This window comes from Neoarius graeffei, chromosome 3 (genome assembly GCF_027579695.1).
Source record: "Neoarius graeffei isolate fNeoGra1 chromosome 3, fNeoGra1.pri, whole genome shotgun sequence".
Taxonomy (NCBI): Eukaryota; Metazoa; Chordata; class Actinopteri; order Siluriformes; family Ariidae; genus Neoarius; species Neoarius graeffei.
The window spans coordinates 120,017,712-120,089,800 of NC_083571.1; positions in this window are offsets into that span (position 1 = coordinate 120,017,712).

Consider the following 72,089-nt stretch of genomic DNA (forward strand, 5'->3'; position numbering starts at 1 on the left):
TTTCCAAATTGTAGCGGTGTTTAATTCATATCCAGAAAAATATATATTCCAGTATAATATACTCAGCATAAACATTTTAAATAGATTCTATATTTTTGGTCCATCCATGACATATTACTAAAGTAGCCTATTTACTGTTGTTGATGTGGGTCACTTGCTGTTAGCCAATTCACTTTCTCGTACCAGGAGAGCTGAAAGGAACGAGTATTATTCCCTACCTTTTTCACCAAGTCAGTTTGAGGTGTTGGTCTACCCTGCTCTTTAATTTTAATTTTTCCCTCGAAAGGAAGACTGGCAAATGGCTTCGCCAAAATTAAATCAGCAATGCTTGGCCTCCGTGCCCAGCTTTCTTGCTAGCTGACTAGCCCCCTCAAGTTCAAGTTCAGTCACTCAAATAAACTAAATTTCTGGAACTAAGATAGCAAACTTGACAACACTATATTTACACTTTATTTACAATGAAAATATATACAAACTAAAAAAAGCTGGTAGAAACCGTATGTAATGAATGAAATCGAAATGTAAGCTGATCTCTTACAATACACCACAGCACTTGCGAATCCGCATGGGACTGAACTGATGTTGACAGATACTGCTGACGTTATCCAGCCCAAAATATGTTCAAAACCCGCCAAAATGCACTTAAAACCACCCAATTGGGCGGGAAACCGCCCAGTCTGGCAACACTGTACCACTGCCTGTCTATAGTTGAAACGAGCTGTCAATCAAAGAAAATATCCGGCTGCTTTCACCAATCACCAGTCTCCTCACGGAAACTGCCATGTCTCTCCCATGTGAAGCTGGGAGTCTGTGGGCGGGCGTTTTCGCAGTATTTGTCCAATAACCGTCTTGCATTTTGAGATTGAAAAGTGCATCGCTCCCAAATGCCATTGAAGCGCACTGAGGCTGGGAGTCCGTGAGACTCCGTGGGCGGGCGTTTTCACAGTATTTGTCCAATAATCGTCTTGCATTTTGAGATTGACAAGCACATAGCTCCCAATCCACTGAGGCTGGGCTGCATCGCGCTGTCACGAGGGGGAAAAACTCACGTGCACATTAGGCGAACTGGGGAAAGTTATAACGGAATGATTTCGCACTGTAGTTGGATTGAGCACATATATTTCTATGATTCTGGATCTGAAATAGCAATGTTATAAGGTCGGCTATAACATAAGCCTAGCACAATTCATCCTACATGATGTTTGTCATTTTTAGAGGAGGCTGAGCCTCCCTCGTTGTCTTAGAGCAATCGCCCGTGATGTGGATTAACATCATTTTCATCCTTCCCTTATATTCTCCCTGCTTTTCACCTCCTTATATGTGCAAACCAACACACACACACACACACACACACACACACACACACACACACACACACACACACACAAAACTCCACATGTTCATCAAGACTCCCACCGCCAAGCCCAGTGGCCATCAGCTGGATCGTAAGGCCTGGGCGCGACTGAATCGTATACGCACTGGCTTTTGCAGGACTTGCACATTCCTTAAATCCATTGGTGCATGCGATAACGATACCTATGGATGTGGTTTGCAACAGACACTGCAGCACCTAATCCATGCCTGCCCAACCTTATGACCCCCAAACAGCCTGGAAAGCCTAATAGAACTTGACACTGATACAGCCAAATGGCTCAAGAGCATTCCCATTTGACAAGAGGTTAAACAAATGACAACGACCACACACACACACAGTGGCTGGCTGCTGCTTTATGTCCCGGGGCCCCTCATGCCTGTGTTTCCTTCTGGCTCTCCCCTTTTAGTTATGCTGTCATAGTTAGTTTTGCCAGAGTCCCTGCTTGTACTCAGTGCAATATGTATACTGTTCCTACTTATTCAGGTGACGTTGGGCATACCTAACAACCTGTGTTCCCCCCCCCAATCTATCCCTCTGAGTTACATGTCGGTCCTGAGATCGAGATGCTGAACCTCTTCTGCCCCTCGGACCTGCCTGATCCATCCTGGTGCCCTGTGTCTGGTTGGAGTCTCATCACATCACTCCTGTGGAGGACGGCCCCATGTGGACAGTTGAAAGTCACACTTGGAAGATGCTCTGGACTCTTACAGTAATGCTTTTATAGCTGAGGACTACAGTTGACTTGCTAACTTTAGGACTGCAGTTGTCATGAACAGTTTTGCACTCAAGTTTCCATGAATGAAGAGTTTATAACATCAACGAAACTGACTTCATGTTAAAACTGTTAATGTTATTGTCATGTTGTCTGTTGTTGCCCAAATGAGGATGGGTTCCCTTTTGAGTCTGGTTCCTCTCGAGGTTTCTTCCTCATGTTGTCTGAGGGAGTTTTTCCTTGCCACCGTTGCCACAGGCTTCATCATTGGGGATAGATTAGGGATAAAATTAGCTCATGTTTTAAGTCATTCAAATTCTGTAAAGCTGATTTGCAACAATGTTTATTGTTAAAAGCGCTATACAAATAAACTTGACTTGACTACTATGGAGGTGAAATACAGCCTACAAATTACTTTTTATTGTTGTATTTATGCATTGTAATCCCACATTTTGTATCAGCTCAAATAAATTGTTGTACATAAATATAAATATGTCCCATATATTGCCTAACTATTTTGAATAAGGAGAAAGTTTTGGATGATTTTGTACATTCAATTTGGATCTTTGAATCGAATCAACCAAAAAACTTATGGCAAGTCTGTTGCCATTGGCAACTGGAGAGATTTTATTGGCCAGGCTGAAAACTGCCAACAGGCTTTTTCCCCCCACAAGTTTCCAGAAAACTTCTTGCACAGAGATGGACTGAGGTGGTGACCATTAAAAGGTAAAATTTTCTATTTTGATTCGGTTAGTCAGTTCAGTTACTAGTGTTTCATTTTGTAGTTGCCAACATGCAGTTGTAGCTAATCTTAAGCACAGAGGATCAAGCTTTTCAAGTCTTCGAGGCTACCATCATATTTTGTAGTTTAGTTAACTTAGCTAGATATTTAGCGTTACTTTAAAGCATATACACAGAGCCATGGCCTCACTTTCGTTTATAAATGCCTTGAGACCTCAAGACTGGCACAGGAATAGTTTTAAGCGTTAACAATAAATCTAATATAGTAATTTTTATGATTAAAGTGATTTATATAGGTAGCGGTCTGAGTGAATGACGTTGACGTCCATGACGTCACAGTAGGAAGTCTATCGGCCTCATCACCATTTCCGCTATACTAAAACACAGAGCTGACTGCAACTCCGATCCTCCATTTTGAGCTAATTTATCGCCATGCCACGTAGATGTGTTTCTGTCCGGTGCAGCAACACGACAGAAGGTGGATTTACGTTGCATTCATGGCCCAAGAATGTTCAAACTGCAAAGATTTGGACGCGTTTTGTGAGAAGTTCACGGGCACATTGGGCGCCTATGAAGTGGTCTCTCCTCTGCTCTGCACATTTTACTGAAGACTCGTACGAGACCTCTGATCTGTTGAGGAGTGTTGGCTATAAGCCCGGATTGAAAGAGGGTGCAGTACCAACAATTAAAGAAAAAGAAAACTACAAGAAAAGGAAAGTAATTTATTTATTTATTTATTTATTTATTTTTTAAAGGAAAGTGAGTTTAGTTGCACCAGTCCTCCCAGAGTGAGCCGAGGGTTGTTGTTAAAACCTGGGACGGAACGGGACGAGACATATCGCTCGGACAGTGACCTCCCTGCAGTTGTTGCTAAAACCGGTGACATCTTGTTCTGTCCCAGGTTTTAGTAATTGCCTGAGCCAAGCAGTAATGGTGGACTACACAGGATGAATAAAAGTGAATGAGTGGAGCAGCCGTCTTATTTCTAAACTGGATATTGCTGCCATCTCACCCTTACGTGGAAGAAGTGAATGAACAGAGAACTGAATGAACAACTGAAAGTCAGATTGTTTCTGTTGGGGTTCAACCCAGTCTGAAACGGTCAATCGGTCAGCTTACTTCTCGGGACCCCCGCCCTCGTACCACCCAGACGTCTGGGACGGAACACCGCAAAAAAACAGAGAACCAGAGATCGGTTTAACTGCTGTTTATTCACAGTATTCTCGCCAAAGATGAAAGATTACAAACACCTTTTATAACAAATCATAATCTCTCTAAACGGCTATTGTGTCTGTTGAATGTGTGTGTGTGTCTATGGGAGGGTGTGAGTAAGTGACATCATTTTGATATCTGTGTCTATGTGTATGTGTGTGTGAAACATAAAGAATATGTCTGGCAAAACAAAGAAATGCTACTTCACCAGAGAAAGGTCAAACAGGATTCAGGATTAAACTCATGAAGTCTTAACATTAGAATCATAAGGTCTTAACAACCCTAAATTATATTCTGTAATTATAAAACTAACTTAAAACTATAAAACATTTAAATCACTACCATAGTATATGCAATAATCCAAAAATATAAAGTCTTAACTCTTTGTTCAGCAATAAGGCTACCATTACATCCAACATTAAAGTGTGTGTGGGTCGATCTGACATCAAAACAGACCTTGGCGTCGTTCAGACACATCTCTGATCAAAAATACACATTTCAAATCAAAATAAACAAAATGTTCCCAAACAATGTCCAGCCGAGACAGAAGGTCATTTTAACTGAACCGAAGTTAATCCTTAATTTTGTCACCATTTTAATAAATTACTGCCTTCTTGGTCAAGAATAATACTTATATAAACCTAACAGTTTCAAAAACATTCAGCCACAAGATCGGCCTTCACAAAGCAAGAACACAGAGGGGTAAGCTCCGACTCTCATTTGGATAAAAAAACAACAACAACATGTTTACCTGCATTTAGATTAATCCATGTAACTTGTATTGTGTGTTTAAGTTAGCGGTATAAGATTATTTAATTTGCTTCAGAATGTGATTGTCTCAGTTCATCTGATTATTTAATGAGCCTTTTACGTTTTATGAGTGAAAATGCATGCATGTACATGTATGTTGCATAAGTTATAACACCCATCCTGTTTTAATGAGAGTCAACCCACAATCAGTGAAGTCAAATCAGTCTTAGTTGAGCAAGTCGGTAATGCTATTTCTTACTTTCACCATAAATTTTTATTTATATGTCTTTGGTTTATAGCTGTCAAAGGCCTCGGCCTTAAAACCAGTTCCTGCTGTGACGTTACGTACTCAGGGCTGGCTGACTCAGCGGGGCAGCTCCAATGCCAACTTTGCGGTCAATTTTAACTCTCAAATACATATTTTTTTTCCCCATTTATGCAGCATACAGGAGTCAAGGATGGAGATACAATCCACTCAGAAATTTATTTAAAAATAAAGGTTCTCCGTATCTCCTTTAAGAACAGTGGACGTTCAGAATTGTGTATCCATTCCAGCATTTCTGTGTTTCTTTGAGTACCATAAAGGCCTAAGGTTAGTTACGAAATAGACTGCATATAAAAATTTAGGCTAACGTTCTGAATGACCAAACTGCTAACCTAGCTAGGATAGGCTTAGCTAGGATAGCTGGAATGTGACTATTAGGTTAACATGGGGCAGCCTTGGGCTGAAGTGCCCTTGAGCGAGGTACCGAACCCTTGACTGCTCCCCGGGCGCTCTGGTGTGGCTGCCCACTGCTCTGGGTGTGCATGTGTGTTCACTGCTTCAGATGGGTTAAATGCAGAGGATGAATTTCACTGTGCTTGAAGTGTGCATGTGATGAATAAAGGTTTCTTCTCTTCTTCTTCTGTTTAATGACTGATCAAGTTGCTAATGGGCAAAGGATGGCAAACATGATTTGGAAGTGCAAGTACTGCACGTTTAATTGTGACAAAATAGATTAGGGATAAAATTAGCTCATGTTTTAAGTCGTTCAAATTCTGTAAAGCTGCTTTGCGACAATGTTTATCGTTAAAAGCGCTATACAAATAAACTTGACTTGACAAAAGAGGGCAGATATGAAAGCACTACAGGCTGAAACATGGCAGCTATTGTAGAAGTGAACCATTTCCTTGTCCACATCAGGAGTGTTTGTGCATGTTCAGGTCTTTTGGTACTCTTAAGACTCATCTGTCCCGGTTTCATTCAGCAGCCCAATCTCTGCAATCTGCCCCACATTTACAAGTGAAGTTGCGCGGTTAGCTATGTGAGTTCCTCGGACCATGCCAGGAGACAGAGTATTTTACCCACCTTCATAGTAGACACCTTAGAGATAACCAGAAGGTTCAGTGCCCATTTAAAGGCTGCACTTTTGACAATAGTGTGTATTCAACTTTTAATGCACACAGAAGTAAGGCGCACAGAGATCTCAACTGGATGATGTTTAAATCAGAATTAATAGTTAGTACTGGAATGGAAAATCAAAGTATTGACAGTGATATTCCTCAAGATCAGATGATTCCCATGGATAAAGATAACCTGGATGATCAAATTGAAGAAACACCTGAGGCAGATTCTCAGAATTTAGGGGAACATTTGGAGCATAACTTGGCAGCTCTGTTTTTAAAGATGCAAACAGTCCTGCACATTCCAGAAAAATCTGTCCAGGAAATCATTCAGCAGCTTTGTCAGTTAGTTCAGTTTTCCCAGGCACTTCTGTACAATAAAGTGAAAGCGGTTTTACAGAACTATTATACAGACGTTGATGAGTCAGTTGTGAAAGAAGTGGTTGAGACTTTGACAGACAGCAACATTATCACTGCATGCTGTGGCAAAGATGGATGTCTAGCAACCATTAAAAGAAGAGCATCATATGTATTGCGTGAATTTCCACTGGTAATGCCAATAGAGTATGTTGTGGAGAAGGGTAAGAAAACAGTTCCATATGTCCCTCTGCTGCAGATGCTTCAGAAATTGCTAAGCAAGCAAGACATTTTAGAGAAGGTTATGTCAAAACCAGTTCATGTCCCAGATGAGTAAAACACTTGTCGAGATGGCATGTGCTTTAGAGAAAATGGACTTCTATGCAGTGGTGAGTTCACAATTGCTCTCAGCCTGTATATTGATGATTTTGAAATAGCTAACCCACTGGGAACATCAAAAGGGAAGCATAAGATGTGTGCAGTACACTGAGCCATTGCCAATATACCTGCAAGATACAGATCAACACTTAACTCGATTCAGCTTGCTCTCTTGTGCAGCACAACAACAGCTAAAGAATGTGGCTCTGACAAAGTACTGTATCCACTCATTTGTGATTTAGTCTCTCTTGAACAGCATGGTGTCTACACTGAGCACTTGGGTACAAGTGTCAAAGGAACTGTTTTGTTTGTGTCTGCAGATAACTTGGGTGTGCACTCTCTTACAGGATTTTTCAAGAGCTTCTCCGTGGACAAAGTCTGCAGATTTTGCATGGCATCCAGGACTGACACACAACTCCAAGAGGTACGCTCTGGTGCATTTCAGCTAAGAGATAGAGATACACACAACAGGCAGGTACAGGAGGCTTTGCATGACCCAAGTTTGGGAAAAATTACTGGTGTGAAAAGAATATGTCCTCTCATGGCAAATTTGGAGTATTTCCATGTAATAGGTCATTATCCCCCTGACCTTTTACATGATGTTTTAGAGGCCATAGTCCCACTAGAGTTGTCTCTTTGCATTGCAGACCTGGTGGTGAAGAAATACATCACTCTAGAATTAATGAATGAAGCTATCAGATCATTTTCTTACTCATTCACAGACAAAACTGATCAGCCGCAGCCAATTGTGAAAGGCTTCTCCACTAAGGGAATGATAGAAGGAAATGGTCATGAGAACTGTAGTCTAATTAGACTCCTTCCTCTCCTTATTGGGCATTGCATTCCTGAGGGAGATGATGCATGGGAAATACTCATGCTCCTCAAGGACATTGTTGAATTGGTTGTGGCACCAAGGCATAGCAGTGAGTCAGTATACATCCTTGAATACAAGGTAGCAGAGCACAGAGAACTTCTGCAGTCTACATTCACAGGTTTTAGGCTGCAACCCAAACACCACTATCTAGAACATTACCCTCAGCTTATTAAGTTATATGGTCCACTTTGTGAAGTGTGGACAATGCACTTTGAAGGGAAACACAAGTTCTTTAAAGAGGTTGTTCAGGGTGCTCAGAACTTTAAAAATATTCCTATGACACTTGCTGTGAAACACCAGAAAGCTGTCAGCTACCAGTTAGACTGCAGTTCCTTTTACAGACCACAAATCGAGATGGCCAAAGTAACATCTATGTTGGTTGTCTTTTTACTGGAGAACATTCAGAGAGCACTTTGTCAAAAAAAAAAAATCCTAACATTTCAGCAGTTCTTGGTGCATCCTCCATCTGTATTGATGGAACTGATTACAAAGCAGACATGATACTTTCAGCTGGTTCATGTTCAGGCTTCCCTGAATTTAAGCAAATTACTCAAATTATTTCTGTGAACACAGAAATAATGTTCATATGCAGAGGCTTCTTCAACTGTCTACCCAGCTAACCTTCAGGGAATTATGGCCGCTTTAACACGCTTCGGAGCTACCATGGACACTCATGGATGAACACTTGCAAGCCAATGTGAGACCCTTGCTCACCATGAGGTACTGCTTCAGCAAATTGGGAAAACCCTGGCACAGCTGACTTCTCTGCCCCCATCTCCTCCGCCTGATTCTGCTCCTGCCCCACCATCCGCTCCAGTGCCTCCTGCCACGCTGGCTCCTTCACCTCGCGAACCCAGCCTTCCTGCACCACAGAGGTATGACGGCAAGCACAGTGAGTGCTGGGAGTTCCTTACCCAGTGCCAACTCACCTTTGAGCTCCAGCCCACCACCTACACTACGGATCGCCGCAAGATTGCCTTTGTGATAACCTTGTTAGCTGGTAAGGCACGAGCTTGGGCAACAGCCATCTGGCAGAGACAGGGACCCGAGTGCTCTGATTTCCAGCTGTTTACGGAGGAGATGCTTCATGTCTTCGATCAAGCAGACATCAGTAAAGACACAGCCAGAAAGCTCATGTCCATCCGGCAAGGAGGAAGCGTCGCAGACTATGCCATTTCGTTCCGGACGCTCGCAGCAGTAAGTGGATGGAACGAGACTGCCCTGGTTTCAGCCTTCCACCATGGTCTGTCTGACCCCATCAAAGACGGTCTGGCCTCTATCGGATGCCCAAGTGACCTCGAAACACTGATTTCACATGCCATTTGTCTTGACAACAGGATTAGAGAGCATCGCCAAGTCCTGAGCCTCCCCGGCCTCACTGCCTCAACTTGGAACCCATCTACCTCCTCCAGTGACTGTCCGGAGCCCATGCAAGTGGGCCGTACTCGTCTCTCTGCATCTGAGAGGGAGCGCAGAAGGAGAGACAAGTGCTGCATCTACTGTGGCAAGCCTGGCCATTTCCGAGCATCATGTCCCGAGCTCTCGGGAAAAGGACCACCCCGTCCAGCCAAGGGAGGGTTGTGACAGGGCCTACTCTCTCTCCTGAACTCCCTGGCCAAGGAGTCTACATCCCAGTCTCCATCTCCTGGGGTGAGTCCGTCCACTCTTGCCAGGCCTTGTTAGAATCCGGGGCGGCTGGAAACTTTATGGATGTCCACTTCGCCCAAAGTATCAATGTCCCGACTGCACCTCTTGAAGTCCCACTGTCTGTGTCTGCCCTGGATGGCCAAGCCTTAGGTGACAGAAGAGTCACCCAAGTAACTTCTCCAGTCTTCCTCTAGTCTCAAGGCCACAAGGAAGAAATATCCCTGCACCTGATTCATTCACCAGAGTTCCCAGTTATTCTAGGTCTTCCTTGGCTTACCCGCCACAACCCTCGTATAGACTGGGTCACTAGCCAGGTTGTGGAGTGGGGTCCTGCATGCTATGCCTCTTGTCTGCTCTCTAGCTCTCCTGTGTCTCCTGCCGAGCCTCCTGATCTCACCGAGTTATCTCAAGTTCCCACAGAGTACTGGGATCTCAAAGAAGTTTTCAGCAAGAGCAGGGCTGCCGTTCTTCCTCCGCACTGTGCCTACGACTGTGCCATCGACTTGCTCCCTGGGGCTACCCCTCCTCGCAGCAGACTGTTTTCCCTCTCTCAGCCAGAACGCAAGGCTGTGGAGGAGTATATCAAGGACGCCTTGGCCTCTGGGTTCATTTGACCCTCCACCTCACCCGCTCGTGCCGCCTTCTGCTTTGTCGGCAAGAAGGATGGGGGGCTCCGGCCGTGTATTGATTACAGGGGCCTGAACAAGATCACTGTGCGCAACCGCTATCCCCTTCCACTGATGTCCACAGCGTTCGATCTGCTCCAAGGCGCCACTGTCTTCACCAAGTTGGACTTACGGAATGCATATCACCTCATCTGCATCCGACAGGGAGATGAGTGGAAGACTGCCTTTAACACCCCGTCAGGGCACTACAAGTACCAAGTTATGCCCTTCGGACTCACCAATGCGCCAGCTGTGTTTCAGGCCCTTATCAACGACGTCTTGAGGGATATGATCAATCAATACATTTTCGTCTAAATCGATGACATCTTGATATTTTCTAAGACCTTGCAGGAGCACTGCCACCATATCCACCAGGTTCTCCAGAGGCTGCTACGGAACAATCTTTTTGCTAAGGCCCAGAAATGCGAGTTTCATGTCCCCGAGGTCTCCTTCCTGGGATTTATTGTATGGATGGGACAACTCCAAATGGACCCAGCCAAGACCCTGGCCGTCCGGGACTGGCCCACTCCCAAGTCCATTAAAGAGGTGCAGCGGTTCTTAGGATTCGCTAACTTCTACTGCAAGTTCGTCAGGAACTTCAGTTCCGTAGCAGCACCCATGTCGGATCTCACCAAAAAGACTGGTGGATCTTATGTCTGGTCTCCTCAGGCGGAAAAGGCATTTAAGGACCTCAAGCACCGCTTCTGCACAGCACCCATTCTGGTCCTCCCGGACACTTCTCAACCATTCATCGTCGAGGTGGACGCCTCAGACAGTGGTGTCGGCGTGGTTCTCTCTCAATGCTCGGAGGGGAAGTTGCACCCCTGCGCATACTTCTCCCACTGCCTGAGCCCTGCGGAGTCCCGGTATGATGTGGGGGACCGAGAACTGCTAGCAGTCAAACTGGCCCTTGAGGAGTGGAGGCACTGGCTGGAGGGAGCGCAACATCCATTCCTGGTTTGGACAGACCACAAGAACCTGGAGTACCTCCAGCAAGCCAAGAGACTGAACCCACAACAGGCTCGGTGGGCCCTGTTTTTCAGTCGATTTAACTTCACCCTATCGTACCACCCCGGCTCTAAGAACAGCAAGCCTGACGCGCTTTCCAGGCTGTTCTCTGCCACCAACAGGGAGAGTGAAGTTGGGCCTATCATCCCTGTGTCCCGGATTGTGGCCCCTGTCCTCTGGGGTGTCGAGGAGGTCGTCCGATGGGCTCAACGCCAGGACCCTGGTCCTGGGACGGGGCCACCGGGCCTCTTGTATGTCCCTCGTCAAGCCCAGGCCAAGGTTCTCCAGTGGGGTCACTCATCCCCTCTCACCGCCCACCCGGGAGGTTGGAGGACCCTGGACTTCTTGAAAAGACGCTTCTGGTGGCCGAGCATGGAGGAGGAAGTGAGGTCATTCGTTCTGTCCTGTGATGTTTGCACCAGAACCAAGAACCCACGACAGCGTCCCCAGGGTCTCTTGCATCCTCTGCCTATTTCCCGGCGTCCCTGGTCCCATGTGGTGGTTGACTTCATCACGGGCCTTCCTGACTCTCAAGGTAACACTGTCATTTTAGTCATAGTCGACAGATTCTCTAAGGCCTGCCACTTCATACCGCTGTGCAGGCTCCCTTTTGCCCTTGAAACAGCGAAACTAATGTTTATGCATGTCTTCCGAGTCTTTGGTCTCTCACAGGACATCGTCTCAGACCGGGGGCCCCAGTTCTCCTCCCGAGTGTGGCACGGGTTCTGCAAGCTCATCGGGGCCACTGCCAGCCTCTCCTCTGGGTTCCACCCCCAGTCCAATGGCCAGACGGAGAGGCTCAACCAGGACCTGGAAACCACCCTGCGAGGCCTGGTGATGGATAACCCGACATCGTGGAGCACCTGGCTGCCATGGGCAGAGTACGCCCACAACACCCTGCAGTCATCAGCCACCAAGCTGTCGCCATTCCAGTGCCAATTCGGGTTCCAGCCACCTCTGTTCCCGGACCAGGAGGAGGACGCTGGGGTGCCCTCGGTCAACCAATATGTGAGACGGTGTCGCAAGACCTGGAGCAAGGTCAGGAGGACCCTCATCCAGACTTACAGGTCCAACCAGACTCAGGCCAACTGCCATAGAAGGCCTGCCCACATTTTCTGCCCTGGGTAGCGGGTTTGGCTGTCCGCCAAGGACCTTCCGTTGTGGGTGGAGAATCGCAAGCTTGCTCCTCGATACGTTGGTCCCTTCAAAGTTGTGCGCAGGGTGAACCCTGTCTCCTACCGGCTCCAGTTACCACGGACACTAAGGATCAACCCCACATTCCATGTTTCCCTGTTGCGGCCCGTACTGTCATCCACGTATGCCCCTGCCCCTAGGAATCCCCCACCCCCCTGCATCCTCCAGGGTCAGATTGTGTTCACTGTGCGCCACCTGCTTGACTCCCGCCTGGTCCGCGGTGGGCTCCAATATTTAGTGCACTGGGAGGGCTATGGCCCTGAGGAGCGCTGCTGGGTCTCCGCTCGGGATGTATTAGATAAAGAACTTTGTTGGGACTTCCATTCAGCCCATCCGGATCGCCCTGGGAACGTCGGGAGACGCTCCTTGAGGGGGGGGGGTCCTGTTAGGACTGGGGACTGTCTTGGCCTCTAGAGGCTGCTGTTATGTTTTTTTTTTCTTGTCATGTTTGTTTTGGGCCTCTAGAGGTCACCACTGCTTCTGTGTTTTGTGTTTTGTTTTGATTGCCTGTTTAGTCCTCATTATTGTCACCTGTTCCCCATTTAGCTTGTGTATAAATACTTCCTCTGTTTGGTCCCCAGTCACGGAGTCTTTGTGCTACCTATGGTTTGTTTCCTCTGTCCCGTGTACCTTGCTTATGCTCTTGTGTTTTTTGGTATTTTGTTTTCTTTGGATTTTGTTCTACCTTTTGGATCATCTGAGCATTTTGCATTTTGCCTTTTCTTTTCTTATCTTTGGACTTTGTACTACCTTTTTGGATCTTCTGAGTGTTTTGCATTTTGCCTCTTCTCATTTTTGGACTTTGAACCTTTGGATTATACTTTTGTTTTTGCCCTGGATTGTAAATATTGTAAATAAACTGTTTTTCTACTCTACTTTTGCCTCACTCCTCTGCACTTGAGTCATTCCCCTGGTGGCCTAGTGGGGGTTTGCTGGATCACTATACCAGCGACCTGGATTCGATCCCCAGCAAAACCCTAACAAAAACATGATTTATTGGTGTCTCTGTTAAAGGTCTACCAAGATTTCAGCAGATTGGTAGGGAAAAACCTGAAACAGGAGTTCTATGAGTTTCTTGATCATCATTACCCTCAACTTGTTGAAATCTTCAGGTCAAAGAGAGGCCTCAAAGGACAAATTTTGGATGGGCTTTTGTGACAAACAAAGGTTTGTGTATTGAATGATATTACCTATCTCAGTGTACAGTTGTCTTGAGTGAGGACTGTCTGGAGTGAGAATTGTTGTCATTAATGTTACAATGTTGTCTTCATGGTCACTGCAATCCAGACATTAAACATTGCTGACATCAGGTACCTTGTCAAATTTCGTACTGATTATAAAGTACTACTATTGACCTTTAAAGCACTGAATGGTCTTGCACCACAGTACCTGAGTGAACTTCTGCTCCTCTATTACCCACCATGCCTACTTAGATCAAAAGGTGCAGGCTATCTGCTGGTATCTCATATACTGAAGGCTACATCAGGGGGCAGAGCCTTTTCTTACAAAGCCCCACAGTTATGGAACAGCCTTCCAAGTAGTGTTTGGGAATCAGACACAGTCTCAGCGTTTAAGTCTCGGCTGAAAACATATCTGTTTAGTCAAGCCTTTTGTTAATGGTGTTTATGAGGTAAAGGTGTAGATCTGGAGGGTCCTCAGACAGAGTGTTTTGGTAAACTGGGATGTATGGATGCTGTCAGTCCCCCCCTCGCTTGCTTACTCGAGTTTGTTGACAGAGTAGTGGCTTGCTGCTTTATGTCCCGGGGCTCCCTCATGCCTGTGTTACCTTCTGGCTCTCCTCTTTTAGTTATGCTGTCATAGTTAGTTGCCAGAGTCCCTGCTTGTGCTCAGTGCAATATGTATACTGTTCCTACTTATTCAGGTGACATTGGGCATACCTAACAACCTGTGTTTTCTCTCCCTCTCTCTCCCCCCCTCCCCCAAAATCTGTCCCTCTGAGTTACATGTTGGTCCTGAGATCAAGATGCTGAACCTCTTCTGCTCCTTGGACCTGCCTGATCCATCCTGGTGCCCTGTGTCTGGTTGGAGTCTCATCGCATCGCTCCTGTGGAGGACGGCCCCATATGGGCCGTTGAAAGTCACACTCGAAGAAGAAGAAACCTTTATTTATCACATGCACACTTCAAGCACAGTGAAATTCATCCTCTGCATTTAACCCAGCTGAAGCAGTGAACACATGCACACACACCCAGAGCAGTGGGCAGCCACACCAGACCGTCCGTTGGAGCAGTCGGGGTCAGGTACCTTGCTCAAGGGCACCTCAGCCCAAGGCCACCCCCCCGTCAACCTAACTGCATGTCTTTGGATTTGGAGGAAACCGGCACACCCAGAGGAAACCCTTGCAGACACAGGGAGAACATGCAAACTCCACACAGAAAGGCCCTTGCTGGCTGCTGGGTTTGAACCCGGAACCTTCTTGCTGTGAGGCGACCGTGCTAACCACTACACCACCGTGCCACCCATAAGGCCGCTTGGAGGACGCTCTGGACTCTTACAGTAATGCTTTTATGGCTGAGGACTACAGTTGACTTGCTAACTTTAGGACTGCAGTTGTCATGAACAGTTTTGCACTCAAGTTTCCATCAATGAAGAGTTTATAACATCAACAAAACTGACTTCATGTTAAAACTGTTAATGTTATAGTCATGTTGTCTGTTGTTGCCCAAATGAGGATGGGTTCCCGTTTGAGTCTGGTTCCTCTCGAGGTTTCTTCCTCATGTCATCTGAGGGAGTTTTTCCTTGCCACCATCACCACAGGCTTGCTCATTGGGGATAGATTGGGGATAAAATTAGCTCATGTTTTAAGTCATTCAAATTCTGTAAAGCTGCTTTGCGACAATGTTTATTGTTAAAAGCGCTATACAAATAAACTTGACTTGACTTATCCTGAGAGGGCTTCCAGTACTTCTTGATGATAACCCAGCTGACTTCTTCAAGGCCTGTTTTGTAAGTTATATCACTGGATTATAAATTCTTTTCTCATACATGCTGTACATAAACTGGGCAGTAATGGAGTCAATGAGGAGTTAACACACAGTGGCTAAGACATTTTGATTCAACTTAATGGAGATAAAATTACAGTTTATGATTGAAAGTGTCTGAAAACATTTTCAAATACATCTCTGTGTTGTAAATGCGTATCCTGATTTGAAAATATCTAGTCAGTGGTTCTTGTTTCATGTTATTCAGTTTAATTTCTCTTGATCTCACATAAGTGTCCACAGAAGTTTTGGTCAAAAACATATTTGCACTGTAATTTTCTGCAAGACCTCTAAGCCTTATGTATATGCAGATTTTCATTATTATTATTATTATTATTATTATTAGTATAAATTAGTATAAATAAAATTGAGGAATGTGTTAAGGACATTAGACACTGGATGCTTATAAATTTCCTTCTGCTTAACTCTGACAAGACTGAAGTACTTGTACTAGGACCACATACAGCTAGAAGTAAGTTTTCTGATTCCACAGTAACTCTGGATGGCCTTTCTGTTTCTTCACGTGCAGCAGTAAAAGACCTCGGAGTGATTATTGACCCCAGTCTTTCATTCGAAACTCACATTGATAACATCACCCGGATAGCTTTCTTTCATCTCAGAAATATTGCAAAGATAAGAAATTTAATGTCATTGCATGATGCAGAAAAACTAGTCCATGCTTTCGTTACCTCCAGGTTGGATTATTGTAATGCCTTACTGTCTGGATGTTCCAATAAGTGCATAAACAAGCTCCAGTTAGTTCAAAATGCCGCAGCAAGAGTCCTTACTAGAACTAGAAAATATGACCACATCACGCCTGTCTTATCCACACTGCATTGGCTCCCAATCAAATTTCGTATTGATTATAAAATACTACTATTGACCTTTAAAGCACTAAATGGTCTCGCACCACAGTACCTGTGTGAACTTCTGCTCCTCTATGACCCGCCACGCCTACTTAGATCAAAAGGTGCAGGCTATCTGCTGGTACCTCATATAGTGACGGCTACATCAGGGGGCAGAGCCTTTTCTTACAAAGCCCCACTGTTATGGAACAGCCTTCCAAGTAGTGTTCGGGAATCAGACACAGTCTCAGCATTTAAGTCTAGGCTGAAAACATATCTGTTTAGTCAAGCCTTTTGTTAATGGTGTTTATGAGGTAAAGGAGTAGATCTGGAGGGTCCTCAGACATAGAGTGTTTTGGTAAACTGGGATGTATGGATGCTGTCAGTCCCCACTCGCTTGCTCACTCGAGTTTGTTGACGGTGTAGTGGCTGGCTGCTTTATGTCCCGGGGCTCCCTCATGCCTGTGTTACCTTCTGGCTCTCTCCTTTTAGTTATGCTGTCATAGTTAGTTGCCGGAGTCCCTGCTTGTACTCGGTGCAATATGTATACTGTTCCTACTTATTCAGGTGACATTGGGCATACCTAACCACCTGTGTTTTCTTTCTCTCCCCCCCACCCCAAATCTGTCCCTCTGAGTTACATGGAGTCAACAGGAAATCTTTTGGTGGAGACGGTGGGGACCTCGACTGGCTATCGTAGCCTGCAGGGAATCGGCCGTCAGACATTCTGTCGCATGTCCCAGACCCAGTGAAATGTAACTGAATTGTCTTGGCCAGGCCTAAGGGTCCCATCTGCATCTCATCATTGCTGAGGAGTGTGCTCCCATCACCCAATCAAGCATCCAGCCAGAGCAGGTCATGATATATTTTTTACCATATTAACATGCCATTGTGTGTTATGCCTGATGTAAAGACTCTCGTCTCTGCGAGCCTACCACACAGATTTAATACTTGTCATTTTTAGGGCATACCTAACAACGTGTTTTCTTTCTCTCTCTCTCTTCCCCCCCCCCATCTGTCCCTCTGGGTTGCGTGTTGATCCTGGGATTGGGATGCTGGCCTCTTCTGCCCCTCGGACCTGCTTGATCCATCCTGGTGCCCTGTGTCTGGTCGGAGTTTTATCGCCCCACTCCTGTGAAGGACGGGCCCCATGAGGACAGTTGAGGGTTATACCTGTTAAAACTGTTAAGATTATAGTCAGGCTGTCTGTTGTTGCCCAAATGAGGATGGGTTCCCTTTTGAGTCTGGTTCCTCTCGAGGTTTCTTCCTCATGTCGTCTGAGGGAGTTTTTCCTTGCCACCGTCGCCACAGGCTTGCTCATTGGGGATAGATTAGGGATAAAATTAGCTCATGTTTTAAGTCGTTCAAATTCTGTAAAGCTGCTTTGTGACAATGTTTATTGTTAAAAGCGCTGTACAAATAAACTTGATTTGATTTGATTTGATATTATTATTATTATGCACATATGTTGGGCTTGGTAAGGTTTAAAATAATTTATACAAATGTGTTATATTTCCATGCAAAATGTTGGACCCTTAAAATAACATATTGTTTGTTTATTTTTATTTCTAGGCTGTTGATGATGAGGACTCGTACAAACGTGTGCCATGGAATCCTCTGCTTTGAACAGGAGGATGTAGCACAGCATCCACTCAATCCACTGTCTGTGGGAATTATCTTGGAGGGAAATGTTGTAATTGACAATCTCGATAACCTGCCCCAGGCCATGTGCTTACTGTTTGGATTGATATATGCACTGCACTTAAACTACCCTAAGTGCACGATCAACACTTTTTTCATTTCATTCAGCAGGCCCTGTTGAGTTTGCGTTAGAAGGAGTTAAAAGGTAAGGCTCTGACACTGACAAATCAGCTGGCCATGTAAGATATAAAGGATGTTCTCATGTCAGCCAGAAGGTTGTTTCTATGGTCCCATTACAGTTGATCTAGTATTCTTTGTTTTATTGATTTGATTTATTTTTCTTTTATGTGTAACAGGATCAGACAGTATACACAAAATAAGCCCTGCTCATAAACAGGTTGTTGATTGTTCAGTGTGTTGGCAAGTGTTCTTCACAAAGCTTTAATGCCAGTCTTTTGTAATATGCAAGGCAATGACATTAGTAAGTTGCTCTGTGTCTTGATGACCTGCAAAAATGCGACATTTTATGGTCATATTACAGTAATCATTGCTGTTTTTTTTGTTTGTTTCCTTTTTTGGGGGGGTTATTTTGGTTTTATGTGAAACATGTTTTGTGATTTATGCTGTTGCTGGCCATGTGGTATGTCCAACAATTGTGGCATATTATTCGAAGTAACAATAAAAAATTAAAGAATGATCTTTCTGTCTTTTGTAAAGACCCCATTTACACGTAGCCGGGTATCTATAAAAACGGATATTTATTTATGCGGTTGCACCCATCATTTACACGTAAACGGAGGTTTCAGTCACTGAAAATGGCTGCTTTCAAAAACTCCGGGCAAAGTGGAGATTTGTGAAAACTCCGTTTTCATGCCTGCATGTAAATAGTGGAAAACAGAGTTTTCTCTGTGTTATGGGGAAAACGGAGTTTTAGCATTGTGATCTAATGGTCCCTCCTCCTTGGCTTTCAGATCTCTGGTTGGCTTTCTATTTGTTTGACATGTTTTTGACAGCCGTCCCTGGCTGTTTTTGAGCATTGTGTAAACAGAATTATTTTCTAGTACGGGGAGGAGAAGATACCCGTTTTCATAAATACCCTGCTACATGTAAACGAAGTATTACATTTATAGCTTTAGCAGCAATAGATGAAAGCACATTTAGCTATTGAAAATGTACAGTGGTGCTTGAAAGTTTGTGAACCCTTTAGAATTTTCTATATTTCTGCATAAATATGACCTAAAACATCATCAGATTTTCACACAAGTCCTAAAAGTAGATAAAGAGAACCCTGTTAAACAAATGAGACAAAAATATTATACTTGGTCATTTATTTATTGAGGAAAATGATCCAATATTACATATCTGTGACTGGCAAAAGTATGTGAACCTCTAGGATTAGCAGTTAATTTGAAGGTGAAATTAGAGTCAGGTGTTTTCAGTCAATGGGATGACAATCAGGTGTGAGTGGGCACTCTGTTTTATTTAAAGAACATGGATCTATCAAAGTCTGATCTTCACAACACATGTTTGTGGAAGTGTATCATGGCACGAACAAAGGAGATTTCTGAGGACCTCAGAAAAAGCGTTGTTGATGCTCATCAGGCTGGAAAAGGTTACAAAACCATCTCTAAAGAGTTTGGACTCCACCAATCCACAGTCAGACAGATTGTGTACAAATGGAGGAAATTCAAGACCATTGTTACCCTCTCAGGAGTGGTCAACCAAAAAAGATCACTCCAAGAGAAAGGCATGTAATAGTCAGTGAGGTCACAAAGGACCCCAGGGTAACTTCTAAGCAACTGAAGGCCTCTCTCACATTGGCTAATGTTAATGTTCATGAGTCCACCATCAGGAGAACACTGAACAACAATGGTATGCATGGCAGGGTTGCAAGGAGAAAGTCACTGCTTTCCAAGAAGAACATTGCTGCTTATCTGCAGTTTGCTAAAGATCACGTGGACAAGCCAGAAGGCTATTGGAAAAATGTTTTGTGGACGGATGAGACCAAAATAGAACATTTTGGTTTAAATGAGAAGCGTTATGTTTGGAGAAAGGAAAACAATGCATTCCACCATAAGAACCTTATCCCATCTGTGAAACATGGTGGTGGTAGTATCATGGTTTGGGCCTGGTTTGCTGCATCTGGGCCAGGATGGCTTGCCATCATGAATGGAACAATGAATTCTGAATTATACCAGCGAATTCTAAAGGAAAATGTCAGGACATCTGCCCATGAACTGAATCTTAAGAGAAGGTGGGTCATGCAGCAAGACAACGACCCAAAGCACACAAGTCATTCTACCAAAGAATGGTTAAAGAAGAATAAAGTGAATGTTTTGGAATGGCCAAGTCAAAGTCCTGACCTTAATCCAATGGAAATGTTGTGGAAGGACCTGAAGCGAGCAGTTCATGTGAGGAAACCCACCAACATCCCAGAGTTGAAGCTGTTCTGTACGGAGGAACGGGCTAAAATTCCTCCAAGCTGGTGTGCAGGACTGATCAACAGTTACCGGAAACATTTAGTTGCAGTTATTGCTGCACAAGGGGGTCACACCAGATACTGAAAGCAAAGGTTCACATACTTCTGCCACTCATAGATATGTAATATTGGATCATTTTCCTCAATAAATAAATGACCAAGTATAATATTTTTGTCTCATTTGTTTAACTGGGTTCTCTTTATCTACTTTTAGGACTTGTGTGAAAATCTGATGATGTTTTAGGTCATATTTATGCATAAATATAGAAAATTCTAAAGGGTTCACAAACTTTCAAGCACCACTGTATCGAGTTTGTAAAGTTTTTAGGTTTATACAACTCAGAAGGTTAAATTAAAATAGCAAAATTTATGTTACATAAACATACATTTCAGTTATTCTACCATGATAAGTATAAGTTATTCTAACATACAGCATTAGTTTATTATACTAAAACTTATAATGCAGTGCAATTTAAATACAATCAGAGTAAAATGTTTGTGAACCCCTTGGAATTTTCTATATTTATGTCTAATTCCCATATAAAACATGGTCATATCTTCATCTAAGCCACAATAAAGAACAAAGACAGTCTCCTATAACTAACAATACACAGATTTTCAAAGAATGTTTGACCATATTGAATAAATCATTCAAACTGTGAAACTGAAGGTTGGAAAAAGTAAGTGAACCCTAAGCTAATGACTTTTTAAAAAGCTCATTGCAGTCAGAACTTAGCACACCTGGGTTCCATTTAATGAAACAAATTCAGAGGTGTGGCCTAGAATTACTTTGATTGATAAACCCCCCTGAAAAGTTTGAGTTTGAATGTTTGACAAGAAGCATATCCAGATGAGAATCATGCCTCGCACAAAAGAGCTATCCGAAGACCTAAGATCAAGAATTGTTAACTTACATAAGGCTGGAAAGGGTTACAAAATCATCTCAAAGATTTTAGGTATTCATCAGTCTACTGTCAAGCAAGTTGTCTATAGAGATCTTGCATGTGACGTCACAGCCGATCCAGATTGCACCAGACGCCATCTTGTCAGTCAAACGCCATATTTCTGCCTTCTACTTCATTCTGGTTCTACTTCTGCTTCTACTTCTACCTTTTCTTCTGGAAAACCCTACCATATACAATTCTACTACAACAGCTGCGGCTACAAGCTCTCCCTACCTGTGCACGTTTTTTATGTTTTTTGTGTGTATTTTTGCGTGTTGTTCGTCTGTACCGGACTTCAATATCCACTACAACCATATGGACTTACTGGACATTGGTTTCCAGCAGAAAATGACGGTTTGTAGCGATTTCCATCGCATGCACAACGTTCCGGACGAGATAGCGAGACCAGTGGGGTCTCCATGGATTGTTATCGGGTCTGGCAGGCGAAGGAGGCGGTGTCGGGAGAGGAAGCAAAAGCGAGGCTGCAGAGCCAGCCTGTTGAATAAGCTCAGAAAACAGCCACTCAAATCTCCACTGCCAAGCCTCTACCTCTCCAACGCCAGATCCATGGTAAACAAGACGGACGATTTGGAATTACAGCTGGAATTACCTTATTCTATTCTATTCTATTCTATTCTATTCTATTCTATTCTATTCTGTAATCGGCTGGTCAGTGCTATACTAGATACTACTGATATATCTAGTATCAATACTTAAGTATTTACCCGTCCAATGAGGATTGTTATTTTCTTGTTTACAAGATGCCACATCTGAGGGGAGCTGACAAATCCTGAATTTCTGTAAAGATAACTGTCCAGAGATTTATAAGCAAGCAGTGCTTCACCACTGAACAGCGAGGGAAAGTTAATGAGGTAATTATACACATCTGGGTATTCCACCTCTGGCAGTTCCATATCCACTGACACGGTCGTGAAAACTACGTCCGGTAAGCCATAAGGGTCACTAATCTGTAGGTTGTTTATTTTAGACATATATCTAGTTATCTGTTCATTAGAAAAATGAGCCGTGTAGTCCGTCAGTTGAAATTGATCCATTCTGTACACGAGTGCAGCAGTATTCAGCGGTGTTTTTTACCGACAAGATGGCGGCTGTGTACTTTCCGGTCACGTGACTGCAAGATCTCTATAAATGGAGACGAATAGGTATTGTGGCTACTCTGCCTAGAAGTGGGTGCCCTGCCAAGATGACCCCAAGAGCACAACGCAAAATCATTAAAGGAGATATGCAGAACCTCTATTTTTAAATAAATTTCTGAGTGGATAGTATCTCCATCCTTCACTCTTGTATGCTGCATAAATGGGAATAGAATAAAATATTTTTGAGAGTTAAAATCGACCGCAAAAGTTGACATTTGAGCTGAACCAGCCAGCCCTGAGTGCGTGACGTCACAGCGGGAACCAGTTTTAAGGCCGAGGCCTTTTACAGCTAGAGACCAAAGTCATATAAATCAAAATTTATGGTAAAAGTAAGAAATACCGTTATCGACTTGCTCAACTAAGACTGATTTGACTTAATTGACTGTGGGTTGACTCTCATGAAAACAGGACAGGTGTTATAACTTATGCAGCATACATGTACATGCATGCATTTTCACTGATAAAATGTAAAAGGCTCATTAAATAATCAGATGAACTGAGACAATCACATTCTGGAGCAAATTAAATAATCTTATACCGCTAACTTAAACACACAATACAAGTTACATGTCTCATCTCATCTCATTATCTCTACAGTAGCTGCTTTATCCTGTTCTACAGGGTCGCAGGCGAGCTGGATCCTATCCCAGCTGACTCTGGGCAAAAGGCGGGGTACACCCTGGACAAGTCGCCAGGTCATCACAGGGCTGACACATAGACACAGACAACCATTCACACTCACACCTACGGTCAATTTAGAGTCACCAGTTAACCTAACCTGCATGTCTTTGGACTGTGGGGGAAACCGGAGCACCCGGAGGAAACCCACGCGGACAACATGCAAACTCCGCACAGAAAGGCCCTCGCCGGCCCCGGGGCTCGAACCTGGACCTTCTTGCTGTGAGGCGACAGCGCTAACCACTACACCACCGTGCTGCCCCAAGTTACATGGATTAATCTAAATGCAGGTAAACATGTTGTTGTTGTTGTTGTTTTTTTATCCAAATGAGAGTCGGAGCTTACCCGTCTGTGTTCTCGCTTCGTGAAGGCCGATCTTGTGGCTGATTGTTTTTGAAACAATCTGACTTTCAGTTGTTCGTTCAGTTCTCAGTTCATTCACTTCTTCCATGTAAGGGTGAGATGGCAGCAATATCCAGTTTAGAAATAAGATGGCTGCTCCACTCATTCACTTTTCTTCATCCTGTGTAGTCCACCATTACTGCTGGGCTCAGGCAATTACTAAAACCTGGGACAGAATGGAACATCACCGGTTTTAGCAACAACTGCGGGGAGGTCACTGCCTGATCGATATGTCCCATTCCATTCCATCCCGGGTTTTAGCAACAACCCTCAGCTCACTCTGGGAGGACTGGTGCAACTGAACTCACTTTCCTTTTTAAATAAATAAATAAATAAATTACTTTCCTTTTCTTGTAGTTGTCTTTTTCTTTAATTGTTGGTACTGCACCCTCTTTCAATACGGGCTTATAGCCAACGCTCCTCAACAGATCAGAGGTCTCGTACGAGTCTTCAGTAAAATGTGCAGAGCAGAGGAGAGACCACTTCGTAGGCGCCCAATGTGCCCATGAACTTCTCGCAAAATGCGTCCAAATCTTTGCAGTTTGAACATTCTTGGGCCATGAATGCAATGTAAATCCAGCCTCTGTCATGTTGCTGCACCGGCCAGCAACACATCTATGTGGCATAGCAATAAATTAGCTCTAAATGGAGGATCGGAGTTGCAGTCAGCTCTGTATTTTAGTATAGCGGAAATGATGATGAGACCGATAGACTTCCTGCTGTGACGTTACAGACATCAAGGTCATTCACTGAGACTGCTACCTATATAAATCACTTTAATCATAAAAAATACTATATTAGATTTATTGTTAATACTTAAAACTATTTCTGTGCCATTCTTGAGGTCTCAAGGCATTTATAAACAAAAGTGAGGCCATGGCTCTGTGTACTGTATATGCTTTAATGAGGTAAAGAAGAACCCTAGAGTGACAGCAAAAGACTTGACGATGTCATTAGAACTGGCTAACATCTCTGTTCATGATTCAACAATATGCAAAACATTGAACAAGAAATGAGTCCATGGCAGGACACCAAGAAAGAAGCCACTGCTGTCAAAAAAGAACATTGCTGCATGCCTGAATTTTGCAAAAGAGCACTTGGACACTCCACAATGGTCCTGGGAAAATGTTTTGTGGAGTGATGAAACCAAAATTGAACTATTTGGGAGGAACAAGCAGAACTCCATTTGGCGTAAAAAGGGCACTGCATATCAACATCAAAACATCATCCCTACATTAAAGTATGGTGGAGGGAACATCATGATTTGGGCCTGCTTTGCTGCATCAGGGCCTGGACAGCTTGCCATCATTGAGGGGAAAATGAATTCCCAAATTTATCAACAAATTCTCCAGGATAATGTGAGGGTGTCTGTCCGTCAACTGAAGCTCAGAAGAGGCTGGGTGATGCAACAGGACAATGACCCCAAACATTGCAGCAAATCCACAGCACAATGGTTTCAGAAGAACAAAATCCACCTTTTGGAGTAGCCTAGTCTGAGCCCAGATCTCAATCCTATTGAGATGCTGTGGAATGACTTGAAGACAGTCATACACAGAAGACAACCCAAGAATATGGAAGAGTTAAGGCAGTTCTGCAGGGAAGAATGGGCTAAAATTTCCCCTGCACAATGTGCAGGTCTGATCTGCAGTTACAGGAAGCGCCTGGTTGAGGTCATTGCTGCCAAAGGAGGGTCAACCAGTTATTAAATCCAAAGGTTCACTTACTTTTTCCACCACTACTGTGAAAGTTGAATGCATTTGTATTATAAAGTCATGAAAAAGTAGAATTTTTGTGTGTTATTGGCTTAAGCTCATTGTGTATATCAGTACCTGTGACTTGGATGAAGATCAGATCACTTTATTACCAATTCATGCAGAAAACCAGATAATTCCAAAGGGTTCACATACGTTTTACTTTGACAGTAAGTACACTCAACCTAAGCTTGTTTTTTCAACAATGCTTAACATAATTTTTTTTTTTTTTTAGGGCAATGGGTTACCTCAAAATTTTTAAGTTCATTGAATTTATTTGGGCTTACAGTGTGTCCTAGTTTGAATTGATGTGCCAGCTAGCTTAGTTAAAGAACTACAGTACTAGCCACTCATAACCTCTGAGCAGAGAAATAGGATTTCAGATTGCACTGAAGTGTGTGATTTGAGGCACAGTTCATATATAATTGGGTGGATCCTCAGCTGTGATTTAGGCTACGTTCACACTGCAGGCTGAAGTGACTCAAATCCGATCTTTTATTGACAATATGAACGACACAGATCCGATTTTTTCAAATCCGACCCAGGCCGTTTGGATATGTGGTCCTAATTCCGATTCTTATCCGCTCTTTTCATATGCGACTTCAGTCTGAACCGCCAGGTCGCATTCATCCGACTTACACGTCATCAACAAGCCACAAACGTCACTATTCTGCGCTGAAGTAGGCGGCGGGTCTCTCAAAAAAAGTTACAACAACATGGCACATAATCACGGGCGCAGATAGAGGGTGGGACGGGGGGGATTCGTCCCACCCAGATTTAAATTCACCTCGCTCGGTCCCCCCCACTTATAGGGAGGAAAAAACGTCTATGCTGTCTTTCTTTGCATAAGGCAAACCTCACGGAAAAATCAAAAGACTAATTACCATTCGGTTTATTGAGGTGCACAGCAGTGTATACATAGTTGCAACAACTCACATAAAACAAAACAAAGACTGATATTCGGTTGGTTGAGCTGCGCAGACTGCACAGGTTGCGAGCTCGAGCTTGGTTGCTATGGTAACCCATAACAAGTTTGACAGGCATATCGGGGTTGGGGTTGGTTTGCTGGCAGCTTTGTCCCCCCCAGTTCAAAAAACGTATCTGCGCCCATGCGCATGACATCAATGTGAGGGACGCTTCGGGCTGTGAAGGTTCTGAATCTTCTCAATGGAAGGACGCAGAGGTTAGGGAACTGATTTCCATTTGGGGGGGTACAGCTATTCAAGCTAGATTGAATGGGTCATACCGCAACCGGGCGGTTTTACTTCCGTAAACACTGGCCATGCTCACTGCGTGTGACGTCGTCGTATCCTGCAATGCGCATGCGGAACACTTTTAGGTCGCTTTTCGTTCATACTGAGGATCACATACAAGTCGCATATATTTGTTAATGTGAACGACCTCACAAAAAAATCGGATTTCACAAAAAAATCGGAATTGAGCATTAAGCCTTGCAGTGTGAACGTAGCGTTTGTTGCCTTCGTTTCTAGTTCTAGTCTCATAATGTGTATATTTGTTCTAGTTCTCCAATTTCTCATCCTACTTGTGCTTCTGGCTTTTATATTCATCATGACCATGCACTTTGGATAAGCCTTGATAAAGAAAATCAGCATCCAAGTGCCTCTGGCTTATAACATCTACATGATTACCACTGAACACAAACATCTATAGCTGTCATCTTTTCACCTGAAAGCTAAACTATAATTAATAATGAGGTCTACAGATTCCATTTTGAGAAGCAGTGGCTTCAACACAGCCACGATTCCATGGGGCTGTTCACTGATTTTTTTGCAGCCACCACCTATTATTAATTGACGTAACCATCAACTACTAGTTTTCCATGGCAAAAACAGCTCTTGCAATCTGGATCTGTGGAAATAAGCCATTGTTTACGCCATGCCTATTAAACTACTTCCTGTATTTGGGCATTCAGCTCATTTTTCAGACATCATTTTTTATTGATGTCATTTTTTTTTACAACATATGTTTATGAGAGCTGCACTTCAGGATGTTCTAGATCATACCGTGTGCCTGGATTGCAGTGAAAGTCATTACACCATGCTGCATTTCTGGCTCAATCTCCATCGCTGCTTCTTTGTCTACTTTATCTATTTTTTTTACTGCCTGAATGGAATATATCTGATAGACCACGAAAAAAAGCCAGACAGACAATATTATTTAAATATGTCCCTCAGATCCGAGATGTATTCCATATGAAAAATGCAAGTTTTTCAACATGAGAAGATAAACTTCATATCTTCAAGCCAACGTGTGATTTTATTTTTATTATATCGACACATTCACAAACAAAAAGTCCCCAAATTTATCAAAACAATTTATCGATTTCCTCACGAGTGACAGATAGAGATTTATGTCCCAGTTTTGGTTCTCCATGTCCCAGATGGAGCTCGGATGAAAAATGAGTGCTGTATTTCACACTAAAACACTCGTGTCCATATATACAGGGTTAGTCAAAATCATGTTAACACTTAAATGGTAGAAACCATTTACTCACAAAACATACATCATATGTGCAAGATGATTTACAGGATGGTCTCAAGCTGTTTGAGCAACAGTACCATTTAAAGTTGAGACACACATTTTACTGTCAGGGTGCACCACACATTCAGGAGAAAAATAATCCATTATGTTAACATAATTTTGACTAACTGTGTGTGTGTGTGTGTGTGTGTGTGTGTGTAAAATGTGTGTGTAAAATGTGGGTGTGCCAACCACTACCCCACTGCCACGTGGGTAAACCCTGGAAGGTGTGATGGCTAGGGGAGTAAACCCTGAACACAAATCTGCAGATGGGGACCGGCAATAGGCAGAGCCCAACAGACCGGACTACCGGCAGTCCCCTGCAGCTCGAAACAGATTGAAGGTCGTCGTGAGTCTCTCATGCCACTGGAAATTATTCTGCTAGAGCGAAGAATGGTGGGAATGAGGATTGCGCACCCACACCCTCACCCTAAACTCTTTACTCGCGCAAGCTCCTTGCTCCACCCGCCCACCCACCCCGCCCCCTCCCCTACACCCCAACAAAGCCCTGTGGCTATGTGGAATGGTGGTAGGCACAGGCCAAGGATGTGGCTGGGAGTGCCTAGCCAAACCATGCACACAGGCGGCAGTGGAGTGATGGTCGTTGTGTTGCGGGATGGGGCAGCGCATCACCTCAGCAGCTTTCACTGCGTCTGAGCAGCTCCACACTGCTCACCCCTGACGGGGAAGGACCTGGAAAAGGTGGTCTAAAAATTGTCTGCTCCCCCAAACTCTGGATGGCTAGCCGCAGCCATCAGAGCATCCCTTACTGCAGCCGAAAAACCAGAAAAAAATATACATTTACACATTGCTACCTGGAATGTTCGCACCCTTCTGGACATACCTGAACCATCCAACAGGCCTTGCCGAAGGACAGCTCTTGTAGCCCTCGAGCTTGCAAGATATAACATCGACATTGCAGCACTCAGTGAGACCAGGCTACATGGTGAGGATTCCCTGACGGAGGTGGGTGCAGGCTACACCTTCTTCTGGAAAGGGGTTCCTGAAGGTGTGCATCGCATCCATGGTGTGGGTTTTGCTGTGAAAACCAAACTACTTCAGCAAATCCCAGAATCTCCTGTAGGCATCAGTGAGCGCCTCATGACATGGCGCATTCCTCTTGCCAAGAAGCACTTTATTACACTCATCAGTGCTTATGCACCAACCCTGGATGTAGATAACAACATAAAAGAAGATTTCTACAGTTGTCTTGCTGCAGTCATCCAGAAAATCCCAGCCGCTGACAAACTCCTCCTTATGGGTGACTTTAATGCAAGAGTGGGCACCGAACATCTCATCTGGAAGAAGATCATTGGTCAGCATGGAATAGGAAAAATGAATAACAACGGGCACCATCTACTATCCCTCTGTGCAGAGCACCAGTTGCTTGTCACAAACACCACCTTTCAGATGAAAAAACACCATAAAACCACCTGGCAACATCCGAGATCTAAACACTGGCACCTTTTGGACTACATCATCGTCCGCCAAAGGGACAGACAGGATGTGATGATCACCAAAGCCATGCGTGACGCGGAGTGCTGGACTGACCACCGCATGGTCAGATCCAAATTACACCTGGTCATTCCACTTTGCCGCCCTAAGACAGCCCCAAACAGAAGATTGAACACCACCGCTCTCTCCAACCCAGACACAATTAATGATCTCCGTCGCCACCTTGCATGCAACCTCGCTCATATCCCGGAGGAAGCTGATGCCAAAGACTGGCCAGCTCTATCTGTAGCCATCCACTCTGCAGCCTCAACAGCCCTTGGCGCCAAGGCCAAACAGCATCAGGACTGGTTTGACAATAACTCTTCCCATATCCACGTGACCCTGCAAGAAAAACAGCAAGCCCACAAAGCCCTGCTCTCCAACCCACAATCCTCCATACTAAAAGCCAATTATACCAAGGCTAGAGCCAAAACACAACTGGCACTAAGGGCCATGGAAGACACCTGGTGGCTGGAGAAAGCAAAAGAAATTCAACATCTTGCAGATTGCAATGACACGCATGGCTTCTACGATGCCATCAAAGCTCTCTATGGACCAAGGAAGCAAATCTTCACTCCTGTTCGATCTGCTGCTAGAGACAGCCTCCTAAAGGACCGCCAAGAGATTCTTGAGTGCTGGGCCGAACACTTTAAAAGTCTCCTCAATCACACCAACCCTGCAGACCCGAACATCCTTGACAAACTGCCAGTTATGCCTCAGATGCAACATCTAGACATCCTACCACACTTTTCAGAAACATGCAAGGCTATCAGGAGCCTAAAAAACAACAAAAGCCCAGGACCTGATGGTATCCCAGCGGAGGTGTTCAAACATGGGGGCTATCTCCTCACGCGCCGTGTACACCTCCTGATCACCCAGATCTGGCAGTCTGAGAAAGTACCACAGGACTGGAAGGATGCCAACATCATTGTCCTCTATAAGCAGAAAGGGGACAGAGCAGACTGTGGCAACAGTCGAGGAATATCACTCCTCTCTACAGCAGGCAAAGTCCTAGCAAAGATTATGCTCTCCTGGCTGGTGGAGTACATCTCAGAATGTACTCTCCCTGAAACACAGTGTGGCTTCCGGAAGACCAGATCCACAACTGACATGATCTTTGCTCTACGGCAGCTACTTGAGAAAAGTAGAGAGCAGCGCAAAGGCCTCTACATCGCCTTCATCGACCTCAGCAAAGCCTTTGACACCATAAACCGTGACATGCTCTGGGAACAACTCTGCAAACTTGGTGTACCACCCAAATTCCTCTCCATCCTGCAACAACTACATGATGGCATGCAAGCCAGAGTTGTTATGGGAGGACTCCAGTCTGAGCCCTTTAAGGTCAATGTTGGGGTGAAGCAAGGCTGTGTCCTGGCACCAGTACTATTCAACCTCCTCCTCTCAGCAATCACCCGACTGTTCCACCATGCCCTGCAGCACAAAGATGGTATAGACCTGGAATACCGCCTTGACGGTAACCTGTTTAACATCCGACGGCTCCAAGCTCATACCAAAACATCAACCTGCCACATCCATGAGCTCCAGTATGCAGATGACTGTGCTGTCCTGGCACACAGCCCAGACTCCTTGCAGCATGCCTTGGACACCATCTCAGTGCTGTATCAGTCCTTCGGTCTTCAAGTAAACACCAAGAAGACCGAGGTCATGGCACAACTCTGTGCTAAACCCCCCTCATCTGTTGGCTTCCATATCAATGGCAGTCCACTCAGATTTGTTCACTATTTCACGTACCTGGGCTCCACACTCTCTGCAGACTCCTCACTTGACAGAGAAATACACTACCAGATCAACAAAGCCTCATCAGCCTTTGGGCGCCTTAGGAAAAGAGTATTTGACAACAACAACTTAAAAATCAGCACCAAAGTAGCAGTCTACAATGCAGTCTGTGTCTCCACCCTACTCTATGGGGCGGAAACATGGACCCCATACAGATGCCACATAAATAGCCTGGACATTTTTCACATCAGAAGCCTCCAAAAAATACTCAACCTGTCCTGGAAAGACCGCATCCCCCACACTGACATTCTGACTGCGACTGGCACCACCAGTATGGAAGCAGCTCTGGCCAACAGGCATTTATGCTGGGTTGGCCACACCATTCGCATGCCTGGCTATCGCCTCCCACGCCAAGTCCTGTATGGACAGTTGCTCAACTCCAAGCGGGCTGCTGGTGGCCAGAAGAGACGATACAGGGATTTTACAAAAGAACTTTGAAGCACTGCAACATCAACCCTGGCCATCTCGAGGCACTAGCATCCAATAGACCAGCCTGGAGAGCCACGTGCAACAAAGCAGCTGAACAAATCAACGACATCTTCATCCAAAGGAGGACTGCAAGACGTGCACAACGACACTGGCAGGCAGACCCCACCCCCCAAACATCAGGGCATGCCTGCTCCATCTGTGGAAGAGTGTGCGGCTCCAAGATTGGCCTCCATAGCCACATGAAGTGGCATCAACGCCAACAACGTTGAACCCTCCCCCTCCCCCCAACCCCTGGAGCAAGCGTCATTATCGGACACGATGGACAGCTAAGAGTGTGTAAAATCTGTCCTCTCTATTGGTTGTGTCATTATGTATTGTAAAAAGCCATGACACAAAGCCAGTGAAATTTAATTGAATTATTGTATTTTAAAACTTCACAAAATGTGCACAAACCATTACACACACACACACACACACACACACACACACACACACACACACACACACACAGCCTAACCCTACTAAGTGATTTTCTACCACCCAGAATCTCATAACAAACTCAGAAACAGGATTTCAAAATAACACATTAGATAAACACAAGCCACAGCCTGTCAAAGTGAGATAGCCAGAAATTCTGGGTTGTGGTTTTATGCAAGTACTGATTTGTAAGATGATTTATTTGTGCATATCTTATGGGCTGAACAGCAAAAGCCTCACTCAAATACAATAGCAAATATATAAATAAAATATTATTATCTTGCAAATCTGCAGGTTATCTGGGTGCTATCTAAGTGCATTATTAAATAAAAGTTAAATCATTTTAATATGCCTGTCTGAATGTTGATTATCTAGATGTGGCTTTGAGTATAAACCAAAATCCCTTTCAAATTCTTTTCTGAACATGAGTCATCTACAAGTGGTTTTAATTCCAAGCAGGATTGCAATAATCTGCTTGTCTGAATGTGTGTTATCCGCAGATGCTTATAAATAGTCAAGATAAAGATTTCACGATTCCTGCTACTCTCCAAGTGAGAGGTAGAAAGACAGGCCAAGGCTCTGGACAAGGTCCTAAACAGCAGGACTGCTGTTCCATATAAACTGTGGCATAAATTCAAGCACTGAGTCAGGGTGCTATCCTAAATACCTTTGTCTATAAAACAATGAGAATAAACTTTCCGTGCAAATGTAGAGGTCAGAAACCTGTAAACCACAGCAGCTGCCCCACATACAGTGATGAACATGTCTCCAGTTTTACCCAGATAAAAAAAAAAAATGCAGACAAAACAATGATTCATGGAGACAGCTGTATTATTTATTAGTCATGCCGTAATTCCAGTAAGCACACTCGATGAAAAAACCCATCCCTCAGCTCGATATTGTGAGTCACTGTTACTTCATAACTCGAGTTTACATGTGGACAGGCCAAATGAGATTGATAGCTTTAATATGGTGCCATTTCTTTTTGGCCATTAAGACTCACACTAGACAAATCAACAACTTTAAAGTGTAGGCAATGCCTTATTGTAACGTTTTAAAATGAATATATATCATTAGTAACTGTAATATATTCATTTTAAAAACATTGTAATGTTTTTAAAATGAATATATATCATGAATGAATAAAGCAGGAGGGAAATAATATAAATTATTTGTTATTTTATTATCAAGCACAAAACTATCAAAAAATCCTGGCTTCCAGATCCCGGAAAAAGGCAGCCTTGCCTCAGGACTAATCTCGCACAACGTCACATGTGGAACCCCGGTTATCTGGGTCATTTCAGTTCATCTGACTCTGTGCTTGTTTACTTACCGAGATTGGATATTTTTGTAGGAATCTTACAAAAATGATGGGAAAGTGCTGCGTTGTGTTTGGATGTTGAAATCCATATACAACAGGGCATTCAGTTCACAAATTTCTGAGAAATGACACTACTCTAAAGCGACAGTGGGTGAGGTTTGTACAAATGAAGCGGGCCACCGGAGAAGAGTCAAGTGGGAATTTGTGAGCAGCATTTCCACAAGAACTGTTATGAAGGACAAGTGAACTTGATGGAACAGATGGCAGGCCAGAAGAGAAAAAAAACCCTTCTAAAACCAAGAAATGTACCAACTATCCAGACTGGCTGACGATGACCATGCTGGCACCTGAAATATACCATACACCACTTTTACAAATACATGTAGCCTGGTGAAATATAGATCTACATGTATCAGATATGTACATGTACAAGTGTGTACAGTGATATACACCGGTACAACATAACATGCACAGTTGCACACCATGCAGTTGCAAACCTGCACGGATGGTAGGGATGCTAGAGTCTAGACCCACTGTTTACCAGTGTTTACTGCACATAGATCTACACATGACTAGGCCTACTAATAATAAATCTGAGTCATCAAGTGTTCGTCACCACCAGAATGACCACATGGGAATTATTGGAGCAAAAAGAAACCCATTTATTTAATAAATGACATTTGATCTGACATTTGGACAGTTCGTCAATTCCCCTATTATCACGCACACACACACACACATGCACACTGCACCAGACACAGGATTATGAGCAACATTTACATGCTGGCAACATTCAATCTTATCATATCTGATGCACTTTAACAGGAAGAAAAATGCGCGCACAATCATCATCATGAATTATTAACTCTGACAAGACTGAAGTACTTGTACTCGGACCACATACAGCTAGAAGTAAGTTTTCTGATTCCACAGTAACTCTGGATGGCCTTTCTGTTTCTTCACGTGCAGCAGTAAAAGACCTCAGAGTGATTATTGACCCCAGTCTTTCATTCGAAACTCACATCGATAACATTACCCGGATAGCTTTCTTTCATCTCAGAAATATTGCAAAGATAAGAAATTTAATGTCACTACATGACGCAGAAAAACTAGTTCATGCTTTCGTTACCTCCAGGTTGGATTATTGTAATGCCTTACTGTCTGGATGTTCCAATAAGTGCATAAACAAGCTCCAGTTAGTTCAAAATGCAGCAGCAAGAGTCCTTACTAGAACTAGAAAATATGACCCCATCACCCCTGTCTTATCCACACCGCATGGGCTACCAATCAAATTTGTATTGATTATAAAGTACTACTATTGACCTTTAAAGCACTGAATGGTCTCGCACCACAGTACCTGAGTGAACTTCTGCTCCTCTATGACCTGCCACGCCTACTTAGATCAAAAGGTGCAGGCTATCTGCTGGAACCTCGTATAGTGAAGGCTACATCAGGGGGCGGAGCCTTTTCTTACAAAGCCCCACAGTTATGGAACAGCCTTCCAAGTAATGTTCGGGAATCAGACACAGTCTCAGTGTTTAAGTCTCGGCTGAAAACATATCTGTTTAGTCAAGCCTTGTGTTAATGGTGTTTATGAGGTAAAGGTGTAGATCTGGAGGATCCTCAGACAGATTGTTTTGGTAAACTGGGATGTATGGATGCTGTCAGTCCCCACTCGCTTGCTCACTCGAGTTTGTTGATGGTGTAGTGGCTGCTGCTTTATGTCCCGGGGCCCCTCATGCCTGTGTTACCTTCTGGCTCTCCCCTTTTAATTATGCTGTCATAGTTAGTTGCCGGAGTCCCTGCTTGTACTCAGTGCAATATGTACACTGTTCCTACTTATTCAGGTGACATTGGCCATACCTAACAACCTGTGTCCCCCCCCCCCCCCCCCCCAAATCTGTCCCTCTGAGTTATATGTCGGTCCTGGGATCGAGATGCTGAACCTCTTCTGCTTCTCAGACTTGCTTGATCCATCCTGGTGCCCTGTGTCTGGTTGGAGTCTCATCGCATCGCTCCTGTGGAGGACGGCCCCATGAGGACAGTTGAAAGTCACACTTGGAAGATGCTCTGTACTCTTTCAGCAATGCTTTTATGGCTGAGGACTACAGTTGACTTGCTAACTTTAGGACTGCAGTTGTCATGAACAGTTTTGCACTCAAGTTTCCATGAATGAAGAGTTTATAACATCAACGAAACTGACTTCATGTTAAAACTGTTAATGTTATAGTCATGTTGTCTGTTGTTGCCCAAATGAGGATGGGTTCCCTTTTGAGTCTGGTTCTTCTCGAGGTTTCTTCCTCATGTCATCTGAGGGAGTTTTTCCTTGCCACCGTCACCACATACTTGCTCATTGGGGATAGATTAGGGATAAAATTAGCTCATGTTTTAAGTCGTTCAAATTCAATATAAATAAAACTTGACTTGACTTAACAGAAACATGTTAAATGCTCTTAGATTACAATATTGCAAGACTCGATTTGTGTATAGTTTTGTTCAGAAAAACATGATGAAAAGGTAACCACCACGTTCTGCACATCTATCTATCTATCTATCTATCTATCTATCTATCTATCTATCTATCTATCTGTCTGTCTGTCTGTCTATCTTGCGCGAGCTACAGAAGAAGACTGTCGTGAACTGAGTGAACTGGCTGTTGATCATCTTGGGGGCTTGAAAAGATAATCATTTATTCTGGAGTATCCTTGATCATTTTCTGCCCCTTCATCTGACATATAAGAATCCCAATCAGAATTCTCTCCAAAACATGATTCCATATCGAGACTACTCTAACCACTGCTGCGCACATGAACGAAATTGATACCTGGATTGTTACTCATGTGATGTCATGCATCCCTTCAGGATCTTCCAGTTCAGTCTCCGCAGATTCAGTGAAAATCGGCTGAGCTTACATAAAGTTACTAAATTTAACATTTAAATGTACGTAAATTCACTACTACTTTTAAGAACATCAGTAAAGGGTCTCATCTCATCTCATTATCTCTAGCCACTTTATCCTTCTACAGGGTCGCAGGCAAGCTGGAGCCTATCCCAGCTGACTATGGGCGAAAGGCGGGGTACACCCTGGACAAGTCGCCAGGTCATCACAGGGCTGACACATAGACACAGACAACCATTCACACTCACACCTACGGTCAATTTAGAGTCACCAGTTAACCTAACCTGCATGTCTTTAGACTGTGGGGGAAACCAGAGCACCTGGAGGAAACCCACGCAGACACGGGGAGAACATGCAAACTCCGCACAGAAAGGCTCTCGCCGGCCCCGGGGCTTGAACCCAGGACCTTCTTGCTGTGAGGCGACAGCGCTAACCACTACACCACCATGCCGCCCCACCAATAAAGGGTCTTAAAGTAATATATATCTATATATAATATTCCCCACTCTCCCCTCCTTCAGGTGGTCTTTTTTTCCCCTCAAGCTCAAGTCCTCTACCAGAGGCCCAGGAGTTTGAGGGTCCTGCACAGTATCTTAGCTGTTCCTAGGACTGTGCTTTTCTGGACAGAGATCTTGATGTTGTTCCTGGGATCTGTTGGAGCCACTCTCCCAATTTTGGGGTCACTGGACTGAGGACTCCTATCACCATGGGGACCACTGTTGTCTTCATCTTCCACATCTTTTCTAACTCTTCTTTCAGACTTTGATACTTCTCTTGCTTCTCAAGTTCCTTTTTCCTGATGTTATTATCACTTGGATTGCCACATCTATCATCACAGCCTTGTTCTCCCATTTGTCCACCACTAACATGTCTGGTTGGTTAGCCATTACCAGTTTGTCTGTCTGTATCTGGAAGACCTACAGGATCTTAGCTTGGACATTCTCAACCACCTTCAGAGGTGTGTCCCACTCTGACCTTGGGACTTCCAGTCTGTGTTCAGCACAGATGTTTCTGTACACTATGCCAGCCACTTGATTATGGTGTTCCATGTACGCTCTACCTGCTAGCATCTTACACCCTGCTGTTATGTGCTGGATTGTCTTGGGATGATTATTGAACAGCCTGCATGTGGGGTTCTGCCTCGTGTGGTCGACCCTGGCCTCTATTGATTTTGTGCTTGGGGCCTGTTCCTATGCAGCTATGATCAGTGCCTGTGTGCCGTCTTCCAGTCCAGCTTTATCCAGCCACTGGTAGGATTTTTCAATATCGGCTACTTCTATCTGCCAGTGGTACATCCTGTGCAGTGATTTGTCTTTCCATGATGATTCCTCTTGCACTTCTTTCTCGGGTTTCTACTGCCTGAGGTACTCACTAAGCACTTCATCATTCAGGGCCATCTCCCTTGTTTCAAAAAACAATGAAAAGTTCAGTAAAGTTACTTAAATGTATTTCAAAATGTGAGGGTTGGTCTTAAACAACTTGGAAAAAGTTCCAAGATGGCGGTGCATACATGCACAGCGGCTCCTCTCTGTCCCGACAGAACGGTGTTTTTGTGTTTTAAAACAGTGTGTATCTGTTCGTCTTTGTCGCGTCCATCAGTCTTAAGGCGCACATACTCCCGTGAGTTTCTGCTCGACATCCACAGAACTATATTCACGGATATAAATCCAGCAGATGCAGAAGTGCTATGCAACTACGGTTTGCTCTGGAGGCCTGCTCAATCGCCGACCCCCACTCCTGCATCCAGCCCACAGTGGAAGCGTCACAGGCGGAACATGCGGAAGCAGAAGGGGGCAAGTGCGGAGGTATCCGGGCTAGGCTAGCGGCTAGCCCTCACAGGCCGGCTATCCCTACCATCATTCTGGCCAATGTACGCTCGCTGGACAACAAGCTGGATTATGTCCGCCTACTCTGCTCATCTAAGTCTGTGAGTGAGTGTTGTGTCCTCATGTTTGTGGAAACATGGCTTAATGACAGCATCCCGGAATGTGCCATTCAGCTAGCCCAGCTAACATGCTACCGGTCAGACAGAGCGCTAGTCAAGGGGGGGGGAGACTCGTGGTGGAGGACTCTGTGTTTACATCAGTGATGCCTGGTGCCATGATGCTGTCATGGTCTGCAAACACTGCTCACCAATGGTGGAGTTTATAATTATTAAAGTGCCAGCCATTCTACCTGCTGAGGAAATTTACAGCCATATTGCTGGTAGCAATATACATCCCTCCCGGCTCCAATAACAACAGGAGTGAAGCACTGAATGAACTCTATCAGCACATCAGTGAGCAGCAGACAGCCCACCCAGATGCTTTCCTCATCCTGGCTGGGGATTTCAATCATGCAAACCCCAAGAGCATGTTTCCAAAACTCTATGGACATATCAACTTTCCCACACGTGGAAACAATACTCTGGACAATGTTTACACCATGCATAAAGACGCCTACAAAGCCCTCCCCTTCCCCCACCTTGGGGCCTCAGATTACTCTACTGTTATGCTAATGCCAGCATACAGGCCACTGGTTAAAGTCACCAAACCAGCTACAAAGCAGATACGTGTGTGGCCAGAGGGGTCCTCAGAGGCACTCCAGGACTGTTTTTCCACCACTGACTGGAGCATGTTCAGACAGGCGACCACCTACTACAACACCACAGATCTCCAGGATTACATGGAGACCATCACTGCCTACATGAGGAAGTGCATGGACGATGTTACAGTCACCAGAACCATCTCCATTCAGGCCAATCAGAAGCCATGGCTGACAGGGGAAGTCCACAGGCTCCTGTGGGTTTGGAACGCTGCCTTCAGAGCTGGGGACGAGGTGGGCCTGAGGACAGCTAGGGCCAACCTGACACGAGGCATCAGGGTGGCCAAGAGACAGTATTCCAGGTACATTGCTGACTATTTCAATGACAGCAGAGACTCCAGGAACCTGTGGCGGGGGATTAAGACCATCACAGACTACAAGCCCTCACCACAGACCTGTGACAACTCCACATCTCTGCTGAATCAGTTGAACGACTTCTTTGCTTGGTTTGAGGCAGACAACAGCACCACAGCACAGAAGACCCCACCACCTCCCGGCGACCAGGTGTTGATGCTGTCCCCAGACAGCGTGAGGAGAGCTCTCAGGACAACAAATGCATGAAAAGCCCCAGGTCCTGATAACATTCCTGGTCATCTCCTGAGAGACTGTGGCGAGGAGCTCACAGATGTCGTTACAGATATCTTCAACATCTCGTTGAGCCAGGCTGTTGTCCCCACGTGCCTCAAAGCCACCACCATCATCCCAGTCCTGAAGAAGCCGTCTCTCTCCTGCTTCAATGACTACCACCCTGTCACACTCACTCCCATCCTCATGAAGTGCTTCGAGCGGCTAGTCATGCGGCATATCAAGTCTGCCCTCCCCCCCCCGGATCATTTCCAGTTTGCATATCAGTCCAACCGTTCAACTGATGACGCCATCTCCACTGTCCTCCACTCAGATCTGACCCACCTGGAGACAAAAGACTCGTGTGTCAGAATGCTGTTCATAGACTTTAGCTCAGCATTCAACACAATCATTCCTCAGCAGCTCATTCATAAACTGGACCAGCTGGGACTCAACGCCTCCCTGTGCAACTGGCTGCTGGACTTCCTGACGGGGAGACCACAGGCTGTACGGGTCGGCAGCAACTCCTCCAGCACCATCACATTGAACACGGGGGCCCCCCAAGGATGTGTGCTGAGCCCCCTCCTCTTCACTCTGCTGACCCACGACTGCACACCAACATCCAACTCTAATCTCTTCATTAAGTTTGCAGATGACACGACTGTGGTGGGTCTCATTAACAATGGCAATGAGTCAATCTACAGGAGTGAGGTGAGCCACTTGGCCTTGTGGTGCAAGGACAACAATCTCCACCTGAATATGGAGAAGACAAAGGAGATTGTTGTGGACTTCAGGAGAGCGCACACCCAGCATGCTCCACTATCTATCGAAGGTGCTGCGGTGGAGCGGGTGAGCAGCACCAAGTTTCTGGGTGTGCACATCTCTGAAGACCTATCCTGGAGCAACAACACTGCATCACTGGCCAAAAAAGCCCAACAGTGTCTGTACTTCCTCCTCAAACTGAGGAGAGCAAGAGTCCCAGCCCCCATCATGCACACATTCTGCAGAGGCACCATCGAGAACATCCTGACCAGCTGCATCACCATGTGGTACAGCGCCTGCACCATGTCCTGCTGCAAGTCTCTGCAGCACATCGTGAGAGCAGCTGAGAGGATCATTGGTGTCTCTCTCCCTTCTCTAATGGATATTTATAACTCCCGCCTCACCCGCAAAGCCATCAGGATTGCAGGTGACCCCACCCACCCATCTCACAGCCTCTTCAGTCTGCTGCCATCGGGGAGGAGACTGCAGAGTCTCTGGGCCAAAACCAGCAGGCTCAAGGACAGTTTCTTTCACCAAGCGGTCAGGAGGCTCAACTCCCTCCCTGTTCTGCCCCTCCTCCCCCCTCTGCCCCCTGCCACAGATTCTGCCCGCACACCCCCCTGCCCCCCCTTCAGCATCTGACATGTCACCCTCACAGCCCCCCCCCAACACACACACATACACACACTCTCAACGTTCATTAACACACTGAACTCAGGGACCGCACATTTCACTTTACCTCGCTCATCTGCACTATTCCGCACTACCTCACCTTAACAGCTATTAGTTTATTGTTTATACTGCTTATTTCATGTTTACCTGCTATACCTCAAGTGCCCTTGACTGTTTATTTGCACCAATTAATGTGTGTGTGTGTATATGAGTGTTTAGTCTATGTCAAGTTCTTATTTAGAGTGTTTATACTGTTTATATTGTTTATTTCAATTATTCTATTTTGTATTTATTGCCTTGCCTGTTTGCACTGTGAGTCAGAGAGGACTGAAATGTCATCTGTGCTGTATGTTGAGCATGTATAGCATATTTGACAATAAAGTTGACTTGACTTAAACGTCACTTAAATACACTATTAAATTTAAGGTTCCTTTAAGGTTTTGATTAAATACAGTTAAATGCACATTTTCAAGAACGCATGTTTTAGATATGCAAAGATGCAGTTGAAATTATATTACAGGCCTCTAGCATATGCTTTTATCCAGAGCGACATACAACATACCCAGAGCAACCTGGGGAGCAGTTGGGGGTTATGTGCCTTACTCAAGGGCAATTCAGCCAATTCCTGCTGGTCCAGGGAATTGAACTGGCAACCTTTTCATCCAACTTGTCATATGTTTGTATTTGTTTCTTAAGTGTGGTAAGTTAGTGGTTTAAAATGATCTCTTTATTAGGAGTTTTACTACTTGAAATTTACATGCTAAGATAACCACATCTGAACATAACACAGTTATCATTGTGTCATACTATTAATCAGCTATTTAAAAGAGAGTTGAGGAAAGTAAAGGAAATATTTATTACAAAGCCTTTAAACAGAAGTCGTTTTGCAATCATTTTGAATTCACAGGTCAAAGTTCCCCGAGATCAAGTCAGAAGTTTTCCTCTTAAAAGCATTCTTAAATCACTGGTTTGGTGACTAGGATTAAGGGATGCCTACATACCTCGAATTTCTGCCAAAATAAGGGCCCTCAGAGGCCAAAATAGGACAACCTTTACAGTGGGAATATGAGAATGAAGACCAAAAATGCAGCTTATCTCGGGAGTTGCCTCCTAGTTGGAACACCAGTGTTTCTAGTCTTCACTTTGGAAGGTAAATGCTACAGTATTTTGTCAGAAAAACTAGCACCTCCAAAACTGAATGAAATTAAGTTTAGAAACTAAAAATAGATAAATACAGGCCACTTAGACTGTGATTCATGTTTTTGTTTGCCAGGTTTGTGAAAATGTTTACAACTCAATAGGATGAAGCATTTAAAGTAAACTGTCATCTGTGACTGAATAAAAGTCTGTCTGGCTATTCTAGATTAGGGGACTTGCCAATCTAATCATCTGTAGTCTTTATTTAATTTAAATGACAGGAGAAATATTGATGGTAAACTCTCATTAATTATAGTACTGACTGGCAAAAAGAGAAGGAATAAAACAATTAATTCCAAACAAAACAAAAAAGAAATAAACCATATATAAAGGGAAAATATGTTTTAAATTTAAAGGGTAATAGGGTCTGAGGTTGTGTTATTAGTCAGGAAAATGACTGAAACGCAGTCCGGAGTTGCCTCTCATTGACTATCTTCAGCTCTGAACCCAAACATGTCTGTCCTCAAATCATCAGGGATTTTTTTTAAATACTTTATTTATAGTTTTTCAATTTACAAAACAGAAAATGACAGAGATACAATGAAGAACAAACCCACCCCATCCCACCCGCCAAGGCTTGAGGAAAAACAGAACAAACAACAACAACAACAACAACAACAAACAGACAGAGAAAATACATGCAGAGGCAGGTACATAAAATATTGTCACAAACTGTTCATAAACATTGCTTAACATTACTCAGATGGGAACATCATGTAACATACTACAATGGATCGGATTGGCAGAACATCAGTAAATGGGAGGGAAATTACATCATGTGAGGGATACATTTTCGACAAATTCTATAAAGGGGGCCCAAGTTTTAATGTATCTGTCCTGTAAGTTATTCTGATTGTATCTCAGCTTCTCTAACGGCATCACACAGAGTACCTCTTTAACCCAGTTCCTAAAAGAAGGAGGTTTCACAGACTTCCAGAATAAAAGAATTTGTCTCCAGGCTAATAATAAATGCTACAGTGTTTGCCTGGGGGACCGTAAGTTGTTCTTCTGATAGAAATACCCCAAAGATAGTAATTGTTGGATTAGGATTCACTGTTCTGCCACAGATGGAGGAAATTGCTTCAAAGACCCTAGCCCAGAAGTTACTAAGTGAATTGCATGACCAAAACATATGACCTAATTTAGCTGGACTGTGGCCACATCTCGGACACGCAGGATTGGTGCCAGGATAAATTCTGGCCAGTTTATCAGGTGAATAGTGCAATCAATGTACAATTTTAAACTGAATAAGGCCACGTCTTATACATAAAGAGGTGGTATGTATGCGTTTTAAACTACATTGCCACATCTTGTCAGAAAGTGTAACAGCCAAATCCTCTTCCCATGCCTGTCTGGCGTTGTCCCATGGAGGGGGGCTAATGCCCAGTACTGTTTTGTAGATTATTGACATCCTTCTTTTTACCCCAGGGTCCAAGTCTAAAATGATATCGGTTGTGTTTTTGGGTGGTAAGGAGGGGAATGGGAAGTGTTTCTTAGCAAAACCTGTAAATATCTGAAAAAGTGGTTATTGGGAAGGTTGTGATCTTTCTGTAGCATGATATATGAAGCAAATGTGCCTTTGACAAAGAGGTCACCAAAAAATACTAAACCATTCTTGTGCCATACCTGGAAGGCAGTATCAATCTGGGATGGAGGAAACAAATGATTGTTTGCTAATGGGAGCAGAGTAATTGCCTGATTGAAATGAAAGTGTTTCCTGAATTGAAACCATATTTTAAGAGTGTTTTTGACAACTGGGTTCAAACTATGAAGGCTTACATTGACAGGTAAGGAGCCACTCAGGATAGACATGGGTAGAGAGTGGAGAACTGGAATCAAGTTCCACAGAGGCCCATATTGGTCCTTCTTTATTTTTATAGGTTGAAATCCAGTAATTCAGTTTGGAAATGTTAGTAGACCAGTAATAAAATAAAAAAAAAATAGACATCCTTAGGCATCTCCAAGTAAGCCCCTTTAATCCGCAGGGTGGAATTGTTCCAAATGAAGGATGTGATATGACTATTCAACTTTTTGAACCAGGATTTAGTCAATATGATGGGGATCATTTGAAATAAATATAAGCATCAAGGCCGGATTGTCATCTTTACTGTGTTTACTTGGCCTGCCAGTGTAACAGGGAGTGCAGACCATCTTTGGAAATCCTGTTTAGTACACTCTAGCAACAGTTTAAAGTTGCAGTCATATAGGTCTTTGTACTGTCGTGTAACCCCTATGCCCAAATAAGTGAAGGATTGGAGCTCCAGTTTAAAAGGAAGGTGACTATAATTAATGGATGTTGCCAGTTGATTAATGGGAAAAAGTGAACTTTTTGAGAAGTTTAGTCTGTATCCAGATAGTCTCCCAAATTGTTGTAATATGTCTATAAGCTTAGGGATCGATTCTGTTGGGTTGGATAAATACAATAAAAGGTCATCTGCATACAGTGACACTTTGTGTATTACTTGGTTCCTAACAATACCTGGAATATCTTGTTGCATCCTCAGCACTGCGGCAAGAAGTTCGATGGCTATGTCAAATAGAAATGGCGAGAGGCAGCACCCCTGTCGAGTTCCTCTTTGCAGCATGAAAGAGTTGGACCTGATCAAGTTTGTGCATACTGAAGCAGTTGGTGAAGTATACAATATTTTAATCCATGAAGTGGAGGACATACCAAACCCAAACCTATCCAGCACCATGAACAGATAGTACCACTCAACATGGTCGAAGGCCTTCTCCATGTCAAGGGAGAGCACAACCTCTGGCTGACAGATGGCGTGAGAAGAGTATAGAATATTGAACAACCTTCGCATGTTATAGAAAGACTGCCTCCCTGGTATGAAGCCTGATTGATCGGGATCAATGATGTTAGATATCACCACTTCTAGACGACTTGCCAGCACCTTATTGAGGATTTTATAATCACAGCACAGGAGACTAATAGGGTGATAGGATCCACAGTCCAAGGGATCCTTGTCTTTTTTCAATAGAACTGATATAGTTGCCTGAGTCATGGTTGGAGGTAGTTTCCCAACAGAGATAATTTCCTTGAACAGTAAATTCAGAATAGGTACCAGTTTGTGTGAGAATAACTTGTAAAACTCTATAGAAAACCCTGGGTCTGGGTGCTTTTCCACTCTGCATAGAACTTATTGCCTGTGAAATTTCTACATTTGTTATAGGCGCATCGAGGGAGGGTTGATCTTCTGTATTAATTTTTGGTAATTCTAGAACATCTAGAAAGGTTTGGATTTCGGTTGCATTCATGGAGGCTTGTGATGTGTAAAGTTCCTCATAGTATGCCTTAAATTGATCATTTATGATCTGGGGATGCGTAGAAAGTGAATCTGGTGCAATACGAATTTCAGGGATTGCACTACATGCTGCTGTCTGTCTAAGTTGATGACAGTAATTTCCCTGCCTTTTCGCCGTGTTCATAATATGATTGCTTTATTTTAAGTAGCAACCATTCTGTTTGTTTTATGGAGAGGTTGTCATATTCTGTTTGCAACAGTAGCCATTCCTTATAAAGATCAGATGTGAAATCATGAGCTAATTGGTCGTCAGTGTCTGATATCTGCTGGGTTAGTTCTGTAAGACGGTTGGTCCGTTCTCTTTTTTTTTGTGAGCTGCATATGAAATAATCTGTCCTCTGAGGTAGGCCTTAAGTGACTCCCATATAATAGTATGACATTCCAGGGGTGCTATTGACCTCCTATGTAAAAATCAATTTGGTCAGAAATGAATTTTAGAAATGAACTGTCGGTTAATAAAAGTGGGTCAAGTTGCCATGAGCGCTGAGGCATGGGATTGTTTGGAAATTACATGTCTAATTGGACAGGACTGTGATCGGAAATCACTATGGCATGATACTCACAGTTGGTTACAAAAGAGATGGTCCTGTGATCAATCAAATAAAGATCAATTCTCAAATATGAAAGATGAACTGGCGAGAAAAAAAGAAAACTGTCTCGCAATGGGATTGTAGTGTCTTCAGGGATCAAATAATTTATAGGATTGCATAAATAACAAAATTAGTGCACTCGATTCAGACACAGAATTGTTTTGCCTGGGGCTAGATTTGTCTAGCATTGGGTATAGTGTACAGTTAAAGTCTCCCCCTAAAATTAGAAAATGTGAATTAAGATCAGGGAGTTTACCTATGAGGCAAGAGAAAAACTGAGGGTTGTCGCATTTGGGGCCATAAAGGTTAACTAGTGCGACTAAATTGCCATAAAGCTTCCCTGTCACAATGACAAACTGGCCATTATTATCTGGTACTACACTGCTTGGCACGAACGGGACACCTTTCCTAATTAATATTGCTGCCCCCCTCAACCTATCTCCATAGTGAGAGTGGAATATCTGTTCAATCCAGCCTTTCTTTAGCTTAGTGTGTTCACCAGTCCAAAGGTGGGTCTCTTGAAGATATATAATATCTGAACCCAGTAACTTTAGGTGTGTGAAAACCCTGTTACACTTAATAGGATGTTGTATCCCTTTAATATTCCAACTAACACACCTCCCCCCAGTCATCACAGCAGCCCCCTCCTCCCCCACCTCAACACAAACTCCTCCGTGCATTACTGCAGACCAGATCAGAGGTCAACTAAGGAAGCTTCACGCCAGGAAAGCAGCAGGCCCAGACAAGGTGTGTCCCTGACTACTGAAGACCTGCACTGCTGAACTGGGTGAACCACTCCAATGCATCTTCAACCTCAGCCTGCAGCTGGGGAGAGTGCCCACCCTCTGGAAGACATCATGTTTCATTCCAGTTCCCAAAAAGAATCGTCCCAGCGAGCTGAACGACTTCCAACCGATGGCACTCACTTCACGTCTGATGAAGATGTTGGAGCGGCTCTTCCTCAGCCTCCTCAGACCCCAGGTACAACATGCCCAGGACTGTCTGCAGTTTGCATACAGGGCAGGTGTTGATGTGGAAGAGGCCATCCTCTACCTGCTACACCGAGCCCACTCACATCTGGATAAGGGAAATGACACAGTGAGGATCCTCTTCTTGGATTTCTTGAGTGCCTTCAACACCATCCAGCCCCTATTGCTTCAGGACAAACTGAACAGGATGCGAGTGGACCCCTGCCTGGTCACCTGGATCTCCAGCTACCTCACTGACAGGCCGCAGTATATCAGGCTGAAGGACATCACATCTGACACTGTGATTAGCAGCACTGGAGCACCCCAGGGCATGGTGCTGGCCCCTTTTCTCTTCACCCTGTACACCGCAGACTTCTGCTACAACTCGGAGCTGTGTCACATTCAGAAGTTTGCCAATGACACAGCCATCGTTGGGTGTATCAGTGACAACAGAGAGGAGGAGTATAGGAGACTGGTGAGGGACTTTGCTCTGTGGTGCAACAGGAACCATCTGCAGCTCAACATCTCAAAGACCAAGGAGCTGGTCATTGACTTTGGGAGGTCCAGACCAAGGTCACGACCAGTTCTGATCGAGGGAGTCGAGGTGGAGGCTGTGGATTCCTACAAGTACCTCGGGCTGTGGCTGGACAGCAAGCTGGACTGGACTTGCAACACCAATCACTTATACAGGAAGGGACAGAGCAGGCTATACTTCCTTAGGAGGCTGCGGTCCTTTAACATCTGCAGGAAACTCCTGTGGATGTTCTATCAGTCTGTGGTCACCAGTGTCCTGTTTTACACCGTGGTGTGCTGGGGGGCAGCACATCCAAGAAGGACACATCCAGGCTGGACAAACTGATCAGGCAGGCCGGCTCTGTGGTTGTCATGAAGCTGGACTCTCTGGTGACAGTGGCAGAGAAGAGGTGTATGGACAAACCATTGAACATCATGGACGATGCCAGTCACCCTCTACACACCGTCATCAGCAACCAGAGGAGTGACATTCAGTGACAGAATGCTCCTTCCCAAGTGCAGGACGAACAGACTCAAAAACTCCTTTGTCCCTCACGCCATCAGACTGTACAACTCCTCTCTGGGGGGGAGGAGGGGTAACAGGAGGACAAAGGACAGGAAGGAGCAGTAGCCTAGCCTAACAATAAGCAATACCGGACAATGTGCAATATAGGTGGGGTTTACATTAGACCGTATCAGCGGATCATCAGATTAACGTTTTTAAAACGATTCGTGTGCACACAGCAACGCCAATACACGGATATGCTCGGCTCCACAGGCATCCTGCGCTCCAAATCACTCCGCCCTGAACAGCGAGTGCCCTCTGGAGGGTGCGCACTCCGGCCCTGCGCAGCTCACAGAGCGCGCGAGTGAAGCGCACGAGCAGTGATTTGGGACTGAGCCGCTGTGTTTGTGATCTCAGTGCATGTCGGGCATGCGCGTCACTTACCACTTGCAAGTGGAAGGATGGCAAGCCTAAAGACAATCATAACTACACAATGGGCAGTATTTGCATCAGTATTTGCAGTATTTTCATACTTTTATACTCTTTAATGAAAGGTGATACAAGGTGGAAGTCTGTGCCGTTTTTCAGCAGTCGCATCACATGACCAACGCCAGCGAATCAGGAAGGTGGATGTCACAGTGACATTGTCCAATGACGACGCCAGCTAGAGCTCAGCACAGCGTATCCGCATATCCGCGTATTCTCAATGTTTACACAGCACCGGACCAGACACGATCTGGATTGAATATGTGGACCCTGGCGGATTCCCGTTTCCCGGCGTTTCCAGGCGTTTTAATGTAAACGGACAGTGCATCCGCGAAGAAAACGAGACAGATATGGTCTAATGTAAACTTGGCCATAATGTGCAATATCTCTCCTGCTGCCCCCTTTTTTTCCCCTCTCTCCCTTCCTTTCTTCCCCATATCTTATTCTTTTTATATTTGTATATCTAAATACTTGATTTATTTTAATTTATCTAGAAGTTTTTCTCTATTTCTTTTCTCTGTTTATCTATAATGATGCTGCTGGAATCTTAATTTCCCTGAGGGAACCCTCCCAAAGGGGATCAATAAAGTTTTATCTAATCTAATCTAATCTAATCTAATCTAATCTAATCTAATCTAATCTAATCAATCTGATTGAACCTAAGGCTGTGGTGTTAGCCATTGTCTTGATGTGCTGTTAATAGATAACATTCCCTAGTCATTTGGGTAATTTCAGATGAAGTACAGGTCCCTACCATAACAGAAAAGTTTGAGCAGAATGTACAAACGTTCAATTTGTTTTCCAGTAAACAGAACACACACGCAAAAACAAAATAACCTTGGTTCCCTTTGCTGACCTGTTCTGAACTCCCAGGTTGCTCTAGCCTTACCTACCTTAAGGCTAGACCCCAATGTAGTCATGGTTTGGTTAACACTTAACATACACACTAGAACCCCCAGAACATGGCTCATGAAACAACTATGGCACATAGGCAGCATTTAAAAAAGGAGAAATGAATACATTAATAAAAACCGTCTCAGTGGGTGCTTAAAGATCAAATATTGTTGCAATTAAGGAAAAAAAAAACAAAATAAGAGCACATGCACATGCACACATTCATTCATATATACATAGTAGTGTTGTATTGCAAAATTAAATTATGAGGTAATGCTTCCAGTAGTAGGGGTTATACTCAATTTTGATGAACAGAAAGAACCCTTGGGCATACATGACTCCTGTCCTCCACAAGCATACATACACCCACACATACAGTATACACACACCAAAAAACAGAAGGCTGGCAGAGAATAAAAATTCTAATAATAATGGTAAAGGACACCCATGACAGCCACTGCGGCAATAAAGTTATCTACAAGAGGAGCCCGGAAAACATTTAAAACATTGGATAGAAGTAAACATCATCTCAGAAAGGAACTATGAACTGGTTGGTAATATTACTCACTCCGACATTCAGTGTAATGACACTTAAAGGGCATCTACAGGGCTCCATATGAGGAGTTCAGTAGTTACTTGTTAGAACTATTCCCGCGTGCAGGAAAGTTCTTACTGATATAATAGCTGGGCTTCCTCTGGCATCGTGAAGACCCGCTCCTGGTTGTTATGTGTGATGCGAAGACGGGCTGGGTAGATGATCCCAAAATGGACCCCCTCCAGTCCCTGAAGTTGTCTCACCCTGTTGTAACCTGCTCGGGCTCTGGCCACTCGTGCTGTGTAGTCTGGGTAGACTGAAATGGTCATCCCGTTCACTTTGATCTGTTGTTTTCCCCTGGCGAGGTGAAGAATGTTGGCACAGTCCTGGAAGTAGTGCATGTGAGCCATGATTACACATGGTCGGGCACCTTGCCTGGGCGCCGGTAGTAGTGAACGAATGCCCTCTGAAGCAGGGTTGACACGGCGACAGTGGAGCTGTCATGGCTCTCCGGTACTCCCACGATTCTGATGTTATTCCTCCTTGACCTCAACTCTAAGTCTTCACATTTATCTTGTAGTAATTCCGACTGAGCCTTGAGGTGTGCCACTTCATGTAGCAGTGAAACGATATCATCTGTACATGTTGACAGACTCTTCTCCATCTTGCCAGTGGTATTTTTCAGCGTGGCTAATTCTGTAGCAACTGAGTTCTGATAAGATTGCAGTTCAGACCTTACAACAGTAATGTCAGCTCTGAAACCTTCCATTTCCTTTTCCAGCACTCTTCTAATCTCGGACTTAATTCTGTCTCCAATATCTTCACAAAGCGACGTAAGCAACTCCTGCCTGAAAGCTTGAGTGGTTAGCGCCATGGTCTCGTCAGCTGGGGTTGGCTTATCACTTTGATCCGGGGATGATCCAGGACCACTAGGCCTCTTGGTCAATGAAGTTGCATTAAGGGTTTTTGTAGACTTGCCAGACATTCTTTTTATGTAAGCAGATATGTAGAAGTATGATAATGTAAAAAGTGAAATAAAGAAGTGTGCTTTGTCAAAAGGTGCCTTTTTTAAAAACTTTAAAATGAAAGTTCTGCGGAGCCTGGTTGGATACGTCTACTCCATAGCTTGCTCACTAGCAGCCCACCCATCATCAGGGATTTTATGATGAAAATGCCCCTTAAGATAAGTAGGACTGAAGATAAAGATTCTGAATAGCAGTAATTTTACTAAAAGTATTTACCCCTTTTATTTCGCTGGCCAAGCAGTAGATAATTCATCATTTTACTGGAACTGGTTCCGGTGATCTGATTAAGACTTCCCATTGGACAGTGATGTTTTCTGAAACATTGGGACTTGCTTCATAACTACTGTGTTAGGAGAACTATGCTGAGTAACAGGATCAGCATGTCCTTTCTGAAGGCTTCGATGTGAGACACTAAATCAACTGCAGAGAGTAGGACTGTATCAGCCACTGAAATAATTCTTTATTGAATCATCTAACACAGACACACAAATTAGTGGCTTGAGAACGTGGAAGACCATTTGAGAGGGAATCAGATTTAAACAGCGCATTTAAATGAATCCTGAGATATTAACAGAGCAATCTTTCTTAATCCATAAGTGTATCAAGTCAAATGATCACAAACTTCAGAGAATAATCCTGAGGGTTACAGTAGGTCCTGAACTTTAACATCAGCTCTCGAAGGGCTGTTAATTCACTCATCAGTTGACTCAGAAGGGAGAATTCTAAAATCTGCAGGAGAGGGTGTACTCCAGGGCCAGGGTTGGGAACCTGTCCCATACTCTGTGAAAAATAAACCATTAGTGTATATAACACACAGTCTAAAGGTGATGATAAACAGGTCAACTTTTTGGGCAATGTTGCCAGCAATGGGCAACCAGGTGAGACACAGGGCAACTAATTCGGGCAACAGACAATTGGCAACAACCAATCAGATTACAACTCACACACACACACACACACACAAAAAAAAAAAAACATGAGCTGTCCATCACCTTGATGCAAGAAAGCTAATGTTATCCCTACATAGCTAGCGATAACTTTTAGCTAACTATGTTAGCAAAAACCACCACTAGTTAGCTAAAGCCCATTCAGTCTCTATGGAGCAGTGGTTAGCTAATGGCAGTTTACACTTAGCTGAAAAAAAAATCAATGTCTTAATTCCAACCTGAGCATAAAAATAGATGTCTGTTGGTTTTCTAAGCATTTCATGAGGCAAATTCATCACTTTGGGTTTACACAGGACAACTTACTGTCAGTAACGGTGCTGAAACCATGAGTTCAGAGCAGCTGCCATAAATGGCCACTCTGGACTACAAACCCCAAGAGTCACAGTGCCCTCTGTCACCTGATTACTAATTACACCACCTGCATCTCATTCAGCAATTATCCCCTCACCTATATAAGCTCAGCTCTCACTTCATGTAGTTGTGAAGTATCATTCAGTGGTTCCCACTAAAATACCAAGCTGGTTGAGGTCCACCTGCCACTCACTGCTTTATTTCCATTGCCCTGTTTGCGGAGAGCTCAACCCTTGCTTGTTTCCTAACTTTGTTTCCTGCACGTTGATTTGGCTTAGTCTGTAGTTTGCTCAGCCCTGGTCTCACCTGCATCTGTAAGTGCCTGCACTCTGATATTTACTGGCATAAAAAGATATGCTATCCCTCTTTTTCTTTGCTCCACTGTCAGAGACACTGCCATCTTTGTTGAAAAATTCAGAAGCTTTCAGGTGGTCATGTGATTCACTGCTAGCACTCTAATTGGATGATCTTAAAAAGTTGCCCAAAATGATCAAAATTGTTCAGATAGAAGTTATATTGCCCAATCTCAATAGGAAAGTGTCGAAGCACTATTGCCCAGCAACATTGCCCAAAAAGTTGCTCCATGTATCATCACCTTAAAGGATATTAAGAACAGTATGGAATAGAGCAACATACACCATCCCTAGTTAAGCAAGGTGAAGATAGTGCAGCTTTTACCACTTTCTCATTAATAGGAGTAAAAAAAAAAAAAAATATTGACTTTTAGAACCAGCCAGGCTTGTACTCAAGTCCAACTCATTCCCTAATTTTAAGGACTCGTGACTTGACTTGGACTTGAGCACTGATGACTCAGACTCGTGCATTAACTGCATTTGGACTCATAAGTTGGAGACGAGGACTCATTTTTTTCATTATTTTTTGTAACATGCCATAATAATTTGGCATAACATATTTATATCTACATTATTTTTTTATACTAATTTCATGCAAGAGAATGCACATTCACCTGTTCAGACGTCATGTTCAGGAACAAACTAACATTAATGGTGCCAAAATACCTGGAGAAAACACTCCTAGGATTGTCCGCTTTGTTTATACAGACTTCTCATGCAGCAGGAAAAAAATTCACTGCTGTTTTTTCCATATGTAGAAGAACTATTGAGGAGACGACGGGGACAACCTCAAACTTCAATTGTCATTTGGTAAGACTCCACCCAGAGAAGGAAGTGACATGTGAATTGCTTTGTTGATAGTGGGGCTTGCTTGCTAAGCAATGAACTAGCTAGTGTTAATCCTCTCTCATGTTATTTGCCCTGTTGATAGTGGGCTGGGCTCACTGAGCAATGAACAAGCTTTTTATCTGTAGCCTGTTAACTAAAATGGGGAAGTCAAGCAGTAACGTTAGTCCAACACAGTAGCAGAGATGCTTTCGCATAAAGGCAGCAACAGCCACCGTCAAATGGTGCGATTGGAGTCTTGTCCTCAGACTCAACTCCGATCAATAGTGGACTCAACTAGGACTTTGACTCAATTTTCCTTAATGATTTGGACTTGAGCACTGGGGACTTGAGACTGGACTTGGACTTGAGGTTTAGTGACTTGACTACAACACTGGACCCAGCAGTGTTTTGATACTGAAGGCCTAGCGGGCAAAGTATCATTGGTTCCACAAGTATAACAGTTAATGCCCACAACTCACCCTTGCATCAGTGGATAATCTCACCTGGACATGGTCATCTGGTACCTAAGAACTGCTCCTGTAATCATAAACACTGCCTTGTGAATCTCCTCAATGCAGAAGTGCCAACATCATGAAAAAAGAAATCCTAGCAGGCAGCGAGAAAATTCACCTCAAAAATCCCTAGTGTTTGACTAATTGCTTTTAGAAACATGTGTGCCAAGAAACATTAAGAAAAGAGTGTGGAAAATGTCCAGTCTGACCTAATACTTAATAACCAGAAGCTCTTCCATTTTTCTATGAACCAAAGACAACACAGTCCCACTCAACTGGTTTCTGTTGGCTCACAAGCCTGAAGCTTGTGAATTCACAGATCAAAGTTCCCCAAGATCAAGTCAGAAGTTTTCCTCTTATAAGCATTCTTAAATCACTGGTTTGGTGAATAGGATTAAGGGATGCCTACATACCTCGAATTTCTGCCAAAATAAGGGATCTCAGAGGCCAAAATAGGACAACCTTTACAGTGGGAATATGAGAATGAAGACCAAAAATGCAGCCTATCTCAGGAGCTGCCTCCCAGTTGGAACACAGTGTTTCTAGTCTTCACTTTGGAAGGTAAATGCTACAGTATTTGGTCAGAACAACTAGCACCTCCAAAACTGAATGAAGTCTGGGAAATTTTATGGCAAAGTACAGAAACTAAACATGGATAAATAAGCTCCACTTAGAGTGTGATTCATGTTTTTGTTGGTGCTCGTGGCCATTGTTAACTCTAATGTTAAACCATGGCGTGCTGACACACAAGGAAAGTTTTCCAGGTTTGTGAAAATGTTTGCAACCCAATAGGACAAAGCATTTACAGTAAACCATCATCTGTGACTGAGTAAAAGTCTGTCTGGCTATTCTAGATTGGGGGACTTGCCAATCTAATCATCTTTTGTCTTAAATTAAATACAAAATAAAATAATTAAAATGTCAGGAGAAATATTGATGGCAAAATCTCATTAATTTACTGAAACTGGTTCTGGTGCTCAGATTTAGACTTCCCATCAGACCGTGATGGTTTCTGAAACAAAGGAATCACTTCATAACTTCTGTTATGAGAACTATGCTGAGTAACAGAATGAGCATTTCCTCTCTGGAGGCTTCTGTTTCTAATTGGATTAGATACTTGACAATAAATTAACTGCAGAGAGTCAGCCTATATATCACATCAGCCACTGAAATAATTCTAATTTAATATACAGTACTGTGCAAAAGTCTGATGCACCTTATTTTTTTCATACAACCTTTGTTATAGATTTCTATTTTATGACTTCTACATTATCAAGTCAGTACAAAAACATTTTAGAGTCCAAACCTGTCTTTTTTTCCATCACAAAAGTAAATGTTACAGGAAAAAAAAAACAAGTTTGTATCTGAGCAGTATATTCCATAAGAGAGCACTTTTCAGATTTAAAAAAAGAAAACATAATGAAGGCTGCTGGGTTTTGGTGTAAAATGAAGAAGTGAGTGTGACAGTCAAAGTGTGCAGAAGAACTGTGGCTGGTTCTGTAAGATGCTCAGGAAAACCTACAGATCATTTCCACATAAAACTGACCTCACTGGACCAGAGACGGATTTTTTTTTTAAAGCGAAGGGTCGTCTCACACCAAATATTGACTTTTTCATTTATTATGGCTTACTGCTGTTATATAATTATTATTTTTAAAATGTTGAAACATTTCATTATTTTTAAGCCATTTTTGGTCGACAGCATTTCTTTACATGTGTCTAAGACTTTTTTACACAGGACTGTGTTTAATAATCTAACACAAATACACAGGTTAGTGGCTCAGTAACATGGAAGACCACTTGAAAATTAATCAGATTCAAGCAGCACTGTGAAATAAATCATGAGATATTGATCAAGTAACCCTTCTTAATCCATAAGTGTTGTTACATGTCAAATAATCACAGGGGAAAAACCTGAGTTATAGTAGGTCCTATACTGTAAATCAAACAAGTAACCTTGCTGTATATGAACCCTGAACCTCATTAATTTTTAAGAACATTGATTCTGAAAAAATGCAACTTACTGGAATAATGCTATATTTAATACTGTATATTGGGATATGCCATAAAAACAGACCGCCTTTGTTCTGTTTGAAGAATAAATCAATAAATAAAAAAGCTAAACATAGCTGATAAAATATCCAAAAAGTTAGTTATGCGCTAATAAAAATAAAGCCACAACATTCAAGTGATTTCTGTATAGCACCAGAGTAATGGATAGATATTTAATCTATAAACATGTTTTGTGGTGTATTTTATTTATTTATTTTCCTACCAGGGAGCCGCAATATGCCTCCACAGATTATACCAGAAATCCCAATGGGGTTGTGCAAGAAACAGTTTTTGGGATGTCTATTACTGGGGTTTCTGTCTGAACATTAGACACTGGATGCTTATTAATTTCCTTCTGCTTAACTCTGACAAGACTGAAGTACTTGTACTCGGACCACATACAGCTAGAAGTAAGTTTTCTGATTACACAGTAACTCTGGATGGCCTTTCTGTTTCTTCACGTGCAGCAGTAAAAGACCTCGGAGTGATTATTGACCCCAGTCTTTCATTCGAAACTCACATTGATAACATTACCCGGATAGCTTTCTTTCATCTCAGAAATATTGCAAAGATAAGAAATTTAATGTCATTGCATGATGCAGAAAAATTAGTCCATGCTTTCGTTACCTCCAGGTTGGATTATTGTAATGCCTTACTGTCTGGATGTTCCAATAAGTGCATAAACAAGCTCCAGTTAGTTCAAAATGCAGCAGCAAGAGTCCTTACTAGAACTAGAAAATATGACCCCATCACCCCTGTCTTATCCACACTGCATTGGCTTCCAATCAAATTTTGTATTGATTATAAAATACTACTATTGACCTTTAAAGCACTAAATGGTCTCGCACCACAGTACCTGAGTGAACTTCTGCTCCTCTATGACCCGCCACGCCTACTTAGATCAAAAGGTGCAGGCTATCTGCTGGTACCTCGTATAGTGAAGGCTACATCAGGGGGCAGAGCCTTTTTTTTACAAAGCCCCACAGTTATGGAACAGCCTTCCAAGTAGTGTTCGGGAATCAGACACAGTCTCAGCATTTAAGTCTAGGCTGAAAACATATCTGTTTAGTCAAGCCTTGTGTTAATGGTGTTTATGAGGTAAAGGAGTAGATCTGGAGGATCCTCAGACATAGAGTGTTTTGGTAAACTGGGATGTACGGATGCTGTCAGTCCCCACTCGCTTGCTCACTCAAGTTTGTTGATGGTGTAGTGGCTGGCTGCTTTATGTCCTGGGGCTCCCTCATGCCTGTGTTACCTTCTGGCTCTCTCCTTTTAGTTATGCTGTCATAGTTAGTTGCCGGAGTCCCTGCTTGTACTCGGTGCAATATGTATACTGCTCCTTCTTATTCAGGTGACATTGGGCATACCTAACAACCTGTGTTTTCTTTCCCTCCCCCCCACCCCAAATCTGTCCCTCTGAGTTACATGGAGTCAACAGGAAATCTTTTGGTGGAGACGGTGGAGACCTCGACTGGCTATCGTAGCCTGCAGGGAATCGGCTGTCAGACATTCTGTCACATGTCCCAGACCCGGTGAAATGTAACTGAATTGTCTTGGCCAGCCCTAAGGGTCCCATCTGCATCTCATCATTGCTGAGGAGTGTGCTCCCCTCACCCAATCAAGCATCCAGCCAGAGCAGGTCATGATATTTTTTACCATATTAACATGCCATTGTTGTGTGTTATGCCTGATGTAAAGACTCTCATCTCTGCGAGTCTACCACACAGATTTAATACTTGTCATTTTTAGGGCATACCTAACAACCTGTGTTTTCTTTCTCTCTCTCTTCCCCCCCCCCCAATCTGTCCCTCTGAGTTACATGTTGATCCTGGGATTGAGATGCTGTCCTCTTCTGCCCCTTGGACCTGCTTGATCCATCCTGGTGCCCTGTGTCTGGTTGGAGTTTTATCGCCCCACTCCTGTGAAGGATGGCCCCATGAGGACAGTTGAGGGTTATACCTGTTAAAACTGTTAATATTATAGTCAGGCTGTCTGTTGTTGCCCAAATGAGGATGGGTTCCCTTTTGAGTCTGGTTCCTCTCGAGGTTTCTTCCTCATGTCGTCTGAGGGAGTTTTTCCTTGCCACCGTCGCCACAGGCTTGCTCATTGGGGATAGATTAGGGATAAAATTAGCTCATGTTTTAAGTCGTTCAAATTCTGTAAAGCTGCTTTGCGACAATGTTTATTGTTAAAAGTGCTATACAAATAAACTTGATTTGATTTGATTTGAACTCCAAGTGAATACTGGCATGGAATAATTCCAGAGTGACAGATTGATGCTGGTAGACAAAGAGAAGCATTCAGGACCCAAACACAGTGAGGTGTTCTTTATTGTAAAGAACATGCCCTCATGGTTGCCTCCTAAAGTGACTTTCTTGATTTGTGAAAATATTAAGCAGCTAAACAAATATGTAAACATTTCACCATTTTTTAATATTAATTGTACTTTATCTCTTTGAACCTTGAAATTTTTTTTGCTGTTGCACAATGTAGGTGAAATAAAATAGAAAGATAAACATAAATTTGACCCAAATGTAAACATCTTGTATAATTTTGTTTATCCATCCTTTGAAGTTTTTTAATCCAGCCACTGGAGGTGCATAAGCATACTCTTGGTGCTGGTCCCAAGCCCGGATAAATGGAGAGGGTTGCATCAGGAAGGGCATCCAGTGTAAAACTGTGCCAAATCTAACATGTGGATTGAAGAGATGCCATACTGGATCGGCTGGGGCCCAGGCTAACAATGGCCTCCTCCAGTACTGTTGGTCAACAGGGTGCTGGTGGAAAGTGTGCTACTGTTGCACCGAAATGGAGAAGGAGAAAGAGAGGGGAGAGATGTGTTAGGAGAGAGCATGAAAGATGGAAGGGAAGGAGCTTAGAATTGAGGGTAGGAACACTGAATGTGGGAATATTGACTGGCAGAGCGAGAGAGTTAGCAGGTATGATGAAAAGAAGGAAGTTGACATTTTGTGTGTGCAGGAGACGAGGTAGAAGGGAAGCACGGCCAAAAATATTGGAGGTGGATGCAAGTTGTTTTATTATGGAGTCGATGGAAAGAGAAATGGTGTTGGTATTGTTTTGAGGGGAGAGTTGGTCAACAGTGTGATTGATATGTAGAGGGTGTCAGAGTGATAGGCATGAACTTGGAAATTCAAGGAGTGGTAATCAGTGTTGTGTGTACGTATGCCCCACAGGTTGGATGTGAAAATGAAGATAGTCTTTCTGGGAAAAGATGGATGAAGTGGTACAAAGTATACCAAGGGAGGAGCATGTGTTGATAGGAACAGATTTCAATGGACATGTTGGCAAGGGAAACAAAGGAGATGAAGTCGTGATGGGTGGATATGGTGTAAGAGTGAAAAATGTGGAAGGGCAAATGGTGGTTGATTTTTCAAAGCGGATGAATCTGGCAATAGTCAATACATACTTCAAGAAGAAAGAGCAGCACAGGGTGACGTTTAAGAGTGGAGGAAGATCTACACAGGTGGACTATATTCTCTGCAGAAGGGGTAACCTGAAGGAGATTGGAGACTGTAAAGTGATGGCAGGGGAGAGTGTAGCTAGACAACATCGAGTGGTCGTGTGCAGGATGAGCTTGAAAGTGAAAAAGAGGAAGCGTGAAATAGTGGAGCCGAAGATTAAGTGGTGGAAACTAAGAGGTTGAACATCAGAAGGAGTTAGGGAAGAAATGAGATGAGCATTGAGTGGTAATGGAAGTCTTACAGAAGATTGGGATATGACTGCTATACTAGTAAGAGAGGCAGCAAGGAAGGTGCTAGGGTGGTCATCGGGAAGGAGGAAGGAAGACAAGGAGACATGGTGGTGGAACAAAAGTGCAGGAAATTATAAAAGAGAAGAGGCTAGCAAAGAAGAATTGGGACAATCAGAGAGATGAGGAAAGCAGGCGGTTATACAGAGAGACGAGACAGAAGGCAAAAAGAGTGGTAGCGAAGGCAAAAGCAGATGCATACCAGGAGTTGTACGAAAGACTGGAGACCAAAGAAGGAGAGAAAGACCTGTACAGACTAGCTAGGCAGAGAAACAGGGAAGCGAGGGATGTACAGCAGGTAAGAGTGATGAAAGATGTAAATGGAAATGTGCTGACAAACAAAGAGAATGTATTAAGAAGGTGGAAAGAGTACTTTGAAGGTTTATTAAATGAGGAGAATCCAAGAGAGAAAAGGTCAGATTCATTGGAGACAGCAAATCAGGAAGCAGAGTTGGTTAGTAAGGATGAGGTGAGGGCAGCCATGAAAAGAATGAAGACTGGGAAAGCAGTCAGACCAGATGGTATCCCGATTGAGGCTTGGAGATGTTTGGGTGAGATGGCTGTGGAGTTCCTAATGAGATTGTTTAATAAGATCCTAGAGAATGAGAAAATGCCAAATGAATGGAGAAAAAGTGTGCTAGTCCCAATATACAAGAATAAGGGAGATGTACAGAGCTGCAGTAATTACAGAGGGATAAAATTGATGAGCCACACCATGAAGTTATGGGAAAGGGTATTGGAGGTGAAATTGAGAAGAGAGGTAGCAATCTGTGAACAGCAGTACGGGTTTATGCCAAGGAAGAGCACGTCGGATGCAATTTTTGCTTTAAGAATGTTAATGGAGAAGTCCAGAGAAAGCTACATTATGTGTTGTAGACCTGGAGAAGGCATACGATAGAGTGCCGAGAGATGAGTTATGGTATTGTATGAGAAAGTGTGGAGTGAATGAGAAGTATATTAGAGTGGTGCAAGACATGTATGAGAACAGTGAAACAGCAGTGAGGTGTGTAGTTGGAACGACTGAATGGTTCCAGGTGAAGGTGAGACTTCATCAAGGATCTGCTTTGAGTCCTTCCTTGTTTGCCATAGTGATGGATAGCTTGACGGACTAAGCAAGGCAAAAGTCTTCATGGACCATGATGTTTGCAGATGATATTGTGATATGTGGTGAAAGTAGAAAGGAGGTTGGAGTTTGGAGAGATGGAGGTATGCATTGGAACGAAGAGGAATGAAGGTGATCAGTAGCAAAACAGAATACATGTGCATCAATGAGAATGGGGATGAGAGTGTAGTGAAGATGCAAGGAGTAGACATAAAGAAAGTTGGTGAATTCAAGTACCTGGGGTCAACTGTGCAGGAAAATGGGGGCTGCGATAGTGAGGTGAAAAAGAGAGTGCAGGCAGAGTGGAGCAGTTGGAGAAGGATTTCGGGAGTCATTTGTGATAGGAAAGTCACAGCAAAAGTGAAAGGTAAGCTGTATAAGACCATAGTGAGACCAGCTGTGATGTATGGATTGGAGACCATACCTGTTCTGCCCTGCATGTAGTTTTCATGTTAAAAGTGCCAATTTGACTGTTAAAGAATGTTAAGTTATTTGTACAATCGCACGCTTTTATTTTGAAGGCCGTATGGCCACAGGAAGTTGTATTACAGGAAATAGGAAGTTGGCCGATTGTTGTGATCAATGCATGGCTGCATCCATATGGGTTTTCTCAGTCAATTCAGAGCAGTTTCATGCCTGAATCCCTCAGAAAGCAATGGCTTTTCACTCCAATTCAATGCAGTCCATCCTGAGTTGTAAGCTGTGAAAGAAGTAATAAAAGGAGCAAGCATGCTTGCTTCCTGGCTCTTTGAAAAGGAGTTTGGCTGGCTGTTTATTCTGTGTTAACATGAGGAGTACAACACAGAGAGAGAACAGTACAGTACCCTTAATGAAGAGACAGGAGGCAAAGTTGGAGGTGGTGGAGTTGAGGATGTTAAGGTTTGTGATGGGAGTGACAAGGTTGGACAGGATAAGGAATGAGCACATCAGAGGGGCAGCACATGAGGAGAGCTTGGGAATTAAACTAAGAGAGATGAGACTGAGATGGTATGGGCACATCCTGAGAAGAGATGCCGAGCATGTTGGAAGGAGAATGTTGAGGATGGAGCTGCCGGGCACACGAAAACGAGGAAGGCCAAAGAGGAGATACATGGATGTGGTGAGAGGACAAGAAAGTGGCAAGTGTGGTAGAGAAGGATGTGGAAGACAGGGAGCAATGGAGATGAAAGATCTGCTGTGGCGACCCCTAATCGGGAGCAGCCAGAAGAAGAAGAACATCCTTTGCAGTATTTTTATTTTTATTTATTTATTTAATGAATGTGGCTTTGTGATGTATCAGCTGTTGCAAGCGTGCTATCTGGGTTACATTTTCAGTTTCTTCTCTTTTTCCAGATGTATTTGGCAGTTGAAAATAATTCACCACATTTTAGGCAAAAGGTTTAGATCCTTTATAGAGGAAGTTGTGCAATCTGGACCCAGATCAAGCCAATAAATGGTTTAGTAATGAGCGGATAGGCCTAAATGGCTATGTTTAATGATAGGCTAGACATTTTGACTCTATTATGAACAGACATGTTTTGAAATTCTCTACTAACGTAAACATGGAACTGCTCATCAAAATAAATATTGTGGTAAAATTTGAAGTACAGCTTCAGATCTTTCAATAAAGTTCAAGTTGATTGATAAACCCTTTAAATGTAATTAAAGTGTCAAAGAACAGGAAGCCCTGCGATGACCTGGCAACTTGTCCAGGGTGAACCCTGCCTCTCACCCATAGCCAGCTGGGATAGGCTCCAGCTTGCCTGCGACCCTGTAGAACAGGATAAGTGGCTACAGATGATGGATGGATGGAAGTACAGGAATGATTCATGATTCAGGAATGATTGACATAGAGTGTTTTGGTAAACTGGGATGTATGGATGCTGTCAGTCCCCACTCGCTTGCTCACTCGAGTTTGTTGACGGTGTAGTGGCTGCTGCTTTATGTCCCAGGGCTGCCTCATGCCTGTGTTACCTTCTGGCTCTCTCCTTTTAGTTATGCTGTCATAGTTAGTTGCCGGAGTCCCTGCTTGTACTCGGTGCAATATGTATACTGTTCCTACTTATTCAGGTGACATTGGGCATACCTAACCACCTGTGTTTTCTTTCTCTCCCCCCCCCCACCCCAAATCTGTCCCTCTGAGTTACATGGACTCAACAGGAAATCTTTTGGTGGAGACGGTGGGGACCTCGACTGGCTATCGTAGCCTGCAGGGAATCGGCCGTCAGACATTCTGTCGCATGTCCCAGACCCGGTGAAATGTAACTGAATTGTCTTGGCCAGGCCTAAGGGTCCCATCTGCATCTCATCATTGCTGAGGAGTGTGCTCCCATCACCCAATCAAGCATCCAGCCAGAGCAGGTCATGATATATTTTTTACCATATTAACATGCCATTGTGTGTTATGCCTGATGTAAAGACTCTCGTCTCTGCGAGCCTACCACACAGATTTAATACTTGTCATTTTTAGGGCATACCTAACAATGTGTTTTCTTTCTCTCTCTCTCTTCCCCCCCCCCCCCCCCCCCCCCCATCTGTCCCTCTGGGTTGCGTGTTGATCCTGGGATTGGGATGCTGGCCTCTTCTGCCCCTCGGACCTGCTTGGTCCGTCCTGGTGCCCTGTGTCTGGTCGGAGTTTTATCGCCCCACTCCTGTGAAGGACGGCCCCATGAGGACAGTTGAGGGTTATACCTGTTAAAACTGTTAATATTATAGTCAGGCTGTCTGTTGCTGCCCAAATGAGGATGGGTTCCCTTTTGAGTCTGGTTCCTCTCGAGGTTTCTTCCTCATGTCGTCTGAGGGAGTTTTTCCTTGCCACCGTCACCACAGGCTTGCTCATTGGGGATAGATTAGGGATAAAATTAGCTCATGTTTTAAGTCGTTCAAATTCTGTAAAGCTGCTTTGCGACAATGTTTGTTAAAAGCGCTGTACAAATAAACTTGATTTGATTTGATGATTCACAAAAGGAAAAAAAACTGCCTCAAATCACACCACAAATTAAGTTAATAATGGTAAATTAGTCCCTCCACAAAGGAACCCGGACAACATGGTGAAACAAACAGGAATATGTGGGAACATGGAGCAACAAGGTCAGCCATCAATAGCTTTATTTCTAAAACTAGCTGAATGCTAGTCACTCGTAGCCTGGGAAATCCCATGCTGCTTTGCACAATCGTTCCGATCTGAAAAGACAGCATGGAAACTATGGTCTAAAGGCTCGCCTGAGTTAGGGAGCCAATCAGAGAGTGGGGAGGGGTGGAAAGACGGTGACGTGTACTACTCAACAAATGGAAGCTTGTAGTTTATTTGGGACTGTTTACGGATCACATTTAACATGGCGGCGAGCAATACGAACCAAACTTTCGATCAAGCTTTAGACACTGTTCTGAATAGTTTAGAGCAGTAATCGTTTGGTGCCATTGTTTTCCTATTTTTGTTTTGACTTCTCTTTCTCTTTCCTTCTCTTCTTCGCCTCTTCGTCGCTCTAACTACGTCACCGGGTACAACTGCCATGATTGGCCATGGGCTACGTATACGCCAAATGATAGACATTCGCAATGTCCAATAAACGGCCGTTGACAATCGTAAACCACACCTCCCCTATGAGAAATTCAATAGGCGGATTCCAGACCATATTTCACTTGTGATATGGTCTGGTGATAGCCAGACTAAGTCACTCGTGGATCACAATACAAAACTGCCATGAAAAGCACAAAGTTGACACAGCATAGCAGCTCGATTATAAACATGAGGACTGAGTCTCATTCTTGCTGTCACATCTGGTAAAGTGATTTTATTTTTTAGGAATTGAGATCAATCCCTTGGAGCTATTTGATGCTAAAACGTCCCATCGTGACTTTATGCATATGTTTGGTTTAAGTAATTGCACTTTGTGACTTTCCACCCCGATTATGAACAAAAGGTAAATTCTGTCTTTTCTCGGTGTGTTTACTACCAGGTTCTATAATATCTGTGAGGGCCCATTCAAAGCACTCTGTTTATACATTATGCATGTCCAATTTTCAAATCCTTGCAATGAATTTACAATAAAATAACAATATACAATTTCCAGAAGCCATCATATTAATTCAGTGCATGATCGATTGTATTCTTCCATGTCAGGACCTCTCCAAGCAGCCATGGTTATGTGTACTCTCTCATCACATCAGAGTAATTGTTTGAAAACAAAAATCATCTGTCAATCATTTGGAAAAAAAAAGAAAGAAAACTACATTTGACAGTTTGGCTGTGGGGCAGTTTAACATTCTGAAACACATTTCAAAACCAAACAGGCTTGTGTTAATTATTATCTTTCAAAATAACTGCTTCTTCAGAAAGAGATGAGCTTTTCCAAGACCTGTGTGATGAACTTGAGGGAATCCCATATGGATTCTCTATGAAATCTACAGCTGCCTAATCAATGTACGAGGATGAGACCAATGAAAACCTTAAAATTGCTACATAAATTAGAGAAACAGTATATTCAATTTGTAGCTGCAAAGGTAAAAATGTACTATTGGTCCATTGTTAGCTCATCCAGCTGGAGGCCAGGCCAGGTGGGCCCAATTACCTCTCTACGTTGCAGCGGCCTAACCCAATCAGATCTACCAGATCGCAGCAGCAAAATTTACTGGTAAAACCTGTTGTTAAAACAAAGTGTGGTGAAGCAGCTTTTAGCTTCTATGCAGTACAGCTATGGAACCAACTGCCAGAGGACATTAAAAACACTCCTGCTGTTGGCAGCTTCAAATCTAGACTAAAGACCAAGCTGTTCTCAGATGCTTTCTGCTAACTGATAAATATCATCATCTTTACACGTTTTAAACTTTACTTAACTTTTATTCTATTTTATTCTGCTGTTTTTTTACTGAACTTTTACTTCATTTTATTTTATTTCTACTATTGTTTAATTCTTATTTTTTTCTCTCTTCTTCCCCCTTTATTTTATGTAATTTTATTTTCTATTGTTTACTGTTTTGCTTTTACCTCTGTAAAGCACATTGAACTGCCACTGTGTATGAAATGCGCTATAGAAATAAACTTGCCTTGCCTTATACGATCATGCATCATCTGTTGTCCGTCATCATCATCCATCATCATTGTCTGTCCACAATTTACAAAAATTGCTACTCCTCCTACAGGATTGATTGGATTTCAATCAAACTCACATACAATGTTCCCCAGGTGGGCGTGCATAAAAGTTGTCAAGATGGTGGCGCCACCTGTCATATTTATGATTTTTATGGGCATTTGAAATTTCAAACTGACAAACAGTGGCCGATCTGAGCTACAGCCTCATTGAGGCTATTTTTTTTAAATGGCTCCTTCTACTGCTACCTTAAATCTGATTGACTCTTGAGACACCTAATTACAGTAAACAATGCAAAAACAGGTTTTCATATGTACTGAGGCAGTGTTTCAGTCAGATCACTGGAGCAAACACCGCAAGCTAGTCTAGTGGTTAGCGTGTCTACCTCTCAACCAGGCGATCGCAAGTTCTACTTGTGGTTGGGTCATACCAAAGACCATTGTCAAAATGGTACCTACTGCCATTTGCTGCCACAGTACAGATGTGAGGAGGGAGTCAAACTCTTGTGGTTACTGGGGGACTGCCCCCCCCCACTTTCCCCCCAGCTATGTAAGAGGCTGAGGGCTGTGCATCCAGGGATTGGTACTGCCCAATGTGCTAAGGGCCTGATTAGTATGGGGACAGGAAACTGCCTGGGAAAATCAGGTCCTGGGCATGGGAGGAACTTTTTTGACTGGAGCAAACACCTAACTGTAACCCTTTCACCATAGGCTCGTAATATGAGGGACACTTTATGCAGTCCTCAATAAAGTATTAAACCCCATGATACTTCAAACTTGATAAAATGGTGAAAGACATCTCCTTATATAATAAACTTGTCAAGGCTAGCTATGACTCTCTCTCTAATTACTAATGAGAGGCTAAGGGGAAAATCATGGTTTTAATAACCCCAAATAATGGACTGAGATATGTAAATGAACCTATTCAGTTGTACAACATAAGAAACAACAATACAAACACCAACAGTATCTCAGTTTCAACTTGTATTGACTGAATGTAGAAACCCCTACATCAGGATACTGAACTCAATATGTATATAAAATCATAAACAAAACATGACCCAGGTAAAATTAGTCTGTTAATCAGAATTAACCAGAGTTAACGTTGGAGCTCATGAAAGAACAGAACCACAGCACTTCCTTGTGGAGAGTGAAAGCCACTCCTACCGCGTCTGTAGAAATCCCCATCTCCAGACTTATCTCAGCCCACAGCGGCACAGCGATGATGGGCAGTGGCAACTGAACCCTCATCGGCAGCAAATCCTCCTCAGCATTGGGAGCTGGTGCTCATTCTGATTGCAGTCTCCACTTTCAACCGTGCAAGCAAAAAAGCGACAACATCTCTCCCAAGATGGTGGCCATCAATCCATTATCCGTAACCGCTTATCCTGTGCAGGGTCGCGGATCCTGGAGCCTCTCACCTATAGTCAGCTGGGATAAGCTGGAGCCTATCCCAGCTGACTATGGGCGAGAGGTGGGGTACAACCTGGACAAGTTACCAGGTCACCGCAGGGCTGACACAGAGACAAATGACCATTCACACTCTCATTCACAACTACGGTCAATTTAGAGACACCAGTTCACCTAACCTGCAGATCTTTGGACTGTGGGGGAAACCCACAAAGACAATGGGAGGACATGCAAACTCCACACAGAAAGGCCCCCATCGGCCACTGGGCTCGAACCCAGAACCTTCTTTGCTGTGAGGCGAGAGTGCTAACCACTACACCACCATGCTGCCCCCAAGATGGCAGTAGTGTAGCTAACTCAGCTAGCTCGGTCCACAGTGGAAAAACACTCTCCATCGGCAACAAACAGTCCCAACTCACACAAGTCTGAGTGAGTTAACTTACAACAGTTCACAGTCCAATATAACAGGGAAAAGTTTGCTAAATACACAGTATAGTCCAGTGAGTAACCACTCCCACTCGTGTTCACCTCTCTGCTCTTCACCGTGCTTTTTCTGTTCCCCCCTGACTTTCTTGTTTTTTTCCAATTACCCAGAGTTCAACCGGATGGCAAAAGTCTCTCAAAATACTAGTTCTCTAAAGTAAACAAGAATTATTATTAAGCTTCTAGGTACTGAACAAACCCTAGTCAGCTGGGATGGGCTCCAGCTTGCCTGTGACCCTGTAGAACAGGATAAAGCGGCTACAGATAATCAGATGAGAGATATAAAATATGTTAATGTAATTAACTGTAAATTACTAAATCATTAAACAGAGTAACATAGAGAGTATATGGACAGTTGAAGGATAAATCTTATAGATGCACCATCATTTCAATAATTGGCAATAATTCCCACATTTTAGATGAAAGGAAAATATAGAATAACTAATAAATGATGTAAATCAGGTTATTACACTCTCCCCTCAGCAATAAAAGGCATGCTCTCATGACTTAATGCTTTTAACAACATAAATAACATGGTGCAACATATAATGGAGGTGTTCAGGTATAGATAACACATATGATTAGGTGATCTAAGGGGAACCTATCCACTTATACAGGCAAGAGACATATCTCACTGTGGAAGCTAATGTTTCACTGGGTTGTCCCAGTGTGTCATATGTTAATCTGAATGGAGCTTTTCTGAGTTCTTCTGTTCTCAGTTTCAGTTTCTGTGTCAGTGTTTCCTCACAGCAACTGCTCCTCTGCATCCAGTGTTTCATCTCTCAGAGTCTTCTCTTGCATTTCACATGGCTCTTGTAACCCAATTTCTTCTGTTGTCTCAGATTCCAGTTCATCCCCTCCTTTGTCTGTTTCTGCTTCTACTCCAATATCTTGCATCACTTGTGACTCTATCACCTCTGGTTGCCCAGTCATTTCATCCCATGCAACATCCAGATCCATGCTGAATGGTTCTGAAATCTCTTCATCCACTCTATTCCTGGGGATTTTGACAGATAAGTCATACCACATCCCATGTTCCTCAACTTCTGAGTCTGTGTATTCTCTACAATCATCAGGCCCCTCTTTTCATTTCCTGGATTTCTCATCTGGTGTTCCCTGTGATATCATTTTCTGACTCATCTTTGCAAAGTTTCTTTCTTCTCTGAAGAGCTCTTCTACTAGGTGTGGGTTTAGTATCAGGTATGGGATCTAGGCATACTTCCAGTCCTAGAGGCAGAAGATGATTTCGATGGAGAATTTTCATGGGTCTGCTTCCATCTTCGGGTCTCAACTGAAACACTGGTAAGTTTGGCATTTGACTCTCCACTACATAAGGGTTTGAAACCCAGTGATCTGCCAACTTATGCTTCCCTTGTAATCCCAAGTTCCGTATCAAGACACTGTCTCCCGGCAACAGCTGTGAGAAGCGGACCTTCTGGTCATACCTCCATTTTTTTTTTACCTTTTTTCTGCTTGGCAGCAATGGATTCTACCAGTTCATATGCAGCTTTCAACTCCTTCAGGTCAGCTACATACTTGAGGTAGGTTTTCTGTCATGTGCCATCACTGGATGTTCCAAAGCACAGATCCACAGGCAATCTTGCCTCATGCCCAAACATGAGGTAGTAGGGTGAAAACCCAGTGGCTTCATTTGAAGTGCAGTTGGACGCATGGACAAGGGGTCCAATGTACTGACTCCACTTTTTCTTCTTGTTTGGCTCCAGAGTCCCGAGCTTGTTTAACAATGTCCTATTAAACCTCTCAGGTTGGGGATCTCCCTGGGGATGATAGGGTGTAGTTCTTGATTTCTTAATCCTGAGTGCATGAAGCAATTCATGGATGATGTGACTCTCAGTCTCTTCCTTGATCACTATGCAACCTTTTTGGCAACCGATAGTGGACAAATTACTTCTCTATTAACATTTTTGCCACCTTTGAGGCTTTTTGGTCCCTCATTGGAAAGGCTTGAGTGTAGTGCATATAGTGATCAGTAATGACCAGCACACTTTCTGTGTTGCTCGAATCTGGTTCGATGGACAAAAAGTCCATACATACAAGGTCCAGTGGTCCATCACTTTGCAAATGAGTCAGTGGAGCAGCTCTCTTGGGTAGAGTCTTCCTCTTTATTCACCACACACAGGACTTGCAGTACTCTTCCACATCTGACTTCATCCATGGCCAATAGAATCGATCTGCAATTAGGCCGTATGTTTTTTCAAGACCCAAATGACCTGAGTCATCATGCAGTGATTCAGTACTTTTCCAGCAGGACCAGCTGAGAGCAGTGGGACTTTCCAGGCAGACTTGTGATTCTGTTCATGACTCCTTGTTGTATCTTTAACTGATCTCACTCTCTCAAAAGCAAAGGGCAGGTTTGATGCTTTGTCTTGTCAACTTGTTGCATCTCCATGGTAGAGATCTGACCATACCTCACTGATGCCAGAATCTTCTTGTTGAGCATTTGAAAGCTCAGTAGAACTCAAGACTTTGTCTCTCAATGTAGACAGGTTGCAGTAGGCTTGTGGGATAGCATACATAGAAGCCCCCAATTGGTCAACTGCCCTACCAGGGCATGTATTTCTCTGTTTAGTGACCACAGACATCCAGCACATGGCTCTCACACCTGCTGCAGATATGTCTTTCCACTTTGGTTCTTGAGTTGGTGTGTGGTGCGGGCGACGGGAAAGTGTGTCTGCATCAATGTTTTGAATCCCTGATCTGTACTTGAGACTGAAGTCATAGGTAGACAATGCAACAAGCCAACAGTGACCAGTTGCATCCAGATTGGCAGATGTCAACATGTAAATTAATGGGTTATTGTCTGTTCTCACTTCAAACTTTGTCCCATACAATTAATCATGTAGCTTGTCCACTACTGCCCACTTCAAAGCCAAAAACTCTAATTTATGGGCAGGATAATGTCACTCAGATGGGGTAAGGCTTCAACTGATAAAGGCAACTTGTCTTAATCCCTTACCTTGATCTTGATATAACACCCTACCTAGACCTTCTCAGCTAGCATCCACATGTAACACATAGGGCAGCTGCAGGTTTGCAAAAGCCAACACAGGAGCTTGAGTTCACATCTGTTTTAGCTCTTCAAAGGCTGCTTCACATTTGTCATCCCACCTACAACCGAAAGGTTCTGACAGGTTTAATAGGTGTTGTCTTGTTTACTCTTGGATTTCTTGGCCGCTGGCAGGTAGCTGAACAACAATTGGTTCAATGGGTAGGTCACTTTGGAGTAATCCTTCACAAAATGCCTGTAGTATCCATAGAACCCAAGGAATGACTGCAAAGCAGTCACATTTCTCAGTCAGGGCCATGTGGTTACAGCTTCAGTCTTCTTTGGATCTGTGGACACTCCATCTTGAGCTATGATATGTCCCACATAAATCACTGATGGTTGACAAAACTGGCATTTATCCAGAGACAGCTTGAGACTCACCCTTCAGGCAGTCAAGCACCTTTAACAGCCTTTCCTCATGCTCTTTGAGTGTTTCTCCAAACACAATGAGGTCATCAAGATAGACCAATACTTCCAGCAAATTCATATCTCTGACAGTTTGTTCCATTGCTTGCTGAAAAGTCACTGGAGCCCTGGACATTCATTGTGGCATCCTTTCGAACTGGTAGAAACCAACTGGGCAGATGAAAGCTGTTTTCTCTTTGTCTGCATCATGCATAGGCACTTGATAATATCCACTTCTTCTGAGGTCTAGCACACTAAACCACTTACTTTTACTGCGACAGGCCAATGCATCTTTGATTCTTGGCACACTGTACTGGTCAGGAATTGTATGTCTGTTTAACATCCTGAAGTCCACACACATCCTTATCTTTCCATTCTTCTTTCTCACCACCACTATAAGTGAGGCATAAGAACTTCGATACTCAGTGATGATTCCAGCATCTTTCAGCTGTGACAGATGTTGTCTCAATGCCTCCACATCAGCAGGTGCCAGCCGGCGAGACCTCTCTCAAAATGGTTTTTCTTCAGTGGTTTTAATAGTGTGGTGTGTACTCTTACTGCATCCTACATCAAACTCCTGGGTAGAGAAAACTTCACTGTGTTCCATCATTTTTGTCACTAATCTTTCCTTCCATTCTCCAGGGATTGGCAAATCTCCAAAGTTGAAGGAAGATGGGGTCACTTTTCCACCTAACTCAACATTGGGCATTTTGGTTACAGAAGATGACATCACATCAACTGGAAACAGGTAGGCAATCGGCATTCCTCTCATCAATGTGAGCTCTTTGGTCGACACATTCCTGATGAACACAGTGATTCTCTTAGACGTCACAACAGTGGAGGCCTGCAATTCTGGTCTTACCAAGAGCTCTTCCAGAAACCTTGGCTCCTCAGCAGGTTCATCCAGTGGGTCCACAAGAATAGCTTGAAGACAAGGCACTCCTTGAAACTTTGGTACACCTGTCACCCTGGCTACTCCTCCAG